This window comes from Gigantopelta aegis, chromosome 4 (genome assembly GCF_016097555.1).
Source record: "Gigantopelta aegis isolate Gae_Host chromosome 4, Gae_host_genome, whole genome shotgun sequence".
Taxonomy (NCBI): Eukaryota; Metazoa; Mollusca; class Gastropoda; order Neomphalida; family Peltospiridae; genus Gigantopelta; species Gigantopelta aegis.
Genome location: NC_054702.1, coordinates 12,947,287 through 13,019,375, shown reverse-complemented (window position 1 = coordinate 13,019,375; position 72,089 = coordinate 12,947,287). Strand labels below are relative to the sequence as shown.

Genomic DNA, 72,089 nt, shown 5'->3' with positions numbered 1-72,089 from the left:
ACACATACAGCAGACTGAAATAGCCAAACTATTGCTTTAAAATCTCCATTATGTATAGTATTCAATACAAGATATCAACTTTAACATCAATTTTCTTAGTTTGGCAGATTTTTCTATCCTATCATACATGTGTACCCTATATACAAATTAAATACATTTAAGTAAAAACAGAAACAAGTTTACAATATTGTGGATTAATCTTACACACATTTTGAGACATTTTAAGTTAGTTCTGGCTCAAAGTCTATCCTCTTTATTTGTATTTAAGTGGTGAAAAATGTTATTAAATTAAAATAGCACACCATTTGATATACAGATTTAGTTTAACATATTAAAGATATACCTTCATTTTGAAAGGATAGAGGCATGTACATGTAAATACAGCCTACATGTTAAACGTTATTGAAAATAAACTAACTTCTAAATTTAAAAAATAGCTGCCATTTTAAAGATGGAAGCCATCTTTTTATTATTTTGAATATGAAGTTATTTTTAACTTTCACTCATTGTACTCGTCTGCTCACGACAGTATTTAGCCTTAGTTGATGTTTACCACCCACTGGGCTGCATTCCCAAATAATCTGATTCTTAGGATGCTTGGAGCCGATAAGTCATTCGCCGGTATTAAGGCCTGACACCCACCGTGGGAGAGGACCTGATAATGACTCCCAAGAGAGCAGGTTATGACCAGTCGACGTTTGGCAACCCTAACACCATGGGTCCTGGCAACATAAGTCTGTGAGATTCGGTGTTGATGTCTTCTCGCTTCACTTATCGTTACTGAGAAAATCCTTTTTAGTTTTTTCCCTGCTTAGTAATATGTAAGTTCAGCAGGTGGTCCTGTCTAAACAGAGGTCAAATTTTCAACGAGCATCATTTCCCCACGAAACGTGTCGAGGATGGGCATGGCTAACCCTCCTTCTTGACGAGTCTTTCCTTCCATCATCGTGGCTTGCACCGTACAGACGGCGTGACAACACTTTCTATGTGTGCTTTGTCCCCTCAGTTAAGCAAGAATGGGTGATCTGCATTTGTGGGAACCAGGCATTGTACATGCATGCTGTATGCACTTCAGGTCACCAAGGGAAGATTAAGACTTGGATGCGCCAAGTGTGTCAGCGATCTCTCGATCGATCCTAACTTATTGTTCAGCCGACTTTCAGTCAGACGTGGCCCAAGGAGTGACCCGAGGTTGTAATGTGTGTTCAGTGTATCGATGGTCAATGTGTCCTGCAATTTACATAAATTCATATAGCTGGATTTGCTCATCGTTGACTCCAGAGCCGAGTGATCCACCGTCTAGTGTTGTAATTGTTTTGCGTATTTCATTTTATTCATTTAAATTTTTCATGTTGGACACAGACGACCGGATACTGTAAGCATGGTAAGGATCCAGCTCAAACAGTCTCGGTAAAATACATTGTGGGACGGCTCTGGCCATAATGCCCCCTCTTGTTTACCGAAACGGTGGAGGTTCGTGACCGGTAGTTTGTTGACCTATCCGCTAGCCACCGTGGTATATGCAGATGGCTATATTATGGTTAGCATGGCCTCTCAATCGACCGACGACCAGCGACTGCTAGGGCAGCGTGATCTCAAAATTGGTGTGTCCTGCAGACTCAATAATGGTTCTTCCACAGGTTCACCTACAGAAATCTTGTTACTGTCTTTATTTCCTTTATGCTATCACGTTGGACCTCTCAGCCATCACCGAGGTAGTCACCTACCTTAAAAGGACTAATCTGAAGATCTCTCTAAACAATTCAATGAGCGACAGGCGGTGTTTACAAAGGTTAGGGATGTAATCAATGCGAAATTCCTCATTCATGGGGAATAATTACAAGCCACAATCCCCATCACGAGGACGATTCAACAGGTTTTACACTCATCTCTGTGCAGGGCAATGTCCACGTTGCTTCCTTCAGCGGTTATCTTTAAAAAAATTTAGGAGTTAGTATATAATTATTCAATAATGTTTATTAAAGTGTTAAACTATACTGTACTATTATAACAAACCCGCAATTTCTCACCATTTCGACAGACTTTGATCCCATATTATAGTCACTTTGCACATCCTAAACTTACATAAAATCTCTCAGAATGTTTTATGAGATTCTCCACAATGTTGTAAACCTTTTTGTTTTTTTAACTTACATTGTATTAAATTTGCTTATGTGATAAACACGTATGCTAGGATTGCACAAATCAGTGAAGCTGAGAAAAATGACGTTAAAGTTGAGATTTTGTATTGAATAATATGCAAAATTGAAATTTTGAAACAATAATTTGGCCATTTCAGTGTGCTGTATGCGTTTAAAGTAATCCCATTTAAAAAGTATGACTGCGAAGATAATATTTATGAAGAAAATGGAAATTTACTGTTTTTATCAAATTTGTACCCCTTGACATTTATTGAACTATGGTGACCTTCCTTACTTTTCAAAGGTGACTTACACTAGAATATGATGCAGCACATTATCCTATATGTCATAACCATGGTGGTAGCGTTCACTTTGTGTCTTTGGTAGAAATTAACCCTAAAATAAACCATCTTTTTGGATTAAAAGGAATCAGTCGAACTGAGATAATGGATGTTAAAGGAAACATGACACGAGACCATATTATAGCTCATTTTAAAAGAAAAATGATATAAAAATAATATACAAATAACTTTATAACAATAAAATACGTGTAGTTAACTTAAAATGAAGAAATTGCGCTAACCAGTATCAAAGTACGATTTATGCATATTTCTTCGTGAGCGTTCGGAAAAAAAGGGAAGTGACGTCAGAGCCGCTGTACTCTTCCATTGTTGTTAACTGTTTATATATGAGTAAGGGGCTTACGATCTTTTCAGTCCAACAGTGCCGTACTGCGCGGCCTTCGGGTGTAAAAATAAACAGTTTAAACGATCGGGATTGTCTTTTTATGGTTTTCCAAAGGATTGTATCCGAAGAAAGACGCGTGTATTTTATCGCAAAAGAAAAGATTGGACACCAACACCGCATAGTACTTTGGTGTCCGCCTAATTACAGCCCGGAGCCCGAACGTTACCCGGAGACAAAAACAGTACTCGGTTGCAAATGCCGAGGTGTACATTGTACATATTTGGCACAAAGATACACCTCAGCATGATGTATTTATATATGTTAAAACAAAAATGTAGAATTTTTTATTTATTTATTTTTTTGGAAAAAAAAAAAGAGATTTTTCATGTTAGGGCTGTAGGCCTACATAACAAAATCTGTATTCACCGTCCGAAGAAGGAAACGTCAATAAGTAATTAAATATGGCATATACAAACATGGGATTTGGCATGAGGATACATCTCAGTACGATGTATTTAAATATGTTTTTAAAAAACGTGTAGAAAACAATAATAATTTTAAATAATGTTTTTAATCTTCGGGCGGAATACGTTACAAAAACGTTCCTCATCGCCCGAAGCCCCAAAGCAACACGAAGTTCAATACAAAAAACCCCACTACTGTCGGTGTCGAAATAACTATTATGTTTCATCCACGGGCTGACTTGAGAATCGGAGTGTTGTTTTAGTTAATTGATCCTTTCTTTCCGTGGTTCCTGATTGGCAGGTGTATAGTGCAGGGTATCGACCAGGTAAGTGATTACCATGGTCTAGACATGCGTACAAAATACGTGCCAGTTTTTTTAAAATTACAGGGTATTGTGGCGTAACCTGTCGCGACTATAGTACAGTGTTAATGGACATTATTAGCCGCCCTGCTTCATTACTGTAAATAATGCTGTAAAACCCTTGATTAAGTAGACTTTCCTATCTAAAATTACAAAACTGACCAATTACGTAGTACCAAAGAAAAGAAAATTATCACTTGGGTATCGTGAGTGGTCGTTTTTACTCTAACGCACCCTACCAATAGGCCTAATAATATGCTACTTTTTTTTATGAGAGAAAAATACTATAACCCCATTTCGTTCTATTGATGCAAATAGAAATATATTTAGTTTAAAAGTTGATTATACTCTCAAGTCATTTATGTTGTTTTACAAGCCAGGTTAATGAAAGTGAAGCGCCTTGTCGTAAATTAGAGCGTTTGTTTACACTGTGCATACAGATTTCATTATGTACAGCCCGAACATAAAAAATGCGATATTTTCTATAAAAAAAAACACCCAAAAATGTTTGTCCTACATTTATATTTTTTACATATTTAAATACATCATATCGAGGTGTATCTTTATGCTAAATATGAACAGTATACACCTCGGCATTAGCATCCGAGTTTTGGTTTTGTCTCCGGGTTACTTTCGGGCTCCGGGCTGTAAATTGGTCGACCGGTCTGGTCTGGCACCATCAGTTTCTCCACCCTCCGACTCGCTATCCGTTTTTTCTTCAGTATCACTGTTGTAAGTAAATGTGTGTCTTTCTTCATTTACTAACAGCTCATATTGATACGGCAAAACGTTTTGCGAACGAACACTCATTGTTTTGGTAAGCTGTGCAAGTCTTAGATTCTTTATGAGTGGTACGGACTAATGCTTTTAAGTGTAAGGCTTCAGATCAAGCGACGCGTCTCTGACGTCAGGGACCTCGTGATTGCCCTGCTCATTAAAGATCGGCAATTTCCGCTAAGAGCTCGTATCTGGGGTTCTTTTATGGAGATATTTTAAGTAATTAATTTTTTATATATTTTTTTTTTTAGGTGATTCAATTTATAATTAATTGTACATGGTTGGTGCCAAATATGGTTTACGTGACATGTTTCCTTTAAAGTTGAGTTGCTGTTTGTGTTTATAAGTAATCCATTATAAAAGGTATGACTATGAAAATAATATTTATGAAAAAAGGTAAAATTTACTGTTTTCTTCACATTTGTACTCCTTGACCTCTGGTGACCCATTCACACTTTTCAAAACAGACATCCACTGGTATATGATACAGCACATCATCATATATGGAATAACCATAGTGGTCGCTTTGACTCCCTCTCTGGTAGAACGGTATCCTATTTGAAACCTTTTTTTAAATCGAAAAATCTGTAAAAGTTGAGATTTTGTGATGAATATTATGCAAATTGAAAATTTAAAGGGACATACCCTAGTTTTTAATGACTAACGCATATTATTGATTATTATAACCGTTTTTGATAACTTAAGTCATACTTTACTTATATTTTATTGTTTAGTTTATCAATTTCCGTACATTCGAAGTGTTTTTGGTCATACTGGTGTTTTTGGTCATCCTGGTGTTTTTAATATCACAAAATGCATTTATCATATTTTTAAAAACGCACATGCGTCTGAGCAGTAACAGTTATGGAGTCGAGTTTTAGTCTATTTTTAGAGGGTATTTCACCATTTCAAAGTCACAGACTCATTTTTCACTCAGTTGTAACTTTATCTAAATGTGTTACAGGTTTGTAGATTAACTAAACTTGGTGTTAATTTTCACCGGTTGAAACTAGGGTATGTCCCTTTAAAGCAACATTTTGGCTACTTCGATGTGTTATTTGTGTTTATAACTAATCACACACAAAAGGTAGGACTACGAAGATAATATTTATGAAGAAAATTAAAATTTAAAGTTTTGTTTTAATCTGAACCCCTTGACCTTCAGTGACCTCTAGTGACCCCCCACTGTTCAAAGTTGACCTCCACTGGAATATGATACAGTGCATCATCCTAGATGGAATAACTTCAGCATTTTGAATGATGTAAGCACCCACATATTACAATTCAGTTACATTATAATAAACAGTTTTAAACATTTTGATTGGGAGGATTTATTCATTAGCAAAGATGTAAACGATGTAGCAGAATCGATTACTTCGGCCATAGATGAGTGTTGTAAGGAAATATTCGCCAACGGAATATTGCTCCTTGGATGAACGGTAATATTAAGAAATTAATGCGAATACGAGGTAGATTGCATAAAAAGGCTAAAAGTAGCTATAAGGCGCGGGACTAGGAGTTGTTTAGAGAGGGACGTAATAAAGTTATTGCAAGTGCCCGCAAAGCAAAATCTGAACATAATAATAAATTAGATAGCATCTTGAATAAAGAACATGGAAATAAAAGTTGGTAGCGTGTTCTGAAACAATATATAAAGCAAACAAAATCAAATTCGAACTTTTCGCCAATTGAAAAGGACGGAACTGTATATGATAAAGAGATAGATATTGTAAATGTAATTAATTAGTTTTCTGTTGATCAAACTGTCATTGATGAGCCAGGGGAAGACCTGCCTCTGATGTTTTATGACGTAAATCAACTGAATAACTGAGGATGAGGTTAAAGACATATTGTTAATTGTTGACGTCAGCAAAGCGAGCGGGCTAGACAAGATAAGTAACAGAATTCTTAAGGAAGTTGGTACATTCTTTTCTTGATACTAATGCAATATCTCACTTGCAATCTTCATTTAGATCAGGTGATTCAACATTTAACCAGTTGACTGATTTTTAAAACATTATTTCCAAATCTATGGACGATGAGAAAGAGATTAAAGCAATATTTTGTGATATTAGTGAGGCCTTCGAACGTACATGTATTTGGCATAAAGGGTAACTATTTAAATTGCAATCAAAAGAGATCACAGGAAAGGTTATTAATACATTATTGGTTTAGTAGTTATTTAGAAATTAGAACTCAAACTCTATGCACTGCTATAAATGGGTTCACTTCAGAATTTAAACTTGTTCGGGCCAAGGTACCTCAGACATTAGTATTGGGGCCTCTTTTATTCTTGGTATAAGGCAAAAGTTATTGTGACACACAAAAGACAAAGATAATTGATGATAAGTTTTTATTGCCGTGTATGAAACGTTATAATATGGAAAGAAAAATGTCCGAAGGTATGGAAACGAGCAATAGTCCATGAAAAGAGCACATCTGCCATATGCAAATGAGCCACATCACTAGAGGCGGTCCAGAGCGAAGTTCATACAGTCAGTAGCGAGTGTGTCCACTTTGAGCATTGATATAGGCCTGGCACCGTCGTCTCAATGAGGCCACTAAACGCTGGAGAAAGGGATGATACGGGCTGTGAGGGTTGCTGGCTTTCGCAGATGCGTGGCTCGGATCCATGTGTCTTGGCGAGGTGTTTTCACGGGTGATCGGCCGCTACGGGGATGGTCCCTGACCTGGTTGTTTTGTTAATATCGTTGCCATAAGTGCCATAGGGTGTTTCTGTGGACGTTGAATTGACATGCGACGTCACGCTGCGAGGTACCAGATTCAAGCATCCCTATGATTCGCCATCTGTTATTTTCACTGAGGCGTGGCATGACGAAATGGCATCAAACAGTTCACTAATGGTGGTTTTCTGACTTCTGGACTTCTGGAGGCTGCACAGAGTGACAATGATTTGCGACTGAATATCTGGCTTTTTATGGTGAACACTGGACAGCATTTCTCCCGAATATTCCATATTTCTTGCACAAATCATGCAATCGCTGCAACAACTGCTTGGTTGCATTTCTGTGAGCTGTTTCATGCACATTTTCTCTGGTGTACATCCATAAATCCATTCACAAATTTATTACTCCAAACAATCCATGTCACAATAACTTTTGCCTTTGAGTATATATTAACGATATAGTCGAAAATATTACTTGCAATATTAAACTATTTGCTAACGATACTTCCCTTTATACAGTTTTAGAAGATCGTCTGTCTATTTATCGTACAATTAATATGGATATTTGTAAAATATCAGACTGGGCAGATAAATGGCAAATTATGTTCTCTCCAGAGGAAACTGAATCAATTACTTTCTCTCGAAAACATCGGGCTTATCTCGAACCAGAACTCTTCTTAAAAGATGGTGAGATAAAACATGTTCAAAATCATAAGCACTTGGGTCTTACGTTGGCAGAGGATCTTACAGTCAGTGGAATTGTCATATTGAACAACTACCTAAAAAGGTCAGTCCCATGATAAATTGTCTTCGAAGTCTAAAGGGGTGTGACATAGCCCAGTGGTAAAGCATTCGCTTGATGCGCGGTCGGTCTGGGGTCGATCCCCGTCGGTGAACCCATTGGGCTATTTCTCGTTCCAGCCAGTGCTCAACAACTGGTGTAACAAAGGCCGTGGTATGTATTATCCTGCCTGTGGGATGGTGCATATAAAAGATCCCATGCTGCTAATCGAAAAGATTAGCCCATGAAGTGGCAACAGCGGGTTTCCTCTCTCAATATCTCTGTGGTCCTTAGCCATATGTCTGATGCCATATAACCGTAAATAAAATGTGTTCAATGCGTCGTTAAATAAAACATGTCCTTCCTTCATGTCCTTCGAAGGAAAACACTTACATTTGATTATTGTTATTACATATGGACAACTGCTTTTAAGTACAGGCAAATGTATTTGAAAATATTAATTTGGATGCTCTTCGAACTGTCTGTGGTGCAGTTAGGGGTACTAGTGGTGACAAAATATACAACGAGACTGGATTTATGTCTCTGTCTCAACGCCGTGAATTCCATAAAATGTGTATTCTTTAAAGAATGGTAAACGGTCTAACTCCCAACTATCTATTATCGTTGGTACCACCAAAAGTATCTAGCAATTTAAATTACACTTTTCGTAACACTGGCCAATTCCAAATTGTATATAGCAAAATAAAATGCTATACAAATTCTTTTCTACCATCTGGAATTCGTATCTGGAATAATCTCGGAACTAACACTATAAATACTGAATCGTTGTCTGCTTTTAAAAAAGAAATCCGTCCGATATTAAATTTACCAGATAAGCAATTTCTTGAATTTGGAACGCGTTCAAATCAAATAGTTCACTTTATACTTCGCCTAGAATGTAGCGATCTAAATGATCATAGGTTCAAAATATATATCAGTGACAATCTGTCATGCAGTTGTGGTTATCTGTTTGAAAATACACTTCAATTTCTGTTTATATATCCTCTGTATAATAATATTCGCCATACAAAGTTTTATTACAACAGTGGTTATGACCTCCGGAAATAAATTTAAGGTTAGTGGAACTAATTCATGAATTTATAACTCCTTCAAACCGTTTTGATTTCAATTAATGCACTAAGTAATACTTTATAATTATCGTCACCTGCGTGCTGGTCCATAAGTAGCTGGGTTTCCACACAACTACTTGCTTGTACTAGTATACTGACTTAAATGCATGCATTTTTCTGAGGTACTCTGTGGACACGAAACATATGGAAGGCCAAGTGCAACATTTGTTATAACTGTGTGTAGGTAACAATACCCAAACATTTAGATTTTATATTTTGTTTCCCCACTCTTAAATGCATATAGAGGGGTTGTCACGTGACTATAGAAATAACCCACCGTTTCTACCATCTCAGTAGTAATCAAGGTTACTTTTATTTATAATCCTTGGTAGACCTGGGGTTGGAAACAGATTTGTAAACTTGCCCGTGGGAATATGCCTGAATTACATTTTAAAATTTTAGGGTGAGACCTTGATATAGGCATTTTGCTTGTTGGCCAATCCCCAACCAACATTATAATTGGGAATACATATTTTTAAAACCATATTACAATTCTTAATAGGGTTTATCTGTTCGGAAAAATATTTTGAATAAATTGATTGCCTTGTGCCCTGTACTTAACAGAGAATGATCCCAAATAAAAAAAACCTGGCACGACTCATAATAAACGTTGCAGGTTTACTGATACTAGTACTCTTTGTATTACTCGAAGCGTATCTTATGTACACAGCTAATTAACAATAGTTGTCAGCTCATCCTGAATATAATGTTGATCTTCCAACCACTTCAAAATGTGTGTAACAAAGATCTTTACAAGGGCTTCATGTACTAGAATAAGACCTCTTGTGTCATGATGAAACTAACATATTGGAAACGACGACAGGGGCATATGTTTGTGTGTTATTGTGTGTGCATGCGCAGTCGTATATATATATATATATATATATATATATATATATATATATATATATATATATATATATATATATATATATATATATATATAGTTTGTTAAGCCGTTTTGTAATTCCAATACATATTGTGGGCACTGTTATCTAAATGCATCTGGTGTTGCCTTAAGTCACACCGGGCCTGCGACCAGGTTACGACCTAGCTGCGACCAAGAAATGTTGGAATCTCGGGCAAATCGTAGAAAGAGCGCGCGACTGGTCGAAGAGGTCGTGGGTGATCGCCAGAGCAAAATCAGTCGCAGCAAGGTCGATGGTTATGTTCAACCAGTACATTTGGAATGGCTTTTGGGGATCAGGTCAGTCTCTACTACGACATCCGAAGAGAGCATATTGCTATTGCGCTTGAACCAATGCCGCCGAAAAAACTGTTGGCCCAACTGCAGATGGAGCAACAACAACAGCTGGGTGTGCAGTATGCAATCGCAAATGGAGATCATAGCAAACAGTGCCGATTGGTTGTACCTCAGCCAATTGCACGATCCAAAAACTTACGATCCAGTGTAACCGAGGCTTTAAGCTGTTACTTTGATCATCTGTTGCGGATGCTAGACACAAAACATTATATAAATATAGATCTACGTCGGTGGAGTTTGAATTCGGGTGTTGCCTTTCCTACTGTACAGATACAAGTATGCGGCTCATTGTAGTACTTGTTTGTTTGCTGCCAAACGTGTTGGCACATGAGCTACTTCAAAACCCAGATATGGAAACTCTGGATGGATGGAATTGTTGGGGATTCACCTGTTCGGTCACATCTACCAGACACAGTGGAGCCTTTGCTATACAGACATCAGGAAGGTAGGGTATTCATTCATTCATTTCAACTTATTTTATATCGAATTGAGGTTCAAGCACGGTGTCCTGGGCACACACCTCAGCTATCTGGGCTGTCTGTCCAGGACAGTGGTTTAGTTGTTAGTTGGTTAGTGGTTAATGAGAGAGAAGAGGGTGTAGTGGCCTTACACCTACCCATTGAGCCCTTAAGAACTTGCTCTGGGTTGGAGCCGGTACCGGGCTGCGAACTCTGTACCTACCAGCCTGTAGTCCGATGCCTTAACCACAGCGCCAACGAGGCCGGTCAGGTAGGGTATAATGTGTTTTCACTTAAATGATAGAGCGGGTGCCCCCCATGCCTCCCCCCACCCCCAAAATATAATAATAGTAAATATGTTTTTGTAAAAAAAAAAATAATAATAATAGTAATAAATAAATATTTTTCCTTGGAGGTCAGCATATAAAATATTCCTTGATGCAAATAATTCTGAACAAAACCGTAATCCCATATCAAAATAGAGTCTATGCACAAGACAGAGTCGAGATGACGTTAGGCAAAGTCGAGATTGCCGCATGGTCCACTAGGAAGACCGCCATTCCCCAAGGATATCCGTGACAGTATGTTCCATACCTCCTGCACCTCCAGTAGCAGAACTGTCGTTCCCAAGACTAGCTAGAAAACCCAGAAGAAAACGTAGTGTTATGGTTGGGGCCCTAAATCACTACAATACACAGTAATAGGAAAGGAAAAGGAAAGGAGAAAGAGGAATAATAATAATAATAATAATAATAATAATAATAATAAGTAAATAAATAAAACAAATAAAAAGAGAGGAAAAAAGAGATACTTCGTGCATAATTGCGCATACTAGTATATGAATATACATACAAACGTAAGTATACACATACGTATTATATATATGTTCACACATGTACACATATATCGAAAATATACGGAAGAGATAAAATAAAATATTATGTTTGTGATAAAATGTAGTCTGAATTTTTGTTTGTCAAATAAGCTGTTTCCTTGTCTGTATTATCTTTAAGCCTCAATATAATAGTGTTTGCCACGTTGCCCAGATGTTGTATTACTTTCTTGTTTGGGTTTGGTAATACAGTTAACAGGTGTGTTAATTTCGGTATTGCTAAAACATTTAAAACCGTTACTCGCCCTAAAATAGTTAATTTTCTCACTAATCATATGTTGCATTTCGAATAGTTTAGGGTCATAATTGAGTTCACAGATACCACTCAAACAAATCTGCCTCTCTGAGGCCGAATCCTGGGGCGGATATGCTCGAAACCTCCGTGGTATATGTGCATGTTAAAGCAGTACGCACGCGCGCACTCAAACAAATTAGATTAGATTTTGTTTTCTTATAGAAAATAAGAAATGTTTAGAATTGTTTTATTTAACGACGCACTCGACACATTTTAATTACGGTTATATTGCGTCAGACATATGGTTAAGAATCACACAGCTATTGAGAGAGGAAACCAGCTGTCGGCACTTCATGGGCTACTCTTTTCGATTAGCAGCAAGGGATCTTTTATATGCACCATCCCACAGATAGGATAGCACATACCACGGCCTTTGATATACCAGTCGTGGTGCACTGGCTGTGACGAGAAATAACCCAATGGGCTTATAGCAAATAATTTAATGCCTGCTGTTAAGAAAGTAATAATAAAAAATTGTTATCGTTCAGATCATGCCGGAGTAGTTTTAATTTTAAAATTCAATCAAATAAATAAGGGTGCTGGACTGTGGAAGTTTAACAGTTCAGTTCTAACAGGTAAAGAGTATGTTAAAACAATAAAAACAAATAATAGAACATGAAAACATCAATATGCTCTACCTGAATATGATCATTTAAATGTAGAATTGATTCCAATAGCAGATACACAATTAATAATAAATGACCAGCTGTTTTTGAAAACATTGCTTATGGAAATAAGGGGCAAGACAATAGATTTTTTTTCGTTTAAAGAGAAAACATTTTTGAGAAAAAAATACTTTGTGCTGAAATTAAAACATTAGGAAAGCACATACCACGGCCTTTGATATACCAGTCGTTGTCCACTGGCTGGAACGAGAAATAGCCCAATAGGCCCCCCGACGGGGATCGATCACAGACGGACGACCCATCCAGCGAGCACTTCATCGCTAGGCTAGTTATATGACTTCTGAATATATAGCAAGAATAAAGCAAGTACTAGATAAAATAATAAGCAAAAACCAAATTAGCTTCATTAAAAGAAGACACATTGTGGGAAATTTAAGACTAACATAACATACCGGGGTTGCACTTACTAGTGGATTTTGAAAAAGCATTTGACTCAGTATCATGGTCTTTTAGACATACTAGACATATTTAACTTTAAAACTTCTATTAAAGATTGGATCAAAACTTTATATAATAATGCTTTATCTCGGGTAATGCAAAATCGGTTTTTGTCTGAACCGTTTCATTTAGAAAACCCAAACATGCACGGGATAGAACATATACACCTATGAAAAAGGAACATGGTTTATTTAATTTTCTTAACTTTGTCTTAGAAGTCTTATACTTAATATAGCAATTATATTACAAAACAGAATTTCAGTTTTCTACAAAAGACGGGGTTACGAAAAAACACACTTATATTTTGATATTGCAATATGACAATTCATTTTTCTGAAGTAGGTTAAATTGCGTACTGCCTGGTTGAGTTGTTACGATGGTAATACCAGTTTTATTAGAAAATTCAAACTATAATATTGGTAATGGGAACTGATCTGGATAAAATAAAATTATGTTCGTGTGTTTATTTGATTACAGAACCGCCACTTATCAAGGTCCATCACAGTTCGTAACTGTTGAACCTGGCAAAACATATTCAGTCTCATTGTGGGTCCGCATCGTGTCTGAACAGCAGCCGCAGAACTTACTACTCACGATCCAGTTCCAATCTCATGGTAATGTTTCAAAATATCTTGGTACTATATATATATATATATATATGTATGTATGTATGTATGTATGTATGTATGTATATATATATATACCAGTCTTGGTGCACTGGCTAGAACGAGAAATAGCCCAATGGGCCCACCGACGGGGATCCCCTGTTGATTGTGATTGCATTCAATTCCATAGTGCCATACCCAAAAAATTCGACAGAACTGATGTGACTCACTGTTTAACCGGATCTAACAATGCACGTATGTTAAAATGCTAATGTCGAAATTTGGGTCAAGATTGATTAAGTATGCGTTGATAATGCTAGTCTTATACTATTGACTGTCACGACGAAGTTAGCCAACTCGACAGTTGCGTTGTACATTTTCTCAACTCCCGACTTATGACTGGTGCGCACAAATTAACAACTAGCATAAGACATTGAAACATATTTATAATTTTCAGTAATCATATTAGTCTCAGACTACCAACTGTCACGACGGAGTTGGCCTACTCGTCGATCTCACGACTTCTACAGCTGTCCAGTTGCTAGTCTCAACTCCTAAGATCGATTAGTTGTTAGTCTGAGCGCTCTTACAACTCACGTATCATCGTGTACAACTCCTAAGATCGATTAGTTGTTAGTCTGAGTGCACGCCACCAGTCGTAAGTTGGGAGTCGGGAATAATACAACGCAACTGTCGAGTTGGCCAACTCCGTCATGATAGTTGATAGTCTGAGCCTAGCATAAGAAGTTTAAACATATTTGTACTACGATAAAACACAATTAAGGCACGGACAGCTACAATATTTCTTTTTCTAGGCAACGGTAAACTTATAAAGGGAGTTTGCTAACCTACATGGTGTACAGTATTCCAAAATATACTAACGTGCATTTAATATATACCCTCCAGTTTCGAGGGAATTCCAGAGGATCTGAATATAATGAATTTATGTTTGTTTATATTGAATGAGATCAATTGATAGATTACGTAGACGGGTTGGTTTTTATGGCTTTGCCCGCAGCAGTTCCTGTGTATGAGTTTAACGTCATGATGAGACTTCAGAGTGTGTTTGATCTTAAACAAGTTTGTTTGACAAACGTTATGCACCATTTAGGAGATAGCTGATCTCTGTTTTCTTTCTTCAAAAGGTGGTGTTGTCCACAGGCACTCCCCGCACAATAATCCGCCCCCTGGGAGCTGTGTATACATGCATATAATTATATAGTTAAGAGTTTACATTTAGTGAAATCTGAATATATATTTATTGACGTAATCATAGGTACGTACATGCATGTACTTACCTATTTTTACGGTAATATGTAAGATATATATTGACGTCATGCCTCAACTCTAAAACAATTTTTATAAATGCACACACGCGCGCGCGCACACACACACACACACACACACACACACACACACACAGACACACACACACACACAGACACACACACACACACACATACACACACACATACACACACACAGACACACACATACACACATACACACACAGACACACACACACACAGACACACACACACATACACACATACACATACACATACACACACACAAACACACATACACACACACACATACACACACACATATACACACACACACACACACACACACACACACACACACACACAGACACACACAGACACACACATACACACACATACACACACATACACACACACATACACACACACACACACATACACACACACATACACAGACACACACACATACAGACAAACACACACACACATACACACACACACGCACACACAGACACACGCACACACAGACACACACACACAGACACACACACACAGACACACACATACACACACACATATATACACACACACACAGACACACACATACACACACAGACATACACACACAGACACACAGACACACACACAGACACACACACACACACACACACACACACACACACACACACACACACAGACACACATACACACACACACATATACACACACACACACACACACACAGACAAACACACACACACACAGACAAACACACACACACACATACACACATAGACACACACACAGACACACACACAGACACACACACACACACACACACACACACACACACACACACACACACACACACACACACACACACACACACAGACACACACACAGACACATACACACACAGACACACACACACACAGACACACACACACACACACACACACACACACACACACACACACACACACACACACACACACACACACACACACAGACACACACACACACACACACACACACATACACACACACACACACACACACACATACACACAAGCAAAGAAAACAACAACAAAACATTCACATGTTAAAAATAAAAGGAAGGCACTTATTTATTTTATTTTTATTTAACGACGCACTCAACACATTTTATTTACGGTTATATGGCTTCGGACATACGGTTAAGGATCATACAGATACTAAGAGAGGAAACCCGCTGTCGCCACTTCATGGGCTACTCTTTTCGATTAGCAGCAAGGGATCTTTTATATGTACCATCCCACAGAGAGGATAGTGCATACCACGGCCTTTGTTACACCAGTTGTGAAGCACTGGCTGGAACAAGAAATATCCCAATTGGCACACCGACGGGAATCAATCCTAGATCGATCGCGCATCTGGTGAGCGCTGTACCACTGAGCTACGTTCCGCCCCGAAAATAAAAATAAACGAATGGACGAACAAACAGAAAAGAACAAAAACGAGCACAATATAACACGTTGCCTATAAAAGGACGATATTGCGATGACCCAGAAAAACTGTGTGTCTGGTAAATGGTCAATTTACTAATGAAGGCAAAAGATCACCAACAAATGTTCAACTTCATCAACGTTTATTAATAACCAATATATTTTAACAGGTTAACATCTCGTTGAATGTATATGTATATGTCTCCGTTATTAAATAAATAATCAATAATAGCTATATACTAACACTACATTATTCCAGAGCTAAATAACTAACAATATATTCTACTCAATGTATTTAACAAACAGATGACGACCTTAAAAGACTGAGTTCAATCGTCTACTAATACTTTAACCAATTAATTACGAACTCGACAGACTGAGTCTAAAAAAGATCCAGGTAATGGATTTTGTACTGTACTGTAGTCTACAAATAATATCTCAAATAGTTTATATCAAATACTAGTGCACTCGCACTTTCTTCACTGGTACAAAACAATACAAACAATATCCAATTGTTTGCAAAACCAGTGTACATGCACAAGCCTCGTGTGTGCACACTCTATTCTTTATACACTTGTAATTGAACTTGTCACATAAATATCCACAATACCCGGGATCTACACAGTTATGTGCTGGGTATTGCTTACTCTATTCCCTAACTTAATTAATACATAGTCAAAATCTATTTCTATTTATTAACAAGTTTCGTTTAATGGCCTAAAACATCTACTAAATCTTTATTGCCAAATGGGACGAAATATTGACAACAACCCAACTGATTATATTATGACGTGATTATGACCACACTACATATGACGCGATTGACCAGCTGGATTGCGATTTATACCCCCGCCACATTCTACGTTTGGCGTAATTCTGCTATTGCTGGATTTCCAGCCACTTGCGGAATTTACGCTGTACAATTACGCCGATGGTTGGAACGGCAGAATTATTCGGCTCTTTATTGGATAAATTGTCAATAACGCTAAAATTAACTCTTTAAAATAATAAATATATTATTTTAGCCAACTGTACTTAATTTTACATATTTTATAACTTTTATAAGACATTTCTCGTTCTTTAAAAACACATAAATACATAATCAGCTAAAAATAGCACTTTATCATTGCAAGGTGAATGTCGTCTGCCAAACAGCAGTATTTCAGAACGAGGCTCTGGCGCCATTTTCGTATAACATACATGTTACGAGCTAATCTTCGATCTTATTTCCACTTGGAAACTGATAACATCTGCCATACGGTAATAAATGCCTCCATTAATGCTAATGCATTAAAAACCCTTTGGTGCTAATGCGGGTTTTCTCTGAATAATACATCCAATAGTCGATAATTAATTAATCAATGTGCTCTAGTTGAATCGTTAAAGAAAACAAATTAACTTTTAAGGTGGTCTGACCCACAGGAGTAGGGGTGAACAGTAGGTGGTTACAAGTGCCTCTTAACAATGTCAGAAGTACATGTAACCACTGGGCACTCTCCGAAATGTTTTTCTCGTTTCAACCAGTGCACCACAACTGGACAAAGATCGTGGTATGTGCTTTCCTGTATGTAGGAAAATGCATGTAAAAGGCCCCTTGCTTCATTAGGAAACATATAGCGGGTTTCCTCTGATGACTACGAGTCAGAATTACTAAATGTTTGACATCCAATAGCCGATGATTAATTGATCAATTTGCCCCAGTGGTGTCGTTAAACAAAATAAACACACTCTCCAAGTGGTCAGACTAAGTCAAACAGCTAAATATGATGGGAAATGGCAGGTGTGTGGCACGGTTAGTCACAACATACAAGTACCTGTTGTGGTTGGAAAGACAAGGACTGGGATGTGGATGTGGACAGCTAAAACAATTAACTTTTAACTCTGTTTACGTGCCTATATCAAATTAATGCTCAGGCACGCCCGTCTCAGTCGCAACTTCTGACATATCGCCAGAGGCTGAGTCCGGGACAAGGACGACAGTGTGGTTAAAAGTCAGTTGTTTACAAACACGATTATAAATTACATTGTTGGCATCAGCACACCGAGTAACATGTGGCAGTCCAGAGGCGCATTAAAGGTGCATGGCCCTTTAAAAAAAACATTGGCAGGACGTAGCCCAGTAAAGCGGTCACCTGATGCGCGATCGGTCTAGGATCGATCCCTATCGGTGGGCCCGTTTGGATTTTTCTCGTTATAGCCAGTGCCCCACGACTGGTATTTCAAAAGCCGTGGTATGTGCTACCCTCTCTGTGGGTTGGTGCATATAAAAGGTCCCCTGTGTAGTAATGGAGGGGGGGGGGGAATGTAGCGGGTTTCTTCTCTAAGACTATATTTCTCCAAGTGACCAAAAAGTTTAAATCCAATAGCCGATGATTAATGAATATATGTGCTCTAGTTGTGTCGTTAATCAAAAACAAACTCTAACTTTGAACGGTACCTCTGGTTGCAACTTAAGTTTCGTGCTTAGAATACTGAAGGCTTTCAACATACTCAATAGTGGATGGCCTAATGCGTGGACTAAAATGTTGAAGTTTTGTTTTGTTTAACCATTAGATCATATTGATTACTTAATCATCAGCTATTGAAATAGAATAGAATAGAATAGAATAGAATAGATGTGTAACGACACCCCAGCACGAAAAATACATCGGCTATTGGATGTCAACCGTTTGGTAATTCGGACGCACCATGAAATGGCTGTGATGTATTATTATTTAGTTGTTTTTTTTTTCGTTTCAAACAGATGGATTCACGAAGTACCCGCATCCTATCACCCTCAAAAATATTAATGCTGCTAATGGATGGATGGAGATGAAAGGAGATTTTACAGTACCGAATAAACGTAAGAATATAAATAGACAAATCCTACTGCATGTATAGTCCCAATGTGAGGCTGGTATATCAAAGAGAGTGGTATGTAATGTCCTGTCAGTGGGAAACTGCACCTTGCTGCTTTGTCGGTAGGGTGTGGTACAGGTGCCAACAGTTGAAACGGAAATCTTTATTTGTTTCAATGTTGTGTTGTAAACATATGAATGTACTTTAGGCTTTTAGCTTTTCGAGTAGATTTTGGACGTGTTGTAATATATAATGGGAATTACATTTGAATGCCTTTTAACAATTGTATTGTGAGAGATAGCTGTCTCATTCGATCATGTTACCATTTCTTTTACATTCCTCATTTTATAGTATTGCGCATACTAGAACTGAACAGTTAAAAGGAAAGCACAATTTGGTGTTTGGCATCCCATAGCAGATTAAACTACGTCTTTGAGCTGTGTAGTTTAAGGTGATCCAGACACCTTTTTTTTTTTCTTTTTTTTAATTTATTGTCTCCAGACACAAGTATGATCCAGACACTTGGTGTCACTTGGTATATATCAATAAACATTTAATATCAAGAGATCTTCACAGCGCCGTCTTTAAAATTATATTACCGATTATATTGTTTAGTTTTGTAATGAAGACATGTTATATCTTGTGCTTTGAATACTTAAATGAAATGTGTATACGTCTCTGTGTGTTGTTGTTTCAGCACTTCTGCAGACTAAACTGTATGTCGAAGGTCCTTCACCAGGGGTTGACTTTATTATAGATCACGCCTCTTTGATGGAATTTCAAAGGTAAACTGTTTTTCGTCAAACGTGAAACAAACCATCAATATAGTTCATTGTTAATTCGCCAAAAAGATAATTTAAAAATGTATAAACGTCTTTAAAAACTCTGATCAGGTTTACGTTCGTGCAAACAGTCTTGGGTGTTGCCGTGCTATGAAAACAAAAATATGATACCGATTCTTGTGGCCAGTCTCGAACTTGTCGAAACGTCCCTTGGACTCTGACTTGCGAAGATGTAGAATTTGTTTTATTGCGGTGAATGTATACTCGTTCAGATTACATTTTGTTTGATTAATTGAAACTTGGATCTGGTTAGAGATTTTGTAACAAAAATCATCAGTTACTTGACGTGTAATTTCTAATTGTTAACAAAGCTCTGTTAGAAACATCTTAAAATGGCAGCAAACTCAGGAAGTCTCTTTAACAAATCCTTAGTTTAATATATCCTGATGATAAGATATCCACAATTTAACAAATTCTGATCGTCAATAATCCTGATGGAGGTTTGGATTTCCTCTTCAGTTGCAAAGTAACCGAACTCCTACAGAATCCAGACATGGAGAGTATGTCTGGCTGGGATTGTTTTGGGTGTTCTTGTTTCACCACCGGCCAAGCCCACAGTGGAAGTCACGCCATACAAACATCGCACAGGTATGTATACATTTGTGTGTGTGTGGTTTGTGTGTGTAAATATTTCTGGTGTTCTCTGTCTATGTCTATGTCCATGTGTGTGTTCCGTGTTTGTGTTTGTGTTCTGTAGTATGGCTAACTGTCTATGGTGTGGTTATTAGTGGTACTATTTGTATGGTACATCTATCATCCATTCAGTTGGTGCAACCAAGATTTTATACATGGGGGAGGGGAGCCTATATAGGGGAAACCACACTGATTTGTAGTAGTGTTATGGGGGGATATGTTGGTGGGGGATAAAGAGGTGTGATTAGGATGCAATCCGCCCACCATGCCCCCCCCCCCCCCCCCCATTCACCCATCGGCTGCACCAATGATTTATGCACTATTATTTAGATTAAGATATTTATTGAAGTTTTGACTGTTTATAGGTCTGCTAGGTGGCAAGGTCCCATACAGTCCGTGACGCTTGAGTCGTCCAAACAGTTTACGTTCTCGGTCTGGGCTCGTCTCGTCAACGAACTGAGCGGACAGACTTACCAGAGAATAAAAACAACCGTCCAGTTTACATATCAAGGTAGGGAGTGGGAACTATTTTCTCGTGCCCCTATCCACAGAGGTTCAGGCACGCCCACTACGGATTTAGCCTCTGACTTCGCCAGTGACTAACTCCGGAGCAGGGGGGGGGGGGGGGGGGGGGTAAGTTTGAGGTGGGCGGAATTTGGAAGAAAGCCATTTAGTAAGGTCAACGCGAGCGCGGACCAAATAGCAGACACTTCGTAAACTTGAAGTACACCGAGTGGGAGCCGTGCTCTGATTGGCTGAATTTCGATTCCTCGGTGAAGCCTGTATTTTACCTAAGTCTACAAAGAGTAACTGCATCCAAAAACATGTCCGGACTCTAAAATTTAACCCAAAATAGTTAAGACTGCTCCGCCAAAAGGTTTTAAGGTGATTTTGAGCAATTGAACGGGCGCCAAAGTAAAATGCGTTAGACTACTTATAAAAAAATAAACATAAGAATTTTGAACTGCTTCCAAAACGTTTAAAGTCTAACTAGCCCAAAAAAGAGATTAGTACTCACGGAGGTGAAGGAGGTTGACAAAGGGGAGGACGTCACGGTGAGCCGATGAAGTTGGAGGAGTCTATATCCGTGAAGAAGTACCGGTATGGGCTGATTGCTAGTTGCCTGAGCAATGGACGGTAGTTGTCCCCCGATATCGTCTTAACGATACGATGAATCGTCGGGTTATCCATTTCCTTCAACAGCATTCCCTGGTGGTAAATTCCGGCTTGGTGTATGGTGACAATGCACACCTCCTCCTTGTCACGCAGTAGCGTTTTAGTAATAGCAAACTCTCCTTCTTGGCTCCTTGGTAGCTTGACCCAGGCTGTTGTTCTGGGTTTGATATAGAGTTTGGTGACATCCTCCATGTTCATTCGCACAAGGTTAGCGTACCGCTGGTGAAGTTTGTCGGCCTGTAGTGTCCACTGTGTGGTATGCGGGTCGTCGGGTTTCGGCGGTTGCAACGGTTGGCTTGGCTTGTCCGGTTGGCCACTCGGGGGAGTGGTTGCCTTCCGTTTCACTACAGCCGCTTTTCGGGCCTGCGCCTCAACGGGTGCCGCCTGTATAATCGGCGGCACAACCGGAGGCGCTGAAGTCCTGGCCTGTGGAGTGGGTCTAATCAGACCTTTGGTCGAAGTCGGGACGTCCGGGGCTGGTGCCTCTTCCAATCCTGTCTTCTTCCGGGGAACGGCGGTGGGCGGCACAACAGAAGGAGTCGCCGCCGGCGGTTTAGCCGCCGGTTTTGGCTCCCCCTGTGTCTTTCCTGTCGCACGTCTCCTCCTCCTCCATCTTCCAGTCTTCAGTGGTGCCGGGTCCCCGTACACCAAGGTCACGGAAGCCCGTGACCCGGTATACGTGACCCGGTATTCCAGCAGCGCTCCGTATGAGACCATAAGTCCCCCCAGGTGGGGGGGTAACGCGAGAGTACATTGACAAACGTCCATCCTCATCGTGGTCAATTTCGTAAGTGTCAAGGTAGGGGGCCGCACCTCGGTGACGTGTGTTTACATAAAGGATTTGTTATTGTTGTTGACTGTGGACAGACTTAGACGACCTTTGCGACGTTAACGCATAACCCTAAACAAAAGGTAACCAAACCGTGTCTGAGTAGCACGACCTCTTTTGACATACACACTTGTGGGATCAAACCACGATTGCAGCCATTCTTACTCGAGCTAGCGATGAAGACGGACGCTGTTCCATGCTCTCTCGTGTTACCCCCCCCCCCACCTGGGGGGATTAATTGCTTCGTATGGGACGCTGATAGAGTACCGCGTCGCGTACACCGGGTCACGGGCAACCGTGACTTTGGTGTACGGCGACCCTGCTCCACAAAAGAAGGGAAGAGGACCGAGGAAGAGGAAACGTGCGCCAGTAGCGGCACAGGGAGGAACAAAGCTGGCGGCTCAACCGCCAGCGGCGGTCCCTTCTGCGTCGTCGCCCCATGCCCAACCGGACAAGCCAGCTGAGGAAACCCAGCAAGTGAAGTCTGACGAGTCGACGCCAGGAGAGGAGCTGAACATTGCCATGTGCGAGACTCCACGGCCGGCGTCTCCCGTTCCTGCACCTTCACGTTTGACTCCGTCGAGACCCCCATCCATGGGGAACTCCGTTGAGACGAACAAGGAAGTTGGTGTTGCGAAACGGAAGGTCGTCACTCCCCCGGGTGACCAGCAAGCCAAGGCACGGCCTTCCGCCTCTGTCTCGCTGTCAGTAAGATCAAGAGCCAGTACTCTAAGTACTTGGTTGGTGATACACCACACGTGGGCTCACTGCCGGGAGGTATCCAAGAGGGAAGTTTCAAGCGCTTCCCCGACGGCAGTGAGGTGGCCATCCACGATACGGACTTACTAGATGGGACGCTCTGCCTAGTGGTGACGACACGCCGGGAGGGTCTGTACAGACAAGGAATCCTTTTCAGGGATATGGACAACAACACCGTTCACAGAGTACTCAAGATCATCGCCGGCATCCATTACGTCGAGCTAGCAAAAACCCTGCTAGGTCACAGGTGGAGGAAACTTGTGCCACACTTCAACGGCAAGCAGTTCATCTCATCTCCGTAGGCGCCAACCTCCTCAAGAACAAAACGGCCTTAAGGAGGCCACTCACGTGGACATATAAATCGGACTTTAAACTTTTAGACCTTCGTTCAAAATTTTATGTCGAAATTACTTTTTTTTACAAATATTATTAAATAGTCCGATCCTCTCTTCTTTCTCTATTTTATTTTGGGACTGTCCTTCTAAAATGCTCCAAATTATATAAATATTCGACCGAGCAGTCAATTATTTTTATTTTTGGCTTGTAACTTTTTATTTATTTATTTTTAATTCTATTAACTTGTTTTTCTTCACAAATTTCTATTTTCAAAATTCTGCCCATTTTCAACTCTACCCCCCCCTCCCCCCCCCCCCCCCCATCCCGAGTCAGGCCACCGATCTTATCGGAGGTCGGACTCTGGATGGGCGTGTTCGAAAACCTAGTGGTATATGGGCACATTAAAATAGTTATCTATCTATCTATCTATCTATCTATCGATTGCAGCTAATCAGCGGCTTTTAGGCGAGTTTAGGTCCACTGAAAAGAGAGCGAACTTAGTTCCACTGAAAAGAGGGCCCCTTTATTCTAATGTGTCTGTTATACTGTGTTGAAAAGGGGCCATCTATTTCCATAAGTACAGTGTAAAACTGGGTTAATGCCTGCATCAGTTTTGTAGAGTAACATCACATGATTAATTAATCACATGCTAATGGATGTTAGACATTTGATAATTCTCACACGTAATCTTCAGAGGAAAACCACTCTGTTTTTGTATTACTTGCAAGGAATAATTTATATGCACATTCTCACAGGCCGAATGGCACATACCACGGTGTTTGACATACCAGTGGAGGAGCTCTGATTTCGAAAAGAAGCACAGTGTATCAACCGAGAGGCATGTTGGTAAGGCAAACCCAATACTAACTGGCACTGGCACGAAACTCGTTCAGTGTGGCGGGACATAGCCCAGTGGTAAAGCGCTTACCTGATACGCTGTCGGCCTAGGATCGATCTCCGTCTGTGGGCCCATTGAGGTATTTCTCGTTCCAGCCGGTGCACCACGACTGGTATATCAACGGCTGTGGTATGTTATATCATATCTGTGAGATGGTGCATATAAAAGATTCCTGGCTACTAATGGAAAAATGTAGCGTGTTTCCTGTCTAAGACTACATGTCAGAATTACCAAATGTTTGACATCCAATAGCCGATGATTAATAAATCAATGTGATCTAGTGGTGTCGTTCAACAAAACAAACTTAAATTCGTTCAGTGCATTGTGTACTCGTCAATTTTACTTTACAGATGGAACCAATCACTATCGCTCTATTGATAGCAATCCCAATGTCCGTATCGCTGATGGCTGGATACAGCTGAAAGGAGAGTTCACGGTGCCGAGTGAACGTGAGTATACAGACACACAAACACACACACAAACAGACGGACACACAGATACACACACACAGGTAGATAAAACACCTTATTCACCATAAAGCCTCTGGTCCAAAATACAATTGAAAGCAGGCAATATATTCTAAATTACATGTCATGTTCACTATTTATTTATTGAAATTATTCTAAATGAATACTAATGACATCTTAATAAATTGTTCAAGGATTGTCCTCTGTAGATTACACCAATTTGATACAAACAAAATCATTCGTAGTAAATCGTTTGAACCTGAGTACAATATAGGGTAATTAAAAAAACGGTTGCCTTTTTGAGAAAATTATTGTTGAAAATAAACGTGTGTATCTTTCTGAAACAAGGATAAATTTCTCATTGCAAAAAAAGTGAGAGAGACAAATTACCTTCATATATTCCATTAACTGATAGGGCTATATATTATTAACAAGAATTGAGTCTACTCAATGTTGTACTTATTTTCGCATTAGTATCCGACGTGCAATACAACTACCTAGGCGGTATCCAGGTCCAAGTTTAACACTACAGTTTATAAAATGTTATATACTAACGCAGTATATCGTTTATTGTATTATTTACATTGGCAATGGTTTCCACAGGGTCGTTAGGCGTAGCGGCCCGACACGCCTTGGTCCGTAATCTATCCGACACCTCAGACATAATTGGGCATGCTAATGCAAATTGGTAATAATAATATACCGGTTAACATGGTATTTTGACCCCTGTAAAATATTAATTTCCGGTCACTTTTCTACGGCAACACAAAATTAATCTTTCTTGAAAACAACCCTACAACACGTTGCAAATTGGCCTCTAAAGGATAAAGACCGAAGGCCAAAATATCACATTACACCTGAGGTATTGATACAACAGTGTAATCGTGTGTATTTGTATTATTTGTGTGCTGCACCACTGATATTGAATATGTTATATTTATCTTATTGTTTCTTTTTTCAGAACTAAAGTCAACAAAAGTGTATGTGGAAGGTCCTGCCCCTGGGGTGGACTTCATAACGGACGGCGCCTCATTGGTGGAAACGGCAGCGGCCAGGTAAAATGCATAATAGTCGTTCATTGGTGGAAACTGCAGCGGCCAGGGAAAAAAATGTCATAGTCATTCATTGGTTGAAACTGCAGTGGCTAGGTAAAATATCTTATAGTCGTTCATTGATGGAAACTGCAGTGGCCAGGTAAAATGTATCATAGTCGTTCATTGGTGGAAATTGCAGCGGCCAGGTAAAATATATTATAGTCGTTCATTGGTGGAAACTACAGGGCCAGGTAAAATATATATAGTCGTTCATTGGTGGAAACTATAGCGGCCAGGTAAAATATATCATAGTCGTTCATTGGTGGAAACTGCAGCGGCCAGGTAAAATATATCATAGTCGTTCATTGGTGGAAACTGCAGCGGCCAGGTAAAATATATTATAGTCGTTCATTGGTGGAAACTACAGGGCCAGGTAAAATATATTATAGTCGTTCATTGGTGGAAACTACAGTGGCTAGGTAAAATATATCATAGTCGTTCATTGGTGGAAATTGCAGCGGCCAGGTAAAATATATTATAGTCGTTCATTGGTGGAAACTGCAGTGGCTAGGTAAAATATATCATAGTCGTTCATTGGTGGAAATTGCAGCGGCCAGGTAAAATATATTATAGTCGTTCATTGGTGGAAACTGCAGTGGCTAGGTAAAATATATCATAGTCGTTCATTGGTGGAAACTACAGGGCCAGGTAAAATATATTATAGTCGTTCATTGGTGGAAACTACAGGGCCAGGTAAAATATATCATAGTCGTTCATTGAAGGAAACTGCAGCGGCCAGGTAAAATATATCATAGTCGTTCATTAATGGAAACTGCAGCGGCCAGGTAAAATATATCATAGTCGTTCATTGGTGGAAACTACAGGGCCAGGTAAAATATATTATAGTCGTTCATTGGTGGAAACTACAGGGCCAGGTAAAATATATCATAGTCGTTCATTGGTGGAAACTACAGTGGCTAGGTAAAATATATCATAGTCGTTCATTGGTGGAAATTGCAGCGGCCAGGTAAAATATATTATAGTCGTTCATTGGTGGAAACTACAGGGCCAGGTAAAATATATCATAGTCGTTCATTGAAGGAAACTGCAGCGGCCAGGTAAAATATATCATAGTCGTTCATTGGTGGAAACTACAGCGGCCAGGTAAAATGTATAATAGTCGTTCATTGGTGGAAACTGCAGCGGCCAGGTAAAATGCATCATAGTCGTTCATTGGTGGAAACTGCAGCGGCATGGTAAAATATCTTATAGTCGTTCATTGGTGGAAAGGTAATATATATTCGTGCTTATGAAAATGAGTGCTTTCTTCTTTCATTTTCTGAACCAACTTTAAAAAACCCATTATACTTTAGCTGTAAACACCACAAAGTGATTTTTTCAAGATCGCAGTTTTCTGCTTATATGCATGTCTACATTATACTCCTATGAACGTACATGTATGTGTATCATTGTTATCAAAAAAGCTTTGTGCCTACTGTTAACCAAGGGTACTTTAAAAGGGTTTCCTTTATTTAGAAAACTAAAGGATTTAAAATGCATTTGCATGTAATTCTGAAACAGGGGGCCGGGCGCAGCCCAGTGGTAAAACGCTCGGTCTAGGACTGATTCACATTAGTGGGCTCATTTGGCTATATTTCGTTCCAGCCAGTGCACCATGACTTGCATATCAAAGGCCGTGGTATATGCTATCCTGTCTATGGGATGGTTCATAAATATTATAAAGGATTCCTTGCTACTTATGACAAATGTAGCGACTTTCCTCTCTAAGACTATATATTAGAATTAGGAAATGTTTGAAATCAAGTTTCCGATGATTTTATAAATCAAAATGTTTTAGTGGTGTCGTTAAACAAAATAAACTTTCACTTTTAACTTTGTATTTCTGAAACATAATACTAGTAAATCATGATCGATGATTTTATCCCACAGCTGCGTGCCTGTGGTGTCTCAGAGCCTCTTAAAGAATCCTGACATGGAGAGTTTGTCTAACTGGGACTGCTGGGGCTGCACCTGTTCCGTCACTCAGACTCGATACAGCGGGAACTACGCTATTAAGACCAGTTACAGGTGTGTTTGAGATCAAACGATTTTACTTGTGTATCCAGTCTGTGAAAACAAATCTATAGAATCTCGTATCCACATTCCATATTTTAGCTATCAATAATAGTTTTGATTCAGAATTATTGGGGGGGGGGGGGTCATTTTAAAATATTTTTAATTTCAACACATCGTCATAAGAACGTTGGATGCATTTGTAAGATATATTTACAAACGTTCAATATCAACACAAGTCTGGCATGCACCAAATTGTTGCATTAATACACTATATTGAGATTATATCGGGTCCCTCCCCTTAAAACTTGAATATGGAATTATTTTAAAAGTAAGGGGATTGTAATTGTGTTATTTACACACGTTACTATATGAATGTTTGCTACCTTCAGTGAACTGTTTAGGCCCTTATGTCAAATATGTTTACAATAGCAATAGATTCAAAATTGTGAGTAAAACATTGTTTGCCCAGACTTGACAGCAGTAAGTGCAATGAGATTGACATTTGTTTTGCTTGCAATTAAATAAATTTAGTAAAAATGCTTTCCATTTCCCTTTGGGTTTTTCCCATCCCAACCACTGGCCAACGGATGGTATACTAAAGGTTGTAGGAAAGTTAACATATACAAATGTTTGCCGCTTACAGGACCGCCGCGTGGCATGGACCATCACAGGACGTGACTGTGGAACTTGATAAACAATATTCTGTCTCAGTTTGGGTCCGCATCGTGTCTAAAGAGCGACCGCAGAACCTTGTAGTCACGTTACGGTTCGACTTTCAGGGTAAGTAGATTATCTCAGACTGTATTCCTTCTGGTCGGGGTGTAGCAGAGCGGTAGAGGTGTGATAGTTCATAGGATCGATCTTCCGTCATGGACTCCTTCTGTTTCTGTCTCCGTCAATGATCCATGTGGTATGTACTGCCATGTATGATTACAGAAAGTACACATACAATATTCCATTATTACGGACCTGATTAACTTGACCTGTTTATGTTGTAGCAGGATACCTTCAGCCTCATCTCGGGAATACATTATATAGGGATACCTGTGCGTTTAATTTCAAGGATAATGTACCACAACACAGAATCAGCATGGGATCGGTCCCTGCTGGTGGCCAATTTGGGCTATTTCTCTTTCCAGCCAGTGCACCACCACTTTTATACAAAATGCCGTGGTATGTGCTGTCCTGTCTGTGGAATGGTGTATATAAAAGATTCCTGGTTACGAATGGAAAAAATATAGTGGATTTCCTCTAAAGATTACGTCAGAAAATTGTATCAAATTGTGACATTCAATAGCCGATGATTAATAAATCAATGTGCTATAGTGGTGTCGTTAAACAAAACAAACTTTATATTCTACTTTTACAAAATAATTATCTGTAACAATGTGCCCAAGCAGTTCTTTGGAATTGCTATGAAAATAGTCATTTATGATCAGAATAATTAACAGTGTATGTTCAGACTGATTGCCAATTATTCAGATCATTTAATATTTATGTACTGCAATGTACTTACTAGGTTACTTTAGTAGCCTTTTAAATACTATTTAGTCCTGTTTTGAGATACGAATTTCCATATTTCAACGATATTGTCACTTTCTTCTAAAACATATTCTTGTATTTATATTCCAGATGGAACCAGGACGTACCAACATGGTACCTCTTGGGAAAAGATGTCTGCAGCGGATGGATGGGTAGAACTTAAAGGCGAGTTCACAGCACCGAATAAACGTAAGAATGTTAAAGCCAGTGTCTCACTGCGCTTCACTTATTAACGGTAACGCGACTTAAAATATACAATATGTGTGATTTGTTTTTGTTTTTTGTTTTTTTGTAGTTTTTTTGCTGAGAAACTCATAAGTCGTTTTCAAACATTGTCAAACAGCTATCATTATATGTACAAGTTAGTTTAATCATTAATCATCGGTTGTTGGATGTCAAACATATTGTAATTTTGACATTTAGTCTTAGTAGCAAGCAAGGGCTATTTTATATGCACCATCCTACAGATACGATAGCGCATACCACGGCCTATGTTATACCAGTCGTGATGCACTGACTGGAACGAGAAATCACCCAATTGACCCATTGATGGGGATCGATCCTAAATCGACTGTGTATCAGACACCCGCTTTACCACTGAGCTATGTCCAAATGAACGAAGTTATTTGTCTGATTTATGGTAAGGTAGCAAACTATCAATATTGCGACTGTGTAACTAGTTGAAGAAAGTGTTTACGGATCGAAATACATGAAAACATTTCCAGACAACTGTTGCTGGACGTGTTAGTGGTAGAACGCTCGCCTGATGTGCGAACAGTCGCAGGGTCGATCCCACTCGATAGACTCGGAGTTTTCTCCGTACCAACTAGCGTCCCCCCCCCCCCCCCCAAAGACTGACACATCGAAGGCAGTCGTATGTGCCGTATAAAAATATGCATATCAAATATCTGCTGCTCTATCTGCAGGAGTAGCCTATGTTGGGGTAGCCCGAGTACTCTGTCGTCAGAAAGCAAGACGGACATTTGAAGAACAAATATATTTGTCCAAATGTTCGTCTTGTTCTCTGAAGGGCGGGACGTAGGCCAGTGGTAAAGCTCTCGCCTGATGAACGGTCGGTCTGGGATCGATCCCCGTCTGTGGGCGTATTAGGCTATTTCTTGTTTTAGCTAGTGCACCACGAATGTTATATCAAATACCGTGGTATGTGCCATTCTTAAAATGGGATGGTGCATATAAAATATAAAAATACAGCGGCTTCCCTCTCTAAGACTACATGTCAAAGTTGCGAAATGTTTGACATCCAGTAGCCGATGATTAATAAATCAATGTGCTATGGTGGTGACGCCATAGAACTCAGGCTAATGTGATAGCAGACGCGTTCCTCTTTCTCGCTATCGTCCAAATGTCAAAACAACCATATTATTTTAGTCACCATAGTTTACAACGTGCTCAAGTGTCGTTAATCAAATATTCCTTTCCGTTTCTTCTGTTGGGCCATTCAGCAGGTTTATTGTCCTCCGAGCTTGCCGTAACTATATTAACTCTTGGTGAGGGTTTCTTTTACTTTTGTTATTTTTCTTAATTATTGATTATTTTTAATCAATACATATTGTTTCCTGTGCTTTTAGTACTTTAAATGGATTTTGTACTTCAATAGCATTTCTTCGTGTCCCTGTATATTGTTCTTTCAGCACTTCGGCAGACTATACTGTTTGTCCAAGGCCCTGCACCAGGGGTGGACTTCATCACAGACCACGCCTCTTTGATGAAAATTACAACACCTAATACAACACCTAATACCACACCTGTTCCAACACCTGTTACAACACCTATTACAACACCTGTTGTCCCGAGGTATTACAGAGTGAATATTTGTCTTCACTTTTATTGCACACTAGAAGGTTATATGTAGCTCAATAGCAGCAGAACACTTGCCTGGGGTACTGTGGGATGTATAAGCAATACACTTTGATGAACCCGTTTGGAAAGTATCGTTTTCTCTCGTCTTAATCAGAATTAGTGAGAGCAGCATACGTGGCAAAGCGGGTTGCTGCTTCTCGGCCTCTAGAATAAGTGTTACAATTAATGGCTATGTTTCACAGTTTGGTGGGATGTGCTTAAATAAACATTTATTTCCTCAATTAATTCATATTCACAAAGAGTGTCCCCCCCCCCTCTCTCTCTCTCTCTCTCTCTCTCTCTCTCTCTCTCTCTCTCTCTCTCTCTCTCTCTCTCTCTCTCTCTCTCTCTCTCTCTCTCTCTCTCTCTTCTACTCCTTCACTCACATATTGTGTTTGTTTCTGTCGTCTGTTTCTGTCTAGATATGTATTCTGTTTGGGGTTTTTCGATCCACGCTCTGTGTTCTGACCTCAACAACTCTTTCGTTTGACATACCCTGATCTTAGATCATGGTCCTAACATTATTCTGTTCTTAGCAACTCATGATCTTAATAAACCCTTGTTTTAATAAAACCATTAGCTTATATATATATTCATATTAAAACAGGAATGAAGCTGTCATTAGCAGAATTCGAATCAAAGCTGAATTTTGCTAAATTAGTTCATAAAAAATCTTGTTCTTTAGAAACCTTGATATTTTTAAATCCTGATCTTAAGAACCTCTGATATTCTCAAATCCCTATCTTTAATAATCCAGATTTTCTCAAATCCCGATCTTAAAGCGACAGACCCTAGTTTTTAGACATTAACGCATATTTTCCACTATTAGAGCCGTTTATGATAACTGAAATGAAACGATACTTATATTTTATTTTTGAGATCATCCATTTCTGCAAAACCGAAGTGTTTCTGGACATCCTGGTGTTTCTAATACCACTAAATGCATTTTTCATATTTTAAAAAACGCACGTGCGTCTGATAAGTAATGGTTGTGGAGTCGAATTCTATTCTAATTTTAACGATATTGCTCTGGATCTTGTTTAACCCCGTTGTAATTTATCCAAATGTGTTGGAGGTTTGTAGATTAAATAAACTTAGTGTCTATTTTTGCAGGTGGAAACTTTATGAAGTCATGACTTGCTTTTAAACATAATCCCGATATTAAGAAGTTCTTACTTTAAAAACCCCCACCTATTTTAATAAGTCTCGACTTTTTCAAATCCTGATCTTACAAAATCCTGACTTTCTCAAATGCTGATCTCAAGAAGTCCTGACTTTCTCAAATCCAGATCTCATGAAGTCCTGACTTTCTCAAATGTAGATCTCAAGAAGTCTTGACTCTCAAATCCAGATCTCAAGAAGTCCTGACTTTCTCAAATCCTTATCTAAAGAAATCCTGACAATTTTTAAATCCCAATCTTAAGAAATCCTGAACTTAACAAATAATAATCTTTACAAAAACATACTGATGACGATTTGTATCTCTTGTCTAGATGCGAATTTACCGAACTCCTACAGAATGCAGACATGGAGAGTATGTCAGGCTGGGATTGTGTCGGCTGTTCGTGTTTCACCACCAACCACGCCCACAGTGGAACTCACGCCATACAAACGGCGAGCAGGTACATGTATATGTACGTGTGTGTGTGTGTGTGTGTGTGTGTGTGTGTGTGTGTGTGTGTGTGTGTGAGAGAGAGAGAGAGAGAGAGAGAGAGAGAGAGAGAGAGAGAGAGAGAGAGGGGGGGGGGGTGAGGGGGGTGAGTGTGTATATATAATTTTGTGTCTTTGTGTGTGTGTGTGTGTGTGTGTGTGTGTGTGCAAGTGTATTAGTGAGAGTAGAAAACAGGAAGTGAGTGAGTGGCTGTGTATATATACGTTTCATATGTGTGTTTATCTATGACGTTTTTGTGTGACATGCGTATTTATATACAGGTACATAAATACAAACTTCTGCCTCTCCCTGCATTCGTCCATCCATCCAAATATCTAGATATATATTATACATCTAGACATATGTACATACATCAACACATACATAAACACAATATACATACATACATACGTACATACGTACATACATACATGTGTCATGCACGTAAGCGAGATCGACTGCGTAGCTTGCAGGCCCCATACTCATAGTTGAGTTAAAGAGCATCCTTTTTATGGATGCCTCAATAGCTCAGAAGGTTTCGTGGCAAGTCTGCACGTTGCGGGCGATTCGGAGCCATACGTTTGAATCCTAGCAACAGCGTGAGACAATTTGCGATGCCAGAAAGGATTTAATTATCCCCTGTGCCAGTTAGTTAATATCTATGTATGTAATCGTCAATCTCGAGATACATCCTATTATATAGATATTCATGCATCAATACATACATACATACACACACACACACACACACACACACACACACACGTACACACATACAGATATACAGACAGACACACACATACACACGCACACACACACACACACACACACATACATACACACACACATACATACACACACATAGATACATACATACATACACACACACACACACACACATACGTACACACATACAGATATACAGACACACACACACACACACACACACACACACACACACACACACACATACATACACACACATAGATACATACATACATACATACATACATACATACATACCAGTCAGTGCCAGGTCAGCCCACTGTTTCATGCACGAAAGCGGGATCGACCATGTAGCTAGTAGACCCCATGCATATGGTTGAGTTGAAGAAACTTCCTTTTTATGGAAGCTTCGATAGCTCAGAGCGTATCGTGGTTAGTCTTGCAATTTGCGGACGAATCGGTGCGACAGGTTCGAGTCCCAGCAACGGCATGGGACAATTTTCGAGGCCAGAAAGGATTTAATTATCCCCTGCGCAAGTGCGTTAATATCTATGTATGTAATAGTCAACCTCGACATACATACAATATATAGATATTTATACATCAATACATACTAGCCAGTGCCAGGTCTGCCCACTGTTTCATGCACGTAAGCGGGATCGACCGCGTAGATTGTAGGCCCCATGCATATGGTTGAGTTAAAGAAACTTCCTTTTTATGGAAGCTTCGATAGCTCAGAGCGTATCGTGGTTAGTCTTGCAATTTGCGGGCGAATCGGTGCCATAGGTTCGAGTCCCAGCAACGGCATGGGACAATTTTTGAGGCCAGAAAGGATTTAATTATCCCCTGCGCCAGTGCGTTAATATCTATGTATGTAATAGTCAACCTCGACATACATACAATATATAGATATTCATACATCAATACATACATACATACCAGTCAGTGCCAGGTTAGCCCATTGTTTCATGCACGAAAGCGGGATCGACCACGTAGCTAGTAGGCCCCATGCATATAGATGGGTTAACGAACATTCTGTTTTATGAATGACTCGTAGTCGAAACCGCATCGTGGCAAGTGTGCAAGTTGCGAGCAATTTGGTGCTACAGGATCGAGTCCTAGCAACGGCATGAGACAATGTGTGAAGCCAGAAAGGATTTAATTATCGTCTGCCCCAGATAGTTAATATACAGACACGTAAATGTTATTCACATATACTACTACTACTACTAATAGTAATTTAGTCGCCGTAAACATACAGTGCATAGGCACACATACATTATTCATAACATAAAATTATATCACATAATTATACATACAAATAATACACTATCCATAGTTTATCATATAATTATACATACACTTATTATACATTAACCAATATTCATCATATAGTTATATATTGATCCCATAATAGTATATTGCAGTTCATTGTGGAGAGTGATACGTAGATAAATATAAATTATCTCTTCTCCGAGTTGTTGCTGCTAATAAATATTTATACATAAAGACACACTCAGAATTATTGAAGCTATAATTTATATGACATTCATTATACCATATACTATACAGATCTGCTAGGTGGCAAGGTCCTTCCCAGTTCGTGACGGTTGTGTTGTCCAAACAGTTCACGTTCTCGGTCTGGGCTCGTCTCGTCAACGACCTGAGTGGACAGACTTCCCAGACAATAAAAACAACCGTCCAGTTCAAATATCAAGGTAGGGTGTCACACCTCAGTGACTTGTTTTTAGTAAAGGATTTGTCATTGTTGTTTTGTAATGACTAGAACATTCCAATTTATTAGGAAACTAAACAAATTCATTAATAGTTAGGAATAAGTTTTATGTAATTTCCCCCAGTCAGGTGAGCATATGCCACGGACTTTGACATACCAGTCGCTAGTTAGTGATTGGGGAGGTAAGGAAACGCCTAAAAGCAATTGGACAATGGGTCCATTGAGAGGGTTCGATCTTAAGATCAAAGCAGCTTTTTTTTAGGCAATCTACCGACTTAGGTAAATCCAGTCCCTACGTATTGTTAAAGGCACAAATCCCCAGTTTTCAAGGGGCATGCATTTTTTGCATGAAATGTATTTGGACCTACTAAAACATCAGGACAACCGGAAATACAACAGATTTGCTAAACATTATACTTTAATCAAGACATTGTGAGTAATATATAACTTAACCGTAAAAAAGATCTGCAGTAGCCAAACGTATTTACGACTAGCTAGGTTAGTGATTTTAAAACATAGAACTTGTAGATGAAGGTTCAGTTGGGCAAGTCTTGGTATCTGATGTACAAGCAAATGCTTATTGAAACTTAAGATAGTTTTATCTACATATGTTTTAATCCAGGGTATTTTGTACTTATAGGATATTAAACGAGCTTTCATTTCTTATCATGCTATGTGCACGTCATCGTATGAAGTCATCGTGTGACGTCATCGTATAATGTCAAAGAGTTACGTCCCATTTGGCGTTCTAGTGGGACTATCATTTTGATATGTACCAAGATATTTTAACCATAGGGGTAATACTCATATATATTGACTTTCAGATGGAACCAATCATTATCATTCTATTGCTAGCAATGCAAATGTTCGTACAGGTGATGGCTGGATACAGCTGAAAGGCGAGTTCACGGTGCCGAATGAACGTGAGTATATACAACTTTGTTATTCAATGGCTGTTGGTTTAGGCATCACCCACCATTTGTTGTGTCGTTTCTTATTGTAGCATAGTGTAGTCCGGTTTAGGAAACAGTAAAAAAATTCGTGGTCAACCAGTGTTGCATTTTCGCCAGGTAGTTGTTACGAGAGAACACTCCCTGAAACTACTAGTCAACTCATTTTGTCGACGTTATTGAATTTTTCACAGAATATATTCTAACATAGAAATTAGTACTGAACTGCATAGAGTAAATGATAATGCAGATTATCGTCAATTTTCTTGGAAGAAAATATCTTCCTTTTTAAGGCGAAATGCCTTTATAACAATTGCCTTTTGGAAAAATAAGTAGGCATGCATTTGTGAAACCTAAACAAATCTCTGACTGCATAAGTCTAACATAATCAAGTTCAAGTTATATACTGGGTTAAACGTTTAAACTTAACAGCATTGTAACAATGAAAACCTCAGGCAAATTACCTCCATAAAGTAAACCGACTGACATATATTACATTCGTGAATCCAATATCCACTTTTTTACTTTAAAAATTGTTTATTGCCCCAAAAATATGTTATGGTAATATCATGGATGGGGCCCCGAGTTCATTACCGTAACTGTTACATAAAAGATACATTGCATGATCTTAATCTGAAAATTATATAGCATAGTGATATCAAAATGAAATAGAACACTTATTTAGTGGAAATATAATACAGACAAAAATATATATATATATACGGCAAGGATAAAAGATAAATAGTGTTCGTGATATAAATATATGTAATAAAAGTACTAAGTGTCTCAACTGTTGTCGAAGTTTGTTTTTAAACCGTTTTTATAATATATGTATTTTTCTATTTATAACTTGTCTTTGATGAAATTATTAACACCGGTTTCATTTAGTGTCCTCTTTTTCAGTTTGATTTATATATGTAATACTAGTATTTTACTTTAATAATTATTCAGTTTACAAAAGTGTTTTACTATTTATAATTTCAAATAAAACTGTGGTTCTTTTCATTTGCATAAAACCACCATTTCATAACCAATCATCTATAGTACTCCAGCGTTCGATGACTTTAGGACAGTCATAACATAGATGTTGAAGTGTGTCTCACTCGTGTGGACACAAATTACAAATTAATTAATTGAATCAGTTAATTTTAGTTTGTGTACAAAGGTATTTGTTGATATAATTAATGGTAAAATTTGATACTGGAACCACAACAGTGTTGGGTCTTTTAAAGAGCAGAATGATGCACTGTAACATTTCGTTCATTATGAAGAGATAAAAACACATTCTTCTTCTGAATATTTAATTTGTGATGTTGGAACTCTCGTGTGATCTGGTAAAACCTAATAAGTCTGTTTTACTGAAATTTGAGAAATAGGGAGAAAACTGTTGGGCTTGAGGATTAAGCTACTGACAAAAGCAGAAAATTAACTTGGGCTTTTTAGATGAACATAGTAAGTCGTCTTTCCAGTGCTCTAGTGGCGTCGTTAAATAAAACAAACTTTACTTTTTTTGTTTAATCTGGTTTTACCAGATCATATGGCTTAACTTTCTTAAAATGTGTTCACTTACTAGGTTCTTTCAGATTTAAAAATACCACTAGGGATGAGTTTTATATGATTTAACTTGATAATATGAAGCGGTAAAACATAGTAAATCCATATGTGGGTCTAACTAAAGTTTCACTTAAAGTCGACTCACTAGGTTTTACCAGATCACATGAGAACTATAGATGATTTAATTAAATACTTTATAGAAAGGTTTGCTTCTTGGTGTGTCCTTCAATAGGAGCTTAATAAATAAAAAAATGGATATAGAGGGTGTTTACCTAAACTGGATGTTTGTTTATTTAAATAAAATGTACCCTGTATATACGATTTGACTGGCATTAATAAATATGTATATTCTAAACACTTCGATCTTAAGTTACATATACTGAAAGGAAAAAGAAACGTCGGGTCATAAATTGTGAAAAAATTCCTAAATAGGTAGGCGGATTTGTATGGAAGTTGTACAAATAACTCATTGGGTTACTGTGCATTATACCCTGAATTCACACTCAATGAAGTGTGATAGGGAAAGGCGTACGGCAAGACAATGAAAATCACCAAAAACACGTGCAAAAGCATGATACGGATGAAGTCGGGAATACAACTCATACCACATTGTAGTGTTACTTGTTACAGAACACAATCCGATGCGTTATTTGATAAAACTTTAATTACGATTATGCCACGCTTGACCGAAGTTGAGACGGGTCAAGCAATTTCACAGCTCACGCAATGTCATACGCAAAGACAAGTTGCCGTGCAATGTGGTGTGAATGTTCGAACCATACAACGTCTTGTGATACGTTTACGGGTTACAGGAAGGGTTGCCGACTGTCCCCGGTCCGGACGCCCACGTGTAACGTCACGACGAGAGGACCGAGCAATCAGGCTTGCGCATTTGCGCGATCGTCACCTTACTGCCACCGAAACTGCTCCAACACCATAGGCACCCACAATCGTCCCATCCACCCCAAAACTAAGGAATCGGTTGAGAGAGGTCAATCTCGTTGCGCGTCGTTCCTACGTTGGTCTCCCTCTGACGCCATTACGTCGACAACGTCCGATGAATTGGCTGCGTGCACATGCACCGGGAAGGTTCCGCATGATGCAATGGAGGCGTGTACTGTTCACGGATGAATCAAGGTTCACACTTTTCCGGTCGGACGGGCGACGTCGCGTGTATCACCCTTGCCCAGCTCAGAGATGCCTTGGTAGACGAATGGAATCACATTCCATTGAGGAGTGTGAATGCCTTGATGAATTGCATGACCAGGGGGGTCGGGGCAGCTACACAGGCACGGGGTGGTCACACACGGTACTAGTGAGACCAGTGAGACTAGTGGACTCGTACACAGGCTAATGAGAATTAAATGACATGTGACGAATACTAATGAATTGTTTCGATGGGTGTTTGATTTCAATTATAGGGGGGTACCCTCATTTGCAATCGGATTATGTTGCCATTTTCTTTCACATTTCAATAAAAAAAATTGCCAGTATTATCATTTGTGTCCGTCCTTCATAGATATGTAGTACAATTGTACACATCGTGTCATAGAATTTGATCTGCTGGCTTTAAAGTTGACCCGACGTTTCTTTTTCCTTTCAGTATATTGTTTTAAAGACGTCAAAGTTCACATATCGTCCTTTGTCGTCTAATAGATCGTGTATAAATATTATGTCCTTTTCAATATATTGTTTATAAGTTATGGAGTTTCTGTTTATTAATATATTGTTATTATATGAAATATTAGAACTTAATATATTATCATTATTGCAGGTGAAATTATTTTGAAATATAAGCCAGCTATTCACTACGCCTTTCTAGAAAACATTTTTAGTTTGTTGTGTTTAACGACACCACTGGAGCATATTTACTTATTATTCATCGGCTATCGGATGCACATTTTTTAGATTCCTTTTCTTAAATTGAATAGAATAATCACTGTATATTACTAACTTTTTAGTCAAGGTCTGCTTTTGTTTATATTTCTATAAAATGTTATTGCGTTGCATAGTAATGTTTGTTAATAACAGGACTCTTATTTGACAAGCAAGCAATCGTTCGCACTCGCCTCACTCTCGCCTGAAAAGGACAAGTGGTTTTCAGATTTGTGGAATTGGAGTTATTATCAGGAAAGCATTGAATTTCCCATTGGAGGGATGGGAATAACAATGTTATTCATGAATAAGTTATATTTATCTCATTGTTTCTTATTTCAGAAGTAGAGTCAACAAGAGTGTATGTGGAAGGTCCTGCCCCTGGGGTGGACTTCATAACGGACGGCGCCTCATTGGTGGAAACTGCAGAAGACAGGTAAAATGTATCATAGTCGTTCATTGGTGGAAACTGCAGAAGACAGGTAAAATGTATCATAGTCGTTCATTGGTGGAAACTGCAGAAGACAGGTAAAATGTATCATAGTCGTTCATTGGTGGAAACTGCAGCAGACAGGTAAAATGTATCATAGTCGTTCAGTGTACTGTTACTGTTACTTTATTAACGTGCCTGTATTAAAAAAAGGTTCAAGCACATCGTTCAGGGTAGCCGTCTGGGCAGCTCGCTACGGCTGTTTGATTAACTGCCGGAAAAGGGGAGGTAAGCGTGATGCCGGAGAAAGGCTAGGGTTAATCTGATGCCGCGTAGTGTCAGCAGTGCGTAATTTGACTCAAATGGACACTTTGTGAGGCGCGTGTCCAGAAATTTATGCAGGAGACCCTAGACTGAAGCCAGTGACGTTTTTAATTATGGGGTGGGGTCGACATACGCTTCCCCGGAAAATACATTAATTAAAAAAGCCAAAAGTTTCTCTAACAAGAGCGGTTTCGACACACCTATCCCCAAACTAACCCACCCCTTGCACAAACGCCTGCTCAAGTCTTGAGTTTGAACTTTAAAGTTGTATAAGTATAGTCTCCAGTCAGCATGCTAGGATTAGGTCGAGGAACGTTGGAGAATTTCTAAATGTGACTGAAATGCACTGTGTTACTACGTCACGCTACGCTGCCACTATATTCTGTTTGAGAGATATATGTGTGTTACTATGTGTGCGTGTGTGTTCTTATGCCAACACGTCTGTATGTTGAAAAACAAGGTTTTGTTCTTTCTAAACAAGAGCAGGAGACCGTTGCCTTGTTGGGAATCATGAAAAACGTGTTCATTTGTCTACTGTAAGTTCCTACCTATCTTTCTTTATATCTGTATATCTTCCATCTACCTACCTACGTTTCTATCTATGTACCTATGTATGTATGTATGTATGTATCTATCTATCTATCTATGTATCTATATTTCTATATTTCTATATATCTATCTTATCTTACGTATATTATCTGTTATATCTATTGTATTTATTTATTACTCAACAGTTGTGTGTCTCCGAACCTGTTAAAGAATCCCGACATGGAGAGTTTGTCTGATTGGGACTGTCCAGGCATCACGTGTTCCGTCACTCAGACCCGACACAGCGGGGTCTACGCGATACAGACTAGTGGCAGGTACGTCCTAGTTCATCCAATATCAACTGTGTTTTTAACATGTTCCCTTACTCAGACTTCACACAGTGGGGTGTACGCCATACAGACTAGTGCCAGGTACGTCCTAGTTCATCCAATATCACCTGTGTTTTTAACATGTTCCCATACTCAGACTTCACACAGTGGGGTGTACGCGATACAGACTAGTTCCAGGTACGTCCTAGTTCATCCAATATCAACTGTGTTTTTAACATGTTCCCTTACTCAGACTTCACACAGTGGGGTGTACGCCATACAGACTAGTGCCAGGTACGTCCTAGTTCATCCAATATCACCTGTGTTTTTAACATGTTCCGACATTCAGACTTCACACAGTGTGGTGTACGCGATACAGACTAGTGCCAGGTACGTCCTAGTTCATCCAATATCACCTGTGTTTTTAACATGTTCCGACACTCAGACTTCACACAGTGGGTTGTACGCGATACAGACTAGTGCCAGGTACGTCCTAGTTCATCCAATATCACCTGTGTTTTTAACATGTTCCCTTACTCAGACTGGACACAGTGGGGTGTACGCGATACAGACTAGTGCTACATCCTAGCGTTTTTAACATGACTACTGGACACAGTTGGGTGTACGCGATACAGACTAGTGCTAAGTACATCCTAGTTCATCCAATATCACCTGTGTTTTAATATGTTCCTTCACTCAGACTCGACACAGCGGGGAGTACGCGATACAGACTAGTGCTAGGTACGTCCTAGTTCATCCAATATCACCTGTGTTTTTAACATATTACGTCACTCAGTTCGTCCAATATTACCTATGTTTTTAACATGTTCCGTCACTCAGAATCGACGCAGTGTGGTCTACCCGATACACGCTAGTGTCAGGAACGTCGGACTTCATGTAATATCATCTGTCTTCATCATGGGGTGTATGCGATACAATCCTTGCATTTACTATCTATCAATTTGTTCTTCCATCTATTCGTGCATCCATCCATCCATCTGTACACGTATCCAGTTTTTATGACCTCGGGTTTTCTGTCTTGACATTACAGAACACAGAAGTGGCAGGGACCGGCACAGTATGTTGACCTTCAACCCGGCAAGTTGTACTCAGCCTCAGTATGGATCAAGCTTGTTAATGACCTTCCAGGTCAGATTGGTCAAAGAGTCTGGATGACGTCATACTTCAAAATCAAAAGTATGCATTTTTGTCCACCAAGGCCCAACTCAAAGCATTGTTACAAATTTTGATATAATTTTCTTTCTGGATTCTGAACAGATGACATCTCTAGAAACCTGGGGCCATATTATCGATAATATGTAAATCTAGAGTTGTATGTTAACAAAATATCTGTCTGAAAAAGTATTCACAAAATCTTTTTCCGACATACTATTCAATCAACCTACCATTTCAATCGTGCTTACATCCACTGAAGTTTCAAACACGACTTGATTTCTCTTTCAGACGGACCTGGCAAGTACAAGCATTTGGCGGCTTATGGACTACTTCGTGTTGCGGATGGTTGGGTGAAATTGCTAGGAGATGTACAGGTGCCAAATAAACGTAAGACTATTTACGTTTTGACCAACGTTAACTCGTTGACTGGCCTCGGTGTTGCAGTGTTTAAACCATCAGTATTAAGGCTAGTAGTTACTGAGATTCGCCTTCTGGTACCAGCTCCCACACAGGGCGAGTTTAACAACTCGATGGGTAGGTGTGAGGCCACTATACCGACTTCTCTCTCACTAACCACTTATCCACTGACCTGGGCAGTCAGTACAAACAGTTGAGGCGTGTGCCCAGGACAGCGTACTGAATCTTAATTGGACGCAAGCACGAAAATAAACAAATAAATAAATTAATTAACTAGTTTACTTCAACCCACCTCCACTCATGACATGTATCCCAGGCGCAGATCCAATAGGATTTGTTAATGTTTTGTGTTGGGGATTTTCTTCTCTTTTTTTTTTTGGGGGGGGGGGGGGGGGGGGGGGGAGTATTTATTTATTTTTTGGTGGAGGATGGGGACGTAGGCATATCATTTATATTAGTTTTACTAGGAGCTGACAGTTTCTAGAGACGATTGGTGCACATGTAATATATGTTAGTGCAGATGCACTATGAAATACTCTAACTAACGAAGATAGTAACACCGTGTCTTGTTTCTTGCTCAAGTCTCTCAATTCCACATATGTCAATTTTAGCACATCTGAAAACACAACTTTATGTAGAAGTGAACAACACTTCATTCCATAATTATATATCTGTACCAATTTCAGCACTTGAGAAAGTGAGACTTTACATCGAGATGAACAACGCTTAATTCCATAATGATATATATCAAGTTCAGCACTTGATAAAGTAAAACTTTATGTAGAGGACAGTGAACAACATTGAAGTCCATAACTATATACGTGTAACAATTTCAGCACTTGATAGAGGTGAACAACGCTTAATTCCATGATTATATACGTGTATCCATTTCAGTGTCTGGTAAAGTAAAACTTTACATCCAGGGACCTGCCCCTGGTGTGGATTTCATCGTGGATGAAGCCTCTCTACGGCTTCTGGGGGAATGGACGAACTGGAGACAAGACGTGGACTCGAGCATCAACCAGCTGAGGAAAAGTAGCATCAGCATACAGTAGGTTCACCTTTAACAGTCTCTGTCATGTAGTATTGTCAGTTGTGATGGTGTTGATAATGATGTCTATCTCACATATTGGTTTTCCGGAGCTATTGAGTTGACATTTTGTATATAGCTTTATCTTATACTGTTACAGATCAGACTTTTCCTAGAGATATTGAGATAAACGTTTGAATATAGCTTTACAATGTGCTGTTACAGAACAAGTTTAACTTTAGGTTTACCCTTTTTTTCACTGAGTTATGGGCCTTGGGCTTAGAAGATATGAACATTTGTTGGGACCAGTAGGGGACATGTATTGTTTTAGCACTACTTTCAGAATGTTTGTTATCATTGTTGTTGTTGTTACTGTTGTTGTTATTATTATTATTGTTATTGTTATTATTATTATTATTGTTATTGTTATTGTTATTGTTGTTATTATTATTATTATTATTATGGTGATGAATACCCACCAGTTGAGGTAAAGTGGTAATGACATTCAGTAGGCTATCATCTTTAACGTTGTCTCTGTCATATACATGTAGTATTGTTATTTGCAATGATAACTACTTTTGTGATGAAGGTAATACTGATGATAATGTTCTTCCTATAATTGATGTTGATATCGATGGTGATGTCGACGATGATGGTGATGGTGTTACGTTCTTCATTCGTATAGCATTACATCGGTGATACACTTTTTGTTTCTTTATTTTGGATAGTGTGTAACAGTACCAAAGCATGTAATATTTATTTATATGGCTTCCATAGTTTGCTGTTATTCATAAACCTGTGGTTCTATACTAACAGATTAATCTATATTTCAGGGTGACAACGGCTCCGAACATTAACCTCAATGAAGTGGAAATCAAAGTAAGCTTTTTCTTTTTAAGAATATTACGTATAATATCCTAACCATAAAACGCGATTACAAATACCAATGGTAGTTCATGCACTGCATTGCACTGTCTTGCTTCGAATCGCATCACATCGTATCGCATTGCATATAAAGAAATGTATGGAGATGAGTTGTACTATGTTACATTTTGTCATGCTATTAACAGATGTACCACACGTCAAAACACCCATAACTATGATCATCCAAATGGTATGCTGAATGTGCTAATTCTATATATGTTTGTCAATGTTAACACCCAGCCCAACCTTTACATACCAGTCTTTAATCTAATGTCATATATCATTGATATAATACGCTCGTTATGCCAAAGGTTTCCAATGACTTCTCGGACCATCAGGAACTCGGGCGCATTCATCAAATTAATAACCAGAAATAAAGAAAAATGCTAGCATTAGCTTGAGAGCATATACATTTTGAAGTATATTTACGCATAATGCTGGACGTTTTCTATAACATATCCGTGCATGACTCGGTACACATAAGACAATCAAAACTGATACAGAATTTAGTTGAATTGCATGTTACATTATTTCTTTCTTAGGTTACTCAAACAAAGAAAGCGTTTCCGTTCGGTACAGCAGTTAATCTTTTTGAGTATGAAAAAGGTGACAAGAGGTACCAGGATTTTGTGAATCAGCACTTCAACTGGGCTGTCACGGAGTTCTCCTTGAAGTGGGGATTTATGCAAAGGTTGCAGGTATGTCGGTCAATATTTAATTTTAAACATGTGTACACCGCAGTCTGCACAAGCAATGATCTGATGAGGTCACTGTATTATGGACACACACACACACACACACACACACACACAGATACACACACACACACATAGACACACACACACACACACACACACACACAGATACACACACAGATACACACACACACAGATACACACACACATAAATAGACACACACACACACACACAGATACACACACACACAGATACACACAATCACACACACACACACAGATACACACACAGACACACACACACACACACACACACACAGATACACACACATATAGACACACACACACACACACATAGATACACACACACACACATAGATAGACACACACACACACACAGAGATACACACACACACACACACACACACACACACACACACAACATCTGATAATATTAGTGACATGTATGCAGACCTCGTCGACTAGTGAGAGTTATTACACTTGTCCCCCATCACTCCTTTGAGACTAGTACTACAATATAATTAATTACAAATGCTTCATAACGAAATGTCTTAAATGGCTCATCTCAATCTAAGTTACGGTAGCAATTATCTCATTTCAACTTATTGTCATGCCTATATCCCATTAAGGTTCAAGCACGCTGTCCTGGGCACACACCTCAGCTATCTGGGCTGTCTATCCAGGACAGTGGGTTAGTGGTTAGCGAGAGAGAAGAGGGTGTAGTGGCCTTACACCTACCCATTGAGCCCTTAAGAACTCGCTCTGGGTTGGAGCCAGTACCGGGCGGCGGGTCCTGTACCTGCCAGCCTGTAGTCCGATGGCTTAACCACTGCGCCACCGAGGCCGGTTGGTAGCAATTAGTCACTCCCCTCGGGGTTGTTTTCACGATGGGATTTGTTTCTTAAACAGCTACATGTGGGAGGTTACTTTACCACTCAGAAAAAGTAAAATCATCTAATATAGAGGAAACAGACCGTGTTAAAGATACGTCACCCTCATAAGGTTGGTATTTGTTTCCCGAACATTGGTTTTATTATTTATTATTTTATTTATGAATTAATTCAACACCATATTTTGGTGTACGAATCCCAATGTAACGCACTATATTAAAATAAATCATTGTCATGTCTGTTTGCCTAGGGACATATTAGGTATGAGCGTGCAGTCCGTGCATTAAACAAATTGAAAAGAAATGGGTGAGTGGATTTAATTATTGTTATTATTATTATTAAAATTACGATATGCTTGTATTTCTTTTCTAAAAAAATACATATCTCTACAAATGAATCAACCAAGCAATCAGTTTATTATGCCGAAGCTGAAATCAACCATTGGCTGAAACATATAACATATATTGAGTGGTTATTAATGCAGTAGTGTTACAAATATGCATCGTAATGCAATACGGGATAATGTATATAAAAGATCCCTTGCTGCTAATCGAAAATTGAAGTCCATAAAGTGGCGACAGCGGGTTTCCTCTCTCAATATCTGTGTGGTCCTTAACCATATGTCTGACGCCATATAACCTTAAATAAAATGTGTTGAATGTGTCGTTAAATATTATTTTTTAATTCTTTTGAAGAGGAGGAAACAAGAACTATGAAGAGTCATAAATTACCAAAAGCTTGACATCGAATAGCAGATCATTGATAAATCAATCTGCTATAGTGGTATACATGTAGTTAAACAGTGTTTCTGCCAGAAAGAAATATTTGGGTATGGCGCTATGGAATTGAATGCAATCACATGGAGGCCCTCCCCCAGAGAGAAAATGGGTTAAGTTTAGGGTTAGGGTAAAGAAAAGCATACAGTAACGATAAGAGTAATTAATTTTGTCAAAAGGTTAATTTAAAAAGAAAATTGCCAAAATATTTGGGTATGGCGCCATACCCATTTTACCCTCTGGCAGAAACCCGTTAAACAGAACAAACTTTAACTGTTTAACTGGCTTTAAGCGTATCAAGACAGGTAATATTTGCAAATTTCAGAATCAAAGTGCGCGGTCACAACATCGTGTGGTCTGTAGAACGTCACGTACCCAAATGGGTGAAGCCACTGTACGGCAACACGCTCAAACAGGTCGTCCACGATCGAATCGTTGACATCGTGTCGAAAACTAAAAACCTGTAAGTATTTTAATTACTCGATTCATGAACAAAATAAAAATGAAATAACGTAGTAAAATATTTACATAACAGTTTAATTTTGGTCAGAGATGGAGGTGATATTGGGAAAGAGCAAATCATATTCGCCCGCACTACTGTTGGGTATCAGTTGGAATTTCACCACTTATGATTACTCAATTGGTTAAAATTATGTGAACCTAAGAAGAATTTGAATTATAAGCACTGCACACCTTTGCTAATTTACCTTTAAAGGGACATTCCTGAGTTTGTTGCAATTTTTAAGATGTTATCGACTAGCAAAGACTTTTTAACGACCGTAGTTACATATCAAATATATTTTTCTGCATAAAATATTAGTGGCTGTATATTAAACGTGTTTCTGGTCGTTCTAATATTTGTACTAGGTTAAATTTCATTTTATTTCCTAAAATATGTTTTTAATCCTAGAAATATTTTTTTTAGTCAGAAACATCTTACAATGCAGCAAACTCAGGAATGTCCCTTTAATAAATATTTAATATGTTTTGTCTTTATGTACACATGGAAACAAACACCACACCCAACATAACTTACAAGCTTCATCATTTAAGCTTCATCTACAACTACAGTTAATATTTTCCCACACAATCGATTATGGATTTTTATAATTGAACATCACGTCGGTACAGCTAAATCGATCAATTTTGGATATGTTGATTATTTGAACATCACTAGCCCGCACCCATTCTTCAACGTATATTTTAATCGATCTAGAAGCATTGTTTTAATATTAAAATTATTGAAGACATCAGAAGACACTCATATCATTCCGTAAACACATATATTGCTTCTGATTCGGTAATCGACGATTTTCGGTTCAGACATAAGAATTGTTTCTAATGATGCATGATCATTTTATAATGTGAATAAATGGCCTAGTGGTAAGGCGGGTCATGCCAAATTTAAGTCTAGGCCTAACATGTGGTGAAGGTACAAATGGAGGGTGCTGGCGAAAACCATTCCGGGTTATATTGGTCTGTTAGTCAAGGCAATGGGTTATAGTTTGACATGTTTTGAAAAACACTACGTGGTTATAGCCAAACATGAATAACTTATATTCCCGTATAATAAGCTCACGCACACCAACACACACACAAATAAAGAGGTACACGCGCGCGCTCACACACACACACACGCACACACAGAGAGATAGAGACAGACAGACACACACAAACACACAGAGAGAGACAGACACAGAGAGAGAGACATACATAGAGAGAAAGAGAAAGACAGAGACAGACAGACAGACAGAGAGAGAGAGAGAGAGAGAGAGAGAGAGAGAGAGAGAGAGAGAGAGAGAGAGAGAGAGAGAGAGAGAGAGAGAGAGACAGGCGGGGGGGGGGGGGCAGACTGAGGACTGTGATCCTATGCTGTGTGTATTTTATCTTATGTTGTATGTTTGTTGATTCAGAGTAGAACACTGGGACGTGAACAACGAAAACCTGCACGGCTTCTTCTTCCAGGAGCACGTCAACGACATCGACTACGACCTCCAATTGTTCAGCACCGCACATAGCACCGCCCCCGACGTGAAGATGTTTCTTAACGATTTCGGCGTCGTGGCTCAAGGAGAATTGACTCAAGTACGAATACATTAGACCCACTTACGTGTATACGACAAACATACAGATAGATATATAGGCAGATACACAGACAACAGACTGAGAAAGACAAAATACAGAAACACTGACACAAAAAAGATAAGATAGGCAGATAAACATGAGACAGAATTAACTATTTTATATTGTTATATGAGATATTTTTAAGTAAACAATACGCAGTTTTCTTTTGTTATTGTCTTTCATATCATCGTAACAGATAGAGAGAGAGACAAAATACAGAAAAAGAGACAGACAAAAACAACGACCAGTTGAGAGACAGCCATGCAGAGAAATGTTTAATTTATCAACGTATTAATATGAGAGATTTTGTGCTGATTATATTTGTTTTTAAAGTACATAATTAACGATCTTGTTTTGGTATTGTCTATCGTATCACCTTAACTGTTATGCCTCTTGTTACTGTTCATTGTGTATGTAACACATACTAGTACCCCCTAACTACATCTGGAGTATTGTTCTTATTGTTCTTACCCAGGCATACCTCGCTCAAGCCCTGAAGTTGAAACAGGCGAATGTTGGTCTGTACGGAATCGGTGTCCAGTGTCATTTCAGTGCCGATGAGATGCCCAGTCCTACACTGATAAAGGTTCGTGGTGTCTGCTAAAGGTTGTATCACAGTATAGGTAACAAACAGTGAGGATGAGGATTAAAATGATGATGGTGATGATAATGATGATGATTTGATAATGATCATTCTTATTATGATGATGATGGTGATGATAATTAATATGATGCATATAATGATGATGGTGGTGATGATTATAATAATCATGATAGTTATGATGGTGATGATATTTATGATCATGGAAATGATGATGATAATGATTATTATAATTAATTATTATGATGATGAAAATTTAAAAAGAAAGGAAAGAAAACGGTATGTTGTGTTACATAAAAACTGGGCGGTTGCAAGGTATATTATATGTTAGCTAAGAGTATACATAAACATAATAGTGTGTACTGTACGATTGCATATGCTAGTAAGTATATAATATTCTACTTATATTCAATATATAAAATTAAAATACCTGTGTATGTTATAATACAATTATGTATACTGTAGGAGCATTAAGTATTGTGTCATGAAGAAAATATTGTGAGATGCTAACATCAGCTCAAACCGGGTATAGAAAGTATTACGACGTCTGCTGTGGAATACATAACATGTACTACGGTGTTACCTGTTACTCTTTATTTCTCCATTGAAATGAATGCTTACAAGTTGTGTGCATGTGCCACGTGTTGTTTCAGTTCATAGGGATAGGCTTATTAGCTATATGTAACTTATCGAAAGTTTTCCGAATAGTCTGTTGATATTTCAAAATTAACTGTTGACTTGAACATCTATATAATCCATGGTCACTGGACTGTATACTATATTAGACAAGTGTTTAAAGACAAACAAATATTATACGTTGCTGGCTTTGTGGGGTTGCATGCACTGATCTGAACTCAGAGTATTAGACCCATCAACTGTACTGTTGACTAATGATCACAAGACAATAACTTATAATCAATCAAATTTATTGTTGGGGTTTCCATTTGCTGAATGACATGGTAATAATGCAATAAATATTTGTTTATTTACTTGTAGCAAAGTCACCATATTATTGCGTGAATAAAGTATTGTCATCATTATTTATTCGCAGTTTTCACAATACTTTGTTGTTAGCAAACCGTTCTTGATCTATCTACTCTACACCCTACAGACTCACCTGGACACTCTCTCACAATCCCACTTACCATTTGTGACACCCAATAGCCGATATGTATTTTTGTGCTGGGGTGTCGTTAAACAAACATTCATTCATTCTCTCTCACAATCCAGGGTGTGTTGTATTGTGTTGTATTTCTCCTCTACACCGTACAGGCTCACCTGGAAACTCTCTCACAAGCCTGCGTGTGTTGTATTGTGTTGTATTTCTCACATACTCCCCCACAGGCTCACCTTGACACTCTCTCACAATCCAGGGTGTGTTGTATTGTGTTGTATTTCTCCTCTACACCCTACAGGCTCACCTGGACACTCTCTCACAAGCCTGGGTGTGTTGTATTGCGTTGTATTTCTCACATACTCACCACAGGCTCACCTTGACACTCTCTCACAATCCAGGGTGTGTTGTATTGTGTTGTATTTCTCCTCTACACCCTACAGGCTCACCTGGACACTCTCTCACAAGGCAGGGTGTGTTGTATTGTGTTGTATTTCTCCTCTACACCCTACAGGCTCACCTGGACACTCTCTCACAAGCCTGGGTGTGTTGTATTGCGTTGTATTTCGCACATACTCCCCACAGGCTCACCTTGACACTCTCTCACAATCCAGGGTGTGTTGTATTGTGTTGTATTTCTCCTCTACACCCTACAGGCTCACCTGGACACTCTGTTACAAGGCAGGGTGTGCTGTATTGTGTTGTATTTCTCCTCTACACCCTACAGGCTCACCTGGACACTCTCTCACAAGCCTTGGTGTGTCGTATTGTGTTGTATTTCTCACATACTCCCCATAGGCTCACCTGGACACTCTCTCACAAGCCTGGGTATGCTGTATTGTGTTGTATTTCTCCTCTACACCCTACAGGCTCACCTGGACACTCTCTTACAATCCGGGTTGTGTTGCATTTCTCCTCTACACTCCACAGGCTCACCTGGACACTCTATTACAAGCCTGGGTGTGTTGTTTTGTGTTGTATTTCTCCTCTACACCCTACAGGCGCACCTGGACACTTTCTCACAACCCTGGATGTGTTGTATTCTGTTGTATTTCTCCTCTACATCCTACAGACTCACCAGGACACTCTCTTACAAGCCAGATTGTGTTGTATTGTATTGTGTTGTATTTCTCCTCTACACCCCACAGGCTCACCTGGACACTCTCTTACAAGCCTGGGTGTGTTGTATTGTGTTGTATTTCTCTACACCCTACATGCTGACCTTGACACTCTCTCTCTCACAAGCCTGGGTGTGTTGTATTGTGTTGTATTTCTCGTATACTCCCCACAGGCTCACCTGGACACTCTCTTACAAGCCGGGGTATGTTGTATTGTGTTGTATTTCTCCTCTACACCCTACAGGCTCACCTGGACACTCTGTTACAAGCCGGGGTATGTTGTATTGTGTTGTATTACTCCTCTGCACCCTACAGGCTCACCTGGGAACTCTCTCACAGGCCGTGGCCTGGGGTGTGTTGTATTGTGTTGTTTTTTCTCGTATACTTCCTACAGGCTCACCTGGACACTCTCTCACAAGCCAGGGTGTGTTGTATTGTATTGTATTTCTCGTATACACCCTACAGGCTCACCTGGGCACTCTCTCACAAGCCGGGGTGTGTTGTATTGTATTGTATTTCTCGTATACACCCTACAGGCTCACCTGGGCACTCTCCCACAAGCCGGGGTATGTTGTATTGTGTTGTATTTCTCCTCTACACCCTACAGGCTCACCTGGACACTCTCACACAAGCCAGGGTGTGTTGTATTGTGTTGTATTTCTCCTCTACACCCTACAGGCTCACCTGGACACTCTCTCACAAGCCGGGGTGTGTTGTATTGTATTGTATTTCTCGTATACACCCTACAGGCTCACCTGGACACTCTCTCACAAGCCGGGGTGTGTTGTATTGTATTGTATTTCTCGTATACTTCCTACAGGCTCACCTGGACACTCTCGCACAAGCCGGGCTGCCGATCTGGGTGACGGAGTTGGACGTGGGAAGTAAAAACGAGGTGGATCGCGCGGACTTCTACGAGACAGCATTGCGCGTGCTGTACAGTCATCCTGCAGTGGAGGGGATTCTGATCTGGGGGTTCTGGAATAAGAGGCACTCTAGGAAGGAAGATGCGGCTCTAGTCAGTGGCCCCGAGTTCAGAGTGAGTACAATACGGGATTTATTACTAGTACTCACGTGTCATTTGTCATGCATGTGATGTCATATCGATGGTTATAATTGTTGAGTCTTGCATAATTATCAGGATATGATTGTGTGGTTGCAACTGTTTGTTAATATATGTGTGGTCTTAAACGCGATGTCACTGCATTTAGAGAACAAACTAGCAATGATTTGGATCATTTGATCTGTTGAGGCGTCTGTGCAGGGTTATCGAGACTGGCGAGCGAAGTTTATAAGGGGGTAGGGTCAAAAAAATTCAAAAAGAAAGTTTACTTCGTGCAGAGTGTTTCGACGTATAAACACCCCATGTACATACGCGCCTGACAGATTTAAGCATTACTGTTAAACTGCGTTCATGTAATAGCATCAAACTCTAAATCGTATTATCCTGAACTGGAGGAAGCTACTCTGTTCCATCCCAATACTTACAGACCTGAATAGGCGTTTTGCTTTGAAATGGTATATTGTCTATATATACTTAACAGACCAAACTCCATTTCACTTAAAAGACTCAACACAACATGTTAGTCACTACAATGTGATGAATATAATAACATATCTGTTTGCATTGTACACTGTTCTGTCGAATGTTTGCTCCTCATCTCTATGAGAATTTGTAGAACACAGCTTCCAAATAGTTCGTATTCCTAACACTGAATAAGGCCTAGTAAGTTGGAATTTTTTTGCCTAATCCATTTGATTTTCAAAAGCAAAACGTGCTGGCAATAATGCAGTCTGAGAGACAAATTATAACAGTTATTGTGCTGTAATTTATACCTATGCGTGACAAAGAGTCCACTTTTTAGACGAGGTTTGCACAAACTCCCCATGTGTTACATGAAATGTATGTACAAGCTGAAGACTTTTTTTTGTTTGTTTTTTTTGTTGCTGCAGCTAAACGCCGCGGGTCAGCGAGTTCTGGATCTGTTTGAGAACCAGTGGATGACCAAGGAGACTCACACACTGTCTCAGTCTGGAAACCAGTTCACTGTTGATGGTTTCCATGGTGATTATGAGGTCAAGGTTATATACCGAGGTCAGGAACGGGTCGACCAAAAAACGACGTTTACGCTGGGGTCGTCTCCGCATACAGTGACGTTGTCTGTGGCGTAGATTTCTACGAAGTCACCACAATATAAACTAACTATCATTAAAACTAAGCACACAAATTATTAAAATATATAAGATTAAGCATGTCAAAATTAAATAAAAGTGAGTAATAAAAATAATGCAAACAGCAGAACTTTGTGTTTGTTTTGTGGTTTTTATCCAAAATATTTCATTTACACATACATATATATCGGAATTTTCGTTTTTGAAATGTATGTTTGATGTACTGGTACATTATATTTTATAGAAACTTCTACCCAGCTCACTAGAATCTCATTTTAATCTTTCTGCTTGCCATACATGTAGGCATTTGCCATTCAGGATATCATTACCCATCACTATCAAACATTTTAAGTGTTTCTGTCAATATCATCAGTTGTTTTTGACGTGAAAAGAAAAGGAAAGCTGTTTGGGAAATGACAAAGATATTTGTTATGTGCGGTTTGCAAAAATATTGGTCAGTGTACCCAGTGATTAAGGTGTTCCATTTTTCGAAGTTGAAAAACGGAAGCAATATGCAATGCAGAACATAACAAGTTTGCACAGAACCAGATTAATATGTGTGGTTTAACACTGTTACATTTAATCAGTCCGGTGTTAAAAGAACGCAGGTCTGTGGGAACAGTAGTCCTAACGGACCTTCATTTCGTAGGAACCACGGTCCTACCCGGACTTTCATACCTGGTTTTTTGTTTGGGTTTTTTAAATCCTCGGACTTAAATTTCTATTACAGCAGTCACAGAAATACCAGTCCGGCAAATTCCGTCTGTTTAAGTTTGAGTATCAATTCAATTATATTTTTACGTAAGAGGCTCGTGGATCAGACACACGCGTGAATGTTTGTAATCGCCATAAATGTATGTCGGCATACTGAAGTAGGAAGGGTATCTTGCTTTTTGTCAAAAGTATATAATGCAACTACAGATGTATTGTAGACTATATGTTCATGTGTTAAACACGAAGACTTATAAAAACCACATGAAGCCTAAAATTGAGTGGGAAAATATAAAAACTGGTAAATCCAAAACAACATACAATTTTGGTGAACAGCAAAAGTCCATATCTAAATACACTAACATAATCTGTTATATAAGTTTCTGTTTTGAGTGTTAAGTCACAATCCGAATAACTTGTGATTTTCTTAATATTTGTCCGATTGGACTTCCATTCCTCGGAATCCTAGTCTCTGGGACGTGTATTCCTAGGAATTTAAGTGCGTGGGACTTTCATGCCTGGTACTCCTAGTCCACAGGTCTTTCAATCCTAGTATTCCTCGTCCGCTGGAATTTTATTCCCGATGTTTTGCTTATTACATATGATTGATAATAATCCCAAAAATGAAACCTTGAAAACTGTACTTAGTTCTAGTACTTAATGCTAGTAACTAGTACTATGATGATCTGTTACTATAATATAAAAATAACCGGAATAATAAACATGAAAAATTGCCTATTATAGATGGACAATTACAAATAGCATCAAAACACTTGAAATATATTTTGTTGTAATCCATGTAAAAATGCAGAGTGATTTGTTTGTAATCCTATCAGCTTCTTGGTAGTAATACAAATATAAATATACGTTGTTATCCAGATTCGGACATTGATATTAATCTATTAATTGATAAACTTGAATGAAAACCATTCAACATACTTTTATCGATTCTGTGGTGGGTTCGGAATAAAAAATCAAACAGCACAGAGTCTGACATGTCATATGTTATATCAAATTAATTTTTGAAAATGGATAAAATTGACAGCGCAGGGACATGTTCAGAAAATTATGTAACGGGTCTAGACTGTGGCAGGTGGAAATTTGCTTTGAAGAGGGACGTTTTGGTCAGCCCACCCTACCTCGTCTGCACACGCGCCAATAGCATTATTGGCAATAAGGCACAAACGTCAGTATGGTATAAACTGTCCAATACGAATCTTCAAAATATAAAATAACAAGAGCATTAACAACGCAAATATCAAATTGTGTCGTAGTTGAATTATAATTAGTGTTATAAAATACCAGTACATTATGTCTAAAAGATAATTTTGTTAATATATGGTATCGGCAAGTTACAATTGTTTGCGAATACTGATACGTGTAACATTCTTCGAATTATGGATATTGTTTTCGAATTTTCAAACATTAGTTTTAAATGTTTAAGCATTTACGCAATGAATAAAGACCTAGGTTATGCTTATGTAATAAGTTCAACAAAATACTCTTGAAAATTAAATAAATACAAAATATTGAAATAAAGAGAGGCGCCAGTGTGTATCCCAAGTTAATCAAATAAACCAGAAAGGAAACTACTTTACGTTTTGTTTACATTATAATTTAATGTGCATGTGTACAACCGAACTTAAATGTTGATTGTCAAGGAATGCAAGTCCAACCTGGACGTGAAATCCTGGCAGTCAGACCAGCCTTGCTAAGGAACGTAAGAGCTAGGACCTGCATTCCTTGGAGATAAAGACAACTGTTCCTGCGAACTTGCATTCCGTTTACACCGGCACACATGATGCCAAAGGATTGCTGGGGATTTATGATGTTTTTGTTTACAACATCCTGCGGAGAATTTAGTCCACCCGTAGCACAACACGTATCATAGACAGAGAGCCAGACATATAATTTATGAACGTATCACTTTATATGAACATCACACATATACAAAACAAAACAAACAGGAGGCAAGATGGGCCGCATTAATACCATGCATAACAAATTCCTTAATTAACCCATTTTGATTATTTTGTGAAGTTTAGATAGTTTTCATGTCGGACATTGATGACAGTCATAAATCTTAAAGTTACAGTGTCTGGTTACCATTTAATAATATTGTGCACAAATATGAAATACAAGTTCAACTGCATTTTTAAAAAATTCGTGTTTGTTCGCTTTGAACCGAGAACGTCAAAAGTATATGCTCGATTCGTCGCCTATGCCACCATTGCTCGGCAAAGCACAAACGACAGCCTGTTGTCAGTTTCAGTTAACACGTGCGTTTGCGGATTTGAAAGTGTAGGGATCGTCTCAAAAAATTAAATGAGAAATCTTGCGCTGTACAAAGAACGTTCGGCTGAGGATACGTACTATTCTTTCGTTAAAACCGGTTTTGATCTTGACAACGTATTATCAACAATCGTACCTTCCTATTTAAGAATTAATATTTTATAAATTGTTAGTAGAACTTTCAAAGTTTAGTTTGTATAATACATTGATCATGTATATATTTTTAATAAAATATACTAAAGTAGAAAATGACCGTTTTCACTTTTTAATTTTACATGTGTTAAAATCGACAAATTCAAATAAGTATTATTTCGTTTGGAAAGGGTAAAGTTAGTTTGTTTTGTTTAACGACATTAGTGTTAGAGCATATTGATTTAATAATCATCTGCTTTTGGATGTCAAACGTTTGGTAATTTTGACATATAATCTAAGAGAGGAAACGGGCGCATGTGCAGGGGGTTAAAACCCTTACCTGCCCAAGATAAAAAAAAATTGAAATATATTTTCTGGGGGAGCATGGCCCCATATAAACTTCGCTCAACGCAGTCTATAACCCCCAACCCCGCTGATATCCCTGCACACGCGCCTTGGAAACCCGCTACATTTAAATAAATAATAAAAAAATATATATATATATATTTTTTTTTTTTTAGCAAGGGATCATTTATATGTAACATCCTACAGACAGGATATTACATACCGTGGCCTTTTATATACCAGTCATGGCGCACTGGCTGGAACAATCCCGCCGATGGGGATCGATCCTAGACCGACCGCGCATTAAAAAAAACCCCACTTTTTTAGGTCTAAGTAATGAATAGAAATAACATATAGTCTTCATAAATGTTACGTATATCGAACATACCGCCATGTCACGGGGATCCTATAATACCCGTAACTGAATGAAACACGATTATCCAAATATCTCTCCTAATTGTATATTTATTAGATCTCTCTGTAACGGGCAGTATACCCGCGTGTGGCTCGTTTAGGTATGATCAGAGATACGATCTTATATAAAGTATATGTAATATAGCACGTTTAGTTCACTAGAAAACACAACAAAAACACAATACACTTTGGAATCTGTATTAACCTACGCTGACAAATGTACTGCCGCAGTAGTTAATTAACAACAACAAATAATAACAACCCAGAACTGATCACTTAATTAGTTAATCTCTAGGTGTCTAGTTTACACAATATGCTAATCACTTCACCGTGACACAACACCCACACGTGTGATAATTGAGAAACGCTTCCAGGAGAACTTAATTAATAAAGGAATTACAACTCTATTCCTAACTGGTTAATTTTTAATTAACCCTTACTACTCGTTCAATAACCTTGTAACACAGAATTAATACTGGTACCTATCACAATAAAGAAAATAACCTACAGTTTACCTAGGTCCTCTAGGATGACTGGCTAAGCTTTAATAATATATATAGAACAGTGAGCCTACAGTATTACTGCGTCAGATGACCGGCAGAACCGTCTAAATAATATTGGTATAATACAGTATTAAAATATTTAAAGTCACATCAATCACATCAAGGTTATACACAGAGCAGAAATAAAATTATTTACCAGTCCGGACAGACAGCGATCCCCTGGAGCCTTCCTATATGTTTCTCCCCGATATATTTAAAATCCTAGCTATTTATTAAAAAAATCCGAATATCGCCTGGGGGTACAATGCGGTACCTCACGTATCAAGTGAATTTCCACAGCGACCAAGACGGCATATCTTTCTCTGATCGTCAGACTGGCTGTCGCCATTCCGCGAGCAATCCCCTGGTCATAAACAGCACTAGCGGAGTTATTACGTAACTACTGGCCACATGGCCTCCACATCTGCGCTAGGTGTGTATTAGAAAAGCTCGATGACCGTCGCGCAAAGGTATCACGTAACAAGTTGCCCACCTGGACTAAGTGCATTTGGAACTGCACACGGCCCTCTTAATATCGCCACATGCGAATAGAAATTAAGAGCATGTACCGTCACACGCTCTCTTCCTCTACCCCTAGAGCGTTACGTAATTATTAACACCCCCTTACATGTAACGCGTATGCCAACCGCTGGTCACTGTCAAAATTTCCTGGAAAGGTATTGTACCATACCTCTATGGATATAAATATATTTTGGAGGTATGAGACGACCCCTCAATCAAGATAGTTAAATTTGTTCAAAATCACGTGAGAAGCTCAGCGCCTGAGCAAATCACGTAAATTTCTAGTTATTCCAGACACTTCAGCTTTAAAAGGGCATTCCTAGCTTTCCAGACATTTAAACATGCCTTGCTAGCAAAACTTGTATTTAATAAAACTGGATATTAATTACATTTTCTTTCTTACAATACTAATGTTTGTACACCATGTGTTTCTGAAATTACTAATATTTATAGTAACTTAAACATGATTTGTTTTTACATGTACAAACTTATCAAATGCAAAATCCTGTTTGAGCTGCTAATTTGAATATTTGGGCCTGGTGTTGACCACTTTGGAAACATGCCCATTGGTTGCCATATATAGAACAAAATCATTGATTCGTATTTGGGTGTGTTGGCTGCATGGTCAAAGTTTAATAAAACAACAAATTATTTTAAAGGGCCTGTCCTGAGGTTCTTGCCATTGTAACATATGTATGACTAACACTAACAGAGCCTATCTCATTACTAAAACTACATATTATAGACATTGATTTCCTGTTTAGAACACCAGTGTCTGTGTATTTAATGCGTGTGTTGTAGCTCTTTTGTTTGTAGTAAAGCAAACTAGATTTTACCTCTCAATAATTTCCTACTTACAGGAGCGTCGGAACTGGGGCGGCAGTCGTCGCCCCAATATTTCTGCAATTTAGTTTTTTGGTTTTTGGTGTTAGGTTGTAGTTTTTTTTAAGTCTTAATTTTTCTTAAAACATATAAAAATTCCCACTATCGCTAATTGTGGAAGTTTAGTGGACATTGCATTCGCTAGCTGCAAACGCAAGTATGATACAAGTTTCCAAATTATAAGGAATCGCGACTGACAACTTTTGGAAAATTGTAGGTGTTCTAGGTGTCATGTGAACAGTACAGTTCTTTCTGTTTAATATTCTGACAATATCCTCCGAAAGTAGATATATATATATATATATATATATATATATATATATATATATATATATATATATATATATATATATATATATATATATATATATATATATATATGTATACATATATACATACATAACTTCACATACGTTGTTTTCGCTTCCTTTTTATTGCACGAGTTTATTTTGCACAAGAATATATACCACGAGACCGCGTAGCGGTCGAGATTCTTGCGCAAAATAAACAAGTGCAATAAATAGGAAGCGAAAACAATATATGTGAAGTTCTGTATTTATACATACCTTATTTTATGTTTTACAAAAATAAAATAATTTAACGTCATAACACTTTCTTAAATCTATGATCAATATTCCTTTCATGGATTTACTTAACGTTAAGAATCATACTCTGCGTCAGTCTTGTGTAATGCTTCAAATACGATGTGACTAATTTATAAATCATATATCAGTAACAAAAAGGCGCTAACTACAGTACAAATAAAAAGGGAATTCTATATTTGTGTTATAGTTTGGTAATAGCCAAATAATAATTTTTAAAAACCTATACAATTAATTTAATATATTAATCGGTATTATAATTGTAAAATACCCCATGCATCTGTGAAGCTGTCTTCATTTTATGAGTAAATATATTTTTCGATATTTCTGTAAAATTTTATTCTAATAACAACGTCATCAAAATTTTGTTTGTTTATTGGTTTGATAGGTTTCAATATATCTTGGTATATATATATATATATATATATATATATATATATATATATATATATATATATATATATATATATATATATATATATATATACATACATATATAAAAAATATAATATATGCATGAATGAACGAATGAATGTTTAACGACATTATATCGGCTAGTGTGTGTCACACAATGGTAACGACATAAATGAATTGATGATCAACATCAATATAAAATATTTTTAAATCAAGTTAAAAACACAGTGTAAAAACCGTGCGCTAGTGTAAGTATCACAGGTAGTATGTAAGTATCACAGTAACTATAATAATAATACAATGCAATGCAATACAAGACAATAATAAGAATCGTAAGCTGTATAATATATAACGCGAAAACAATATAAAATCAAACCCGGAACTCTACTCTTTTTTTTTCTTCTGTATTGCAGGATAAAATAATTATTGTTGAAATGTGAATAAATAACATTACAATACTTTGGATTCTGGTACCTATGTTGTTAATTGTATTCATATGTTACTCTTTTTCCAATAATTATAGTTGATTTATTATTTATGGTAAACTGTAAATGCTTTTTTTTCTACCAATTATTATTCGTTCACACTACTTGTAAATTCATAAAAATTCGGGCCACTAGAATCAACCACTATTTTGTCAAATCCTCATTCGACTCTGCATTGCGGGATAACGGTCTTGATCTGGGATAACGGTTTAGTAGTTCTGATTGCCAAAATAAGAGAACATAAATAAAATATTATTACATGAGGTTGTGTGTCTTACTGATTTTACAAAACGAGTGTCAGGAGTTTTGTATTGCCCGAGCGAGAGCGAGGTTAATACATGAATCCTGACATGAGTTTCATAAAATCAGCACGATTCACACGCGAATGTAATAATTTCTTTATTATCCACATTATCCACAATAGTTGTGTTTTTTTACGAATAACAAAGGCCATGTCAAAACGTTTCAAACGTGACTAGAAGGTAAGCGATTACATAGAGCTAAGGCTGGAGACGCTGCATTACGTCGCCTCCCAAAATGACGTCATTCGACGTGCACGTGAAATCATTATGACACCTGTGTGACATACTGGTTATATTTCCCTGAATATTTTGAACCATGATGGTAATAAATCATAATATGCATGTACGGATATCACCATTCCCATGAGTTGTAAAGTTGCATGTATATTACCAGAGTACTATTGAAGACGTTCAGTTATATAGGCAACATTTAGTAAGATTGGTTGATCACTTAGCTAAGTCGTTTAAACCTATATAATATTTAACCGTTACTATTTACGTAAAATATTATTAAAATGTTATTAACTTAACCAACGAAAATCGTCTCGAGATTACATAAACATATTATTGATTAAAATGCTGATCATTCACTAATCATTAAAAAAAATTAATGGATAATATTTCATATTGACATAATGTATGTTTATGAAAGTTGGTAATGTTTATAGGTACAAGAATAGAATAATCAACGCCAGCAATTAAAACTAAAACATTGGGGGGCTGTAGGCCGATTTTCTCCAGAATTAATCAAAAATGCCTGAATCTGGATTACAACATTCATTCATATTAGCACTACTTACAGCCAGACAGCAAACGAATCGCCACCCATTTTTACATGGATTACACCTAATACTGTGGATAGAATGATGGAAATACTTGATGAAAAGTGTTCAGGCCAGCTCATTTTTCCCGAATTTTTCTATTGTTTTTGCCCCAATTTGCGGGTTTTCTCCTGGACTGGGGGGTTGGGTTTGGGGTGGGGGCAGTTTCGTACGCTTATGCATGAGTTTTTGCCCGAATTTGAGGATTTTCTCCAGGACTGGGGTGGGGGGGGGGGGGGGGGGGGGGGGGGTGGAGGTGGGGGCAGTTTCGTACGCTTATGCACGAGTCTCGTCAAGTACATGTACAACGGGTTTTGAAATAAGAAGCAACTGACCATTTACAAAAAACGCCTGAATATGAGTGGAGAAATAATTCAAGAAGTAGGCCTACTTATTTATTATTACCTATAAACATAACCATGTTGAATGCAAACGTTTCTCCCCAAATAGTAATATACACATTTTTCTTTCTTTTATTTTTGTCCTGCGGGGTGTGGGGGGGGGGGGGGGGGGGGGGGGAGATGGAGGTGTATGGGGGTTGTAGCAAACGCGTCGGTCACGCTATCTAAGCCACCACTTTTCAATAACAAGTAACTCTTCAGCGATTCCCTTTGGCCATACAATAAATGGGTGGGCAGTGTCTTTATTGAATTAAATACAGGGAAATCCTTTATTTCCGTGGGCTTAACTTTTCGTGTTTTTGCTCAAATACATATTTCGTTAGGTACTGAAATTCGTGGATCAAAACGATATGATCATGTGTTTGTGTTATGCATACATGTGTCGTATTTTCGTTGTGTCGATTGTACTAGTCCACGAATTACATGAAAACGGTATGAATACTTGTGTAATTTCAGTTGACAATCAAAATTATTTCACGAGGGGCATAAGCATGATACTAAATGGTAGCGAGTTTAATATCCTATTTATTATCCACGACGATCTTGATGTATATGATTCAACGGGTTGGAATGTACCAATCGATGACGTCATCGTGTAACGTCGAAATTATATTTGGCACATATCATTTGGATTAAATTAGTATTAATGATTACATTTGGGTTTTTATTTTCTTTGTTTCCGTAGTAGCTGAAATATCGTTCAATAAACTGTATATTCTTTCTCCTCAAGAGTGAAGTAAGGAGGACAACTCTTGAAGCTTTACAAAACACATTCAAGGTAGATTGGCTACCCTTTGTATTGCTAATGTTAAAATGGTTTACAAAAATTAACATGACGTTACTAAAAATATAATACACCACAGTAAAACTTGAGTGGGGCTGGACGTAGTCCACTGGCACAGCGTTCGCTTGATGTGCGGTCGGTCTAGAAACAATCCCCGTCGGTGGCCCATTGGGCTATTTCTCGTTTTAATACCTTTGAAAAACACAATTAACCGAATTCTAAGAAAGTGTTGCTATTGAGAACACTAAAGTGATCAACAAGATAATAAGCATTTGTACACGTCCCTAGATAATAGCTGAACATGTCGGGTTGCCGTGTGCCGGACACATTATAGTGATTACATATTCAGAAATAACATTCACTTGTCTAGTTGTTAAAGATTATTACATGGAGCAATAATCTACGTTATAGAAAGAAAGAGAGTCATTAAATCCATTTCCTGTGTCGTTACTTTACGTAGCAACTAAATATAGTCCCCGGGGCTTAACCAGAGAGGAAAAACGCCGAGGCAAACCCAGACGCCGAGGCAAACCCAGACGCCGAGGAGGGGGCCTGCAGGCCCTGAGTATTGTGGCGTGGTGTTTGGGGAAATTCCAGACGAGGCAAACGCCTCGTTTGCTCCATGTTGGCTACGCCCAGAGTCCGGTTTCGGAAATAACTCTTCATTAACTAACAATATAAAATATAAAACTCTGTTTTAAATATGTTTTTGAAATGCTTACAAAGTCATTTAAATAGCCTAGTGGTTTTACGTTTGTTTGGGATTTTCTGGGTTGTTTTTTTACTAAATGATGAAAACGGTCCATGTCTTGTGCTGCCACTTACAAAACAGCAAACTGAAGCGGTGCTCTTGCTCAAGGGTGGGTAATTTAAACGTGTTGTGGTAAACCAATACTGCTGTCATGGACAGAACTCTCTGGCAAGTCAGATGCTGTGTCCACGACAGGCGTGCTTGAACAGTTCTCTGATGGAAGCATGCCAAATATTACCCACACCCACAACCTCTACAGATTTGTGCATGGTGGTTTGCAAGAGACTGTAGTCCTATGGTTGTTTCAGTGTTGTAGTATTTGTTCACAGAAATATATTCTGATGTAGAAATTATACGCGTGAATGGCGGTGTGCAAACAAACGGTGATGGGTACGGTATTCTCGCCCAGGTACCGGTTCCGATAGCGTACGAGACGAGGGGGGCGCCCTCCCTCTCCAGTGCTGGAGCAACTCATCAAATTCGGGCATATATTTCTATTATTCTACCCACAATATTATTTGTAATCCATGTAAACATGCATAGTGATTCGTTTGCAACCTTATTTAGCTATTTGGCAGTATTGCTAATACGAATTAATGTTGTTATCCAGATTCGGGCATTTTCGTTGAATTCGAGCAAAATCGGTCTGCCCCTTACAAAAAATGGAAGCCCGTACGTCTATGCTGATTACTTATCCAGAGAGGATTTTAACGGCTTTAGTTCCACTACAGCAGTTTCTCTTTCACAAAACCTAATCATTAACCCATTGTTCTGGACAGACACCCCAGGTAGATTAGGTGTGTAACCAGAATAATGTGCTGGAATCTTAATTGGATATAATTTTTAAAACACAAATTTAATACTGGCGTCATTCGAGCAAGTTGCACCTAGTTTGGGATCTATCCCCGTCGGTGGGTTCATTGACCTATTTCTCGTTCCAGCCAGTGCACCACAACTGGTATGTGCTATCCTGTCTGTGGGCTGGTGCAAATAAAAGATCCCTTGCTACTAATAGAAAAATTGTAACGGGTTTCCTCTCTATGACTGTGTCAAAATGACTATATGTTTGACATCCATGATTAATAAATCAATGTGCTCTAATGGTGTCGTTAAACAAAACAAACAAACACTTTGACATTGTATTTATTTTGTTGTTGTCTTGGTTTGTTGTTTTCCTTTTAGTTTAGTTTTGATTTGGGGGTTTAGTTATGTTTTTTGTTTTTGTTTGTTATTTAATGTTTTGTTTTTGTTTTTGTTTTTTTTAATGTTGGGGGGGGGGGGGTGATTTTTTTTTTTTTCTGGGCTTTTGTTGTTGTTTGTTTCTTTTTTAAAACATATTCTTCAATGATATGTACATTTTCTTTTCAAAATTGATTTGCAATTACGTAAATATTTGATGCGATGCCATTTTAACAAAAACACTCACTTATCTGCAAATCAGTTTTTAACAGAAGAAATATTTAGGCCTACATGTATATACTTTTTTAAAAATCTTGAAATGTCTGCCAAAACAACACATTTACTAAACACGTCGGGACGCACTAAATGCCATTATTTCCGGGAAGATCGTGCCCCCGTAACGCCCTAGCATATCCGAAGCTTCTCCGCTCATTGCCTGTACGCCCTTGGACATAGGGATTCCAAGAAAGGAAATATAATTAATGTCATTGTAATCATTTAAAAGGCTATATTAGTGGCAAACACACTGCAGTGTTTATAAAGTCAGCCACGCCGTTTTAATAAGGCAGCAATGTTTGACGCTGGTCTTATCCAGTGTGATCTGTCATTGACAACTAGCTCCATTATAACTTGAAACGCAAAACACGCTACGAGCCGTGTGCGTCACTGAATCTACAGTTTACTATCTAAATCCATCAAATGTCATTACGGTGTGTAGACTTGCTGTGGGCACATCACCCACCACACGGAGTGGGAAAACAAGCGAGTCTGCTGCCAGCGTATGTGGGTGGCAACGTATTATAAATTCTAAAGTATGGTTTTAGAACAAGTCTGAATGAACAAAAATAATTGTTGAAAGATGCTTATGGTGCGACACTCGCGACGCTTGCGTTTCAAACAGTCATTGCGTATGAAGCAATGAATCAATATGTGTATGCCTAGCTTCACTTTATTTTGTGAAACCTAAACGGAAAATCAACTGTACTAAAAAATGTTTTAGTGTAATAGCAATCATACTGAAGTAATTAACATTTTGTTCGGAATTTGATTTAATTGTTTTTCGTTTTTCGTTTTGTTTTTCATTTATATCTCTTTTTGGTTGTCTTTATTATTGTTCCAATTTTTTTTATTCCTTAAATGTTTCAAAAATATGATGTAGCATATTTAGGCGTACATGTTTGCTTCTTATTTTGTTATTGTGTTGTTGATGTTGTTGTTGTTCATGATGATGATGATGTTGATCACGATGTGGTGGTGACGACGACGGTGTTTAGCACTGAACACTCCAGTCTTCACACTACCTAGATTTTTATTTGGATACTTCTGAAAAATGTATGTACATAATTAATTCCAAGTATTTGCATCTTCATAAAAAATACAATGGGTCGAATTTACGAAGTCTGCTTTTCTTACACGCATGTGTTGAAGCATTGTAAATCTGTATAGTTACGCACTTGTAAGTCAAATGTGAACGACGAAATCTGTATCCATGACAAAAACTGTATCTCTGCACAATGCAGTGGAATGAATATTTGGCAAAATAGTGATTGATTCCACGAATCTCTATCTAGTGTCCCGTCTATAGGAGAACAGATCCTTCACTGAAAAATGCATCCTTCCTGTACCGCTCAAATAGTACCGCTCCCAGACTAGTTCATTAGATCAAAACTAGCACAGGACAGAACTCTGCTAGAATACATATAGCCGTGATGACATGCAGTCATGATTCATTGTCAGGTGTTCGCGAAAGTTGAGCATATCCTGCCCACCGGGAGCACCCGTCATGCCACCACTGTTGTCAAGTCCGTCACTACATCTAAAACGATGGGGAAATGTGCGAACGTTTGACGAAAGATATGAAAGAGTATGCACACAATTAAAATAAGGATTAACACATTTGCATCATATTTAGAATAACCTCCAAATGTCTTTCATTAAACTATTTGAATGCACTTAAAGAGTCCTTGAAACGACTTCTGTGCCAAAATGATATGTCGTTGTTTAACATCTGTACACAGTGACCATGCCTCTAGATATCTTAGAAGTGGGGATATGTAGAAAGCAGACGCAAAAAACCTTTTGATGATGCCATGACTGGACAGAACGACAGTCGGGCGTATAGGGGGAAATTGGACGTCAGCAGTTACATGTAGTTGCGTTTTCAGGGGCGGGACATAACCCAGTGGTGAAGCGCTCGCTTGATGCGCGGTCAGTTTGGGATCGATCCCCGTCGGTGGGTCCATTGGGCTATTTTTCGTTCCAGCCAGGGCACCACGAATGGTATATCAAAGACCGTGGTATATGCGCTCCTGTCTGTGCGAAAGTACAAATAAGTACCCCTTGCTACTAATGGCAAAAATGTAGCTGGTTTCCTCTCTAAGACTATATGTGAAAATTATCAAATATTTGACATCCCATAGCCGATGATTAATAAATCAATGTGCTAAGTGGTGTCGTTAAACAATACACACTTTAAATACGTTACGCGTAGGCGATTTCGGCCGTAGGGACAAGTTTTGTTTAAGGCTGTTGGGTCTGCCCTCCTCTCCTCACTTCGACACACTGAAGTTCTGAATACGATTGGCATTTAACAAACCTATATTCACGCCACTCCTTCCTGTGATGCCGGGTGCCAGCCTATCATTGCCGAAACCCCCAGGGTAATAAATACATGATAGCTTTTTTTAATTCAACCATATTATTTTTAATGGCCATTCTACATTATACGCCATAATAAGATATGATTATAGTAAATTTACATGGAAATGGTAATTTTTGGGGACTTGGCGCTTCAAACAGCCCCTACCCTCACCCCTTGAGTAATAATCCAAATTGCCACCTTAATTAAATACCATTCAGTCCCAAGCCAAGCCACTGGCAATGCCAGATATCGGGCTTAGGAACCTTAAATAAGATATGGGCACGTCATCAGAATACAGGACCAAGTACCAGCGCATTAAAGTTACTGAAACATTGACATTCGTAATTTTATACAGTTCTTCCTATTTTATGTAGAAAAGACAATGCAATAAAAAGGAATACACTTCACTTAACAACTTTCAAACAAATAATACTCAGAAGCTACTAAATATCAAGCTCAACATTACAAATGCTACCTATTCCCCGTCCTCACATATACACACAAGGAGAAACTATGCTTTGCATTTGATAGGTTTTATAAAAATATGTATATGCAATTTTATCACACAAAGAACAAAAAACGTAGCATTAAGAATGCTTATGGCACTGAATGGTCTCTCGGTGTCAAACTGGATTCGTACAAACCTTTCTTTTAACCGAATTGCATACGCCGTGACGGACAAATAACAAGAACATCCCTTCTCAAAATGTTTACATCATCGCGTCTTTTGAAAGGAGAAAAAAGGGAATATGTGAATAAGATTTGCTAGAAGAGACTGGATAGTTGAGCTGCCGGTTATTGATCGCTTCACAAGTGTATTCATGGTAACTCCTTATTGCACGAGTCCCATCGTAAATGTCAAGAGTCGCTTACCGCAGCTGGATGAAGCGCGCGCGCGCCCTCTATCGACCGCTATCGGGTCAGTGATACGCCTCTCTGAAGATGATGCTCTCAAATTTGGTGGAACACGCTGCCAACAGATTATTATTAATAATAAAATGGAAGTAAATGAACGAGTTTATTGACATGATAAGAAAACGAAGACAGCGCCAGTGCACGTGGAGAATTAATGGCGACCCGGTGACGTATGCCGGTCGTGTCGGCTGCTAATAAAGTTTGAAAGTGTCTTGTCCTGGATGTCCATTGCTGCATGGCCGTTGAGTGATTAGCGCTAATATGATGAGCGATCTACGGGAAATGGTTGATTAGCGAGAGAGTGTGTGGGAACGAAGGAGCGAGACAGACAGACAGAAACAGTGGCAGAAAAAGTCAGATATAGATATGGAATGACAGACAGAGATTGAGATAAAGATAGATGGGTGAATGAAACGAGAGAGAGAGAGAGAGAGAGAGAGAGAGAGAGAGAGAGAGAGAGAGAGAGAGAGAGAGAGAGAGAGAGAGAGAGAGAGAGAGATGGATGGAGGTATATTATTGACACTTCCTGTGAATTACTAACGAGTCCAAAGAAAGTATCCCCCTTTGTAAAGACCAGAATATCTCTGAACGTAAGTTCCATGATTCCCAAACTAATGTATGTGTTGTCTCTATTTATCATATGACTGATACTAATGTATTAATTTAACTCGTACTAATGTATTAGACTTGAACAGCACAACGAGAAACTAGGGTTGTTTTAACAGTCTTACAAATCCACACTTTTTAATTAAAATTTCTAAAATTTCAGAAACGTACCATTGATAATTTCGCCACAAACATGACCGTCAGATTGTTTCAGATGTACACACGCTTGCAACTGGCCGTCAAGTTAAATTTCTAATCTCATTCTATAACTTGATTCCATACTCTGAAGCTAATACCCTCTCGCCATTTGAGTGATTATGTTGAAGACCGGTTCATTCAATGTAGCGTGGATGCCCCGGAGTGGAACAAACGTTGGTTACACTACTAACTACGTATGGTGGGAGTTCGTTAGCAATCGTACAGCACTGATGATTAGATAGTTTGGCCTGGAACCGAACAATAACATCCCCCGGCACCAGATAGTAGCGTTCATTCCGCGAACATCAAACTCCCACACAAAATCTTTAGGATCAATTTATGTGAATTACCCTTCTCAAATATCTGCTGAAAATGTTCTAGAAATATAATTACACGGTCAACTTTGGTGCCATCGTTGCTACATACAACAAACCTCCACCCAGCAAATTAAGTTTTGTTTAATTTCCTTCAAGTATTGGACCTTGCATTTGCAATGTTGTCACTTGTTGAAAATCAATTCATTATTAAAACTGGCAAAGTGCCCACGCTCCACACGTCAGTGCATTGTAGGAAGAAGGGGCGGGTTTGTAGGAGGGTACGGCATTTCTTACATTGGTCGCCAATCTTATGCGAAACTGAAATTTAGATCTACGCATTGTAACTTAATTTAAAATGATCGATTACCGGATGATAAAAATAAACTAAATTTATTGTTTTCCAAAATTCTCAACGAAACAAGTAAAAGTCATCCACTAATCAAAATATTACCGTACTAATGCATACATGTATATATACTGACGTCCAAAAGAAACTTTACACACATATATTTTGACTAATTTGATAAATGGTTTTGTTAATAGAAAGGAACAAATTTAGAAACCACCTTACAAACACTTTGCATGTATCTAGAAGTGCGTTGTGACGGTTAGATGTTGAACTTCATGATACTTTCATATCCTACCGTACAATTGTTTTGGTTTTCTATACAATTTCAAGCCTTATAAAGTTTCTTTTGGATATATATATATATATATATATATATATATATATATATATATATATATATATATATATATATTATGTATATATATATATATATAGTTTAGATTAGTTTGTGACGTTTACTTGTTAACTAATAATTTTAGAATTTCGAAAAAAACAATTGCAGTTTATAGTTTATAGGCAAATGTGCATAAGAAACCCATGGTGCTATAGCCAGTAACGATATATAGATACATATAGCGTAAACAATTGTGGTCTGGCC

The 72,089-nt window shown here is 38.5% G+C and overlaps 1 protein-coding gene across 1 annotated transcript; it reads left to right on the top strand.

The window, feature by feature from the left end:
* Nucleotides 1–26,181: 26,181 nt before the first annotated feature.
* On the top strand, nt 26,182–55,007 carry LOC121372170 (endo-1,4-beta-xylanase 2-like). The gene is made up of 21 exons (XM_041498452.1): nt 26,182–26,269; nt 28,199–28,336; nt 28,968–29,104; nt 29,957–30,055; nt 31,519–31,681; nt 33,220–33,348; nt 35,676–35,821; nt 36,663–36,761; nt 40,560–40,653; nt 41,706–41,834; nt 42,880–43,025; nt 43,293–43,391; nt 44,316–44,472; nt 45,285–45,330; nt 45,918–46,073; nt 47,232–47,287; nt 48,083–48,220; nt 49,671–49,842; nt 50,357–50,467; nt 53,535–53,753; nt 54,668–55,007. Exons 2-21 carry the CDS (start codon nt 28,242–28,244, stop codon nt 54,884–54,886), a joined length of 2,610 nt encoding a protein of 869 aa, XP_041354386.1. The 5' UTR covers nt 26,182–26,269; nt 28,199–28,241; the 3' UTR covers nt 54,887–55,007.
* Nucleotides 55,008–72,089: the final 17,082 nt, after the last annotated feature.

Excerpts from the sequence above, each read along its gene's own strand:
- LOC121372170 (XM_041498452.1), top strand. The coding sequence starts at position 28,242 with ATGGAGAGTTTGTCTAACTGGGACTGCTGGGGCTGCACCTGTTCCGTC. Across the intron at positions 47,288-48,082 it reads AACAAATTGAAAAGAAATGG|AATCAAAGTGCGCGGTCACA; the intron begins GTGAGTGGATTT and ends TGCAAATTTCAG. Across the intron at positions 49,843-50,356 it reads CTCAAGGAGAATTGACTCAA|GCATACCTCGCTCAAGCCCT; the intron begins GTACGAATACAT and ends GTTCTTACCCAG.